General features: G+C 40.6%; 2 protein-coding genes and 1 pseudogene across 6 annotated transcripts; 2 read left to right on the forward strand and 1 right to left on the reverse strand.

Annotated features, from left to right (window-relative positions):
- Positions 1-6623: 6623 nt before the first annotated feature.
- On the forward strand, positions 6624-39333 carry CPM (carboxypeptidase M). Of its 3 annotated transcripts, XM_071552252.1 has the most exons (9): positions 6624-6714; positions 6870-7020; positions 25302-25399; positions 33033-33205; positions 34663-34847; positions 35098-35268; positions 36026-36178; positions 37140-37288; positions 37954-39333. In XM_071552252.1, exons 1-9 carry the CDS (start codon positions 6697-6699, stop codon positions 38191-38193), a joined length of 1338 nt encoding a protein of 445 aa, XP_071408353.1. In that variant the 5' UTR covers positions 6624-6696; the 3' UTR covers positions 38194-39333. The 3 variants fall into 3 exon arrangements, with proteins under 3 accessions (XP_071408353.1, XP_071408354.1, XP_071408355.1); XM_071552253.1 differs by lacking the exons at positions 6624-6714; positions 25302-25399 and having other exon boundaries at positions 6929-7020; XM_071552254.1 differs by lacking the exons at positions 6624-6714; positions 6870-7020; positions 25302-25399 and adding an exon at positions 32823-32957.
- A 505-nt stretch (positions 39334-39838) lies between these two features.
- Positions 39839-59115, reverse strand: MDM2 (MDM2 proto-oncogene). 3 transcript variants are annotated; one of them, XM_071552249.1, is made up of 11 exons: positions 58985-59115; positions 58444-58516; positions 55797-55871; positions 55301-55434; positions 55093-55142; positions 53768-53835; positions 53528-53618; positions 50960-51117; positions 49873-50028; positions 48511-48588; positions 39839-47038 (listed from the first exon to the last, which is right to left on the reverse strand). In XM_071552249.1, the coding sequence occupies exons 2-11, from the start codon at positions 58510-58512 to the stop codon at positions 46469-46471; spliced, it is 1449 nt and encodes a 482-aa protein (XP_071408350.1). In that variant the 5' UTR covers positions 58513-58516; positions 58985-59115; the 3' UTR covers positions 39839-46468. The 3 variants fall into 3 exon arrangements, with proteins under 3 accessions (XP_071408350.1, XP_071408349.1, XP_071408351.1); XM_071552248.1 differs by having other exon boundaries at positions 50960-51120; XM_071552250.1 differs by lacking the exons at positions 58444-58516; positions 58985-59115 and adding an exon at positions 57851-57991 and having other exon boundaries at positions 50960-51120.
- Positions 41278-43121, forward strand: LOC139669584 (kinesin-like protein KIF18A; annotated as a pseudogene).
- Positions 59116-67605: the final 8490 nt, after the last annotated feature.

Raw genomic sequence — 67605 nt, forward strand, 5'->3', positions numbered from 1 at the left:
AACAAAAAGTTTATTGTTACATGATTTAGTTTAAATACTATGCCTTCTAAAGGCAAGAATTGTTTGAAGTCTTTGTAAGTAAGTAACATTAAAAGAAGTTAAATCATATATAAATTCAATGGACCAAGACAAAATTAGAGCTTACCCAGTCTTTCTTGCTTCATATCATATCTTGACTACTTTTATAGTTTTTCTGGTAATTCTGTAAAAGATGAATTAGCAGGGGGGAAATTCTCTGCTGTCAGCAAAACAACCTTTTTCTTTCTCATTTTTGATTTTCTGAAGTTATGTGTGACCTCCAATACACTACCTTCAGAGCCCAAATATTGAAAGACTCTTTCCAGGTTGTGTCTTGGAGGCTGTGTCAGGTTGGCCAGCTTCCATAGCCACCATGGGAGCATCTTTTCTTTGTGGACTTACAAGCATTTGTGAATGAAAGTTATTATTTCCAGTGCTCTTCTGTGCAGGTTGTCATGTTTGTAAATACTGACTGTATCAAGATAACCTTATTAAGCTTTCTGTCATGACAAGTTGCCTTAGATGGCTTCTGTGGCTGGAGGAACTGTTTGTACATTATCATTTTCTATACAGAATAAGCAACAGTATCAGAATAAGGGTAGCAGAGGTTTCCATATTTGTAAGAGAGTTGGCTACATTCCTGTAGAAATAGACACTCAGAAACAATATTAATGGAGAAATATAGATGGTATACCTTTATTGATAGCTTTCATGGTGCACATGAACCCACATGCACACACCTGACCAGTTTTATAACATCTCTAGCCATTAGCAGATATGTTATCTATGACCAACCATGGCTCTCATTGCTCATTATGAGGGAAAATCTATGCCCCACCCATAGAGGTCTTCAGAACTGCCCCTTGGAGAAGCTCCAGGGCCTCTAGGCCTTCTTCTTGTATTTTGTCTTCAAACTATCTTGTAGGTGGCTTCTTCAAAATAGCATGTCCTTGAGAGAGCTTAAGAATGTATGAGAAAACATTTTTGTTACTTCTAATACCATCTAATATGTGAGCAATGCAGGAAAATCCATGTAACATATAATTTTAAAAACCCACAAAATATACACTAAAATCCTTAGGCATTGAGAGCATTTTTTTCCTCAAATTTCTGTTTAATTGGCATTACAAGACTCTTTGACAAGCACTAATTAATCTACCCTTAAATTCAATGTTAATATTCCCATATCATTAGTGGGGTAGGAGACGTAACAGGATTTCATGTTCAGCCTGTCTCAGGAACAAGCCATTGCCAGAAGTGAGGCACAGCACAACAATATCTCTCTTCTGACCTCAGTTCATGCCACAAAGAAGCTCTCTTTTGACCTGTGGTAACCCACCCCTGCCTCCTGCTAGCCAGCAGTTCACTCTCACTTCACTTTCCATGGGCTGTCCAGCTCTTCTGCTACCCCAGCCAAGACCAGTGCTTGTATGGGCTGGATCAGAGAGCCAAGCCAGGTGAAAATAAAGAGATTCTTTGGAATGTGTGTGTGTTTGGGTTAGCTTCCAGATGCACCAGTTCCCCTATCCAACTGACCACATAGCTACTTGAGTACTCACATTGGCAAAAGCAAGGCAGCAAGGTTGGGTGCAGGGATGCCTTTCTCAGGGACAGTTCAGTTTTAGGTTGTTTTAAGGTGGCCACAAAACCATACCCACGCCTTTGGAGAAATGGAGCCTACACAGAGCCATATGATTTAATAAAAGACAGCCTAATCACTACACAGCCACTGCAGATTAATCCAAGAAAAGACTTTCCAGCTGCTTTCAGTGAGGTCAAGCAAGTGGCATATTTGTTTATTGCACCACTAAAGTTCATTTTTAAATTGCCAATCAGCAAATTCATAGCTATTGTATATCTAGAAACTCCCTTTTCTTTCCTAAAAGAAAGAGGTTAGGTCAAAACATCACAATGTGTACTTTTCACTGATAGGAGATTGCAGCCCATACTATTTTCTTGGTTGTCTATGGAGAGGCCCACCATGCATAAATCAATGCAGAGAAATACAGGATTGTTTTATTACACAGTGAAGTTTTCCAAACCATTGTTTACTTGAAACAGATATGTTAAGAGGCCTGGATGAGTTTTAAGGAGACAGACTTGTCATCATTGTGAGTAAGAGTGTTACGTTTTTCTTGACAATGGCAATTAGGAATATATTTTGATCTGAAGGTAATTAGCCAAAATAGCAAAACGCTACTCCAAAGTTTGACAAATTTAACCAAGTACCCTCATACTTTGCATACATCCCTTGTCCTATGTCATATTTGGTATGGAAGTCCTCCCATGAACTAAGAGAGGCCTAGATGTGGATATCTTCCCTTTTTAGATATATATGTTTCTGGTACACTGGGATACTAGAGTTACTTGTACTAAAATATAGTTTCAAGCTAAAATGAATCCAGTTCTTGGGATAATTTTCAGACTACTCCAAAGTATTGCTTAATATCAACAAGAAATCAGCTATGAAGAATCTTTGTAATTTCCATGGTAATAACTACAATGCATTTCCTATACAAACTGACAGACCTGACAAGATGCTATGCCAACATTTTAAATCCCTCAAATCTTGTTACCCTGAGGTCAGACTAGCAAGATGTGGGTAAGCAGAAAAACTACCCTCCATCCCTTTTCATATGAACCCCTATTCCAAATCCTCTCAATTTCTCTTTCTCAATTAGAGTACCTATGACCCTTCCATGTTCCAGCCTCCTCTCATGTCCTCAAGACCTCTATGGACATTCCTTACCTTCTTTCTTCCTGTTTACTTCCCCAAAATGCATTGGTCCATGGATTGTTGAACTTGCAATCAAATCTTTATGCCTTTTCCCATTCTTAGTCCTGTGCTCTTACCTACCCATGGACACATTATGCCACAGGCACAAAATTAAATTCTGCCACTCCAAGGATAATTTATTTTCAAACTTCATCTAATTCTGTGTGAACTGCTAGAAGGGCAAATATAAGCCAATTTAAGATGAGAAAGATAAAACTGGAAAACTTTACAATTATATTAAAATACACAGTACACAACAGTCAAAACCTTTGTCTTGCAAAAGATCATGTTTTCATGCTTCAATCCCCTGTGGAGCAGAACTGCCCTGTTCTACCATAGCACATGACCACACCTTGTCATATGGTAGTGCAAAATCTCTGGTGTTTGCAAGATGGGAGGAGTGAGAGGCTTGTCAGACAGCTAGTTGTGGTTCCTGATTCCCCAGCTAAATCAGTGTTTGTCTGGACAGCTCTAAACAATAGCAGCTGCTAATAGTCCCCCTTGGGATCATTTTCTAATTGGAGATTACTGGACACAGCAGAGCATCCCTTCCTTCTCCTGGGATAATCCTTGTGCTGGGATGGAGGGGAGAAGATTTATGAACCAAATATGCAAGCCTCAGCTGAGAACTGCCCCTGTGGTAGAGACAACTAATCAGTTGGTGAATGCTTGAGAGATTTCTGGTGCTTTTGTGCTCTTTCTTGCAGGGAATCTATCTTTTGCCATACTTGTATCAGCTTGTTAATTCATCAGTGCAGACATTATACATCAGAAAGACTTCATTGCCGTCTACTGAGATGCTTTGTATTGTTGTTTACACTTTTCCAGGACTGTGCTGTCCTGTTAGGTTCATGTATCTGTATTGTCATTCATCCTGAATTCACTTGTCTGGTCCATCTCACTTGAGAAAGCCTTTGTTTCGTGTTTCTCCCACAGAGAAAACTGATGGCCAGATCCTTGGTGTTACATAGATGCAAAGAACATGAAGATGTAGTCTGTATGCCTAGGACATGATTTCAGATTAAAAAATTTCAGTAGCAGTGGTGAACCTTAAGAAACTTAATCCTTGTTAGTGATCTCTTTGTATTTCTTGCAAAAATATTTTTATGCTTTTTCTTGCTAATCTTCAGATGTGCAGAAATTCTGCTTGGAAGATGATGAAACACTGTGTAAGATTTCAAATTCCAAGACCACCTCCGTGAATGGCTCTCCAAAGTCATAAGAGCTTCCAGAAGATCTGGAACTGATACTTATTTCAACTATGTGTCTGTGAAGTGTCGATCTTACGACTACCAAACTCTTGCGTGTTGTTCGTACCGTGTTGTTGCTTGTGGTAGGAATTCCTGTACCTGTCACTAGAGGGCAACGCAGCCACTCACATCATCAGGCCTCCCATGAGTTACCGAGCAGCTCCCTGCGGCGATCCGTCTCAGATCCCTGCTGAGGGTGCGAAGTTGGCGTAAAAATGTCCATTTTTTACTCTACAAACCCCATGCTGGGTTTCTCACTTTAGCAGTTACTTGTTGAATACTTTTGAGTGGACAATCCAGAACGACACTGAGAGGAGACCAATGCTGTTTGCATCAAGAGGACTTCCCTGTGTATGTCATTTCCTCACAGGGATCATTGCCCAGTGCAGTGCTGAGAACAACTGCAGTTTCAAACACGTAGTCCCCGATCTTGAACTACTGATCCTAGTGGAAGATCTATCACTGACTTAGTTCCGTGCAGGGTTTGGTCTTTGATATTGACTTTTACCCACAAACGCATATACCAGATTATTACTAGCCCAGGTTGGTTTATCTTTGAGTTTCAGGCAGGCTGGAGAAAAAAAAATATTCTGTCACATGTAACTCAAATATTGCCAAACAAGGGGACTTGTCTTTTCTTGCAAGCACCTGGCATGGAAACAATCTATAATTTTGAACACTCCTAAATGCAGTTAATACTCTCTTTTAACTATGACTATGCTGGCTACATTAAAGGGTGGTGTAATTTTCAAATGAGATAACACTGCGTTATTACCTAATATCAAAGGTGATTTGGTCGTTTCACTGAGATCAAGTTTTTACGCCCCCTATGATTCTTACTGTGTTGCCAACACCCTACTCTGCCTTGGAGCCAGAGTTCTCTGATTTCATATGATTATCTTGGGAAGGTTTCCAAGTATGTTTATGTTGGATTACCATCTCAGTATATTTTCTTCCCTGCTTACTCAAGTGCTGTCCCTAGATCATCTTTCAGGGAGCATATAAATGTGTATAAAGCTGAATAAATTCAAATGTGAAGTTCACACCCTTGACTCCTTCCTCCTGCTTCTCTGCAGGCATGTTTGCAGTGTGACCCCACAGTTTCTCTCCCATTCCACAGAGCAGGTAAGTAATCAAATTCAACTATCAATATTCAGTTTTGTTTAATAAAGAAGGTAAAAAACATGCATATTTAGGTCTTGCAAGAATTTTGTGATAGAAGAGAGAAGGTCTTGTCAAGTTATAAGAATTAAAACATGGTAGAATCAGTGTACAGGAGAAAGGCTCTGGGTCTGTCCCACTCCCCCAGAATACCATACTAGAAGGAACACTATTCAACAGAAAAATATCATTATATATCTCTTTTAACCAAGTACCCTCGTACTTTGCATACATCCCTTGTCCTATGTCATATTTGGTATGGAAGTCTCTCCCATGAACTAAGAGGGGCCTAGATGTGGATATCTTCCCTTTTTAGATATATATGTTTCTGGTACACTGGGATACTAGAGATACTTGTACTAAAATATAGTTTCAAGATATTTTTTTAAAGCTTCAGGGTAAAAAAAGTGGTACCTTTTAATTTAATGATAATTTTTTGTTTAACAAGAACTTTTATTAAACACAGCATCTTCTATTTGGAATGCAGGACTTGCTATTTGGGATTGACTCACACGTTCATTTCCTTCAATATCCTTTTCTGACATTGACCAGTACAGCAAACTGTACAGAAAAAGGCAGATGAAATCCCACTGCTGGGCATAATTTTTGTCTCAGATAAATTATATAGAACTTACAATAGTTGCATTCTAACACTCAGCTATACCCACATTCATATTTTAAAATAAATGTAGACACTATTCTAGTTTTTGTTGCTGGAGGCCAGCTTCACTTTCTTTCTTAGTCCTTTTCAATCTTAAAGACAATAAAAGGTGATGAAAAAGTCTTTGTAGTGAATCCCAAGACTGAGATATCCCCAGAGGCAATGTGGTTAGTGCAGTACCAAAAAAGGCTCTTAATTCTGTAGCTAGAATCCAATCATTTCAATAAGTGAATACAAGCCTATTAAAAACTCAAAACAACAACAAAAAACCGCTAGGCAGAGACTTTGTTGAATATGCAGGTAAATTCTCGCACAGGTCGCTCTGTGTGCGGAAGGTTTTGTCTCTGGGTCCCAGGTGCTGCCGTCCTGATCACAACCCAGGACCCCACGGGGGGTGAGGAGATTTATTTTAACAACCTTTCTTGCAAATGCAAACAACACCAGAAGTCAAAATGTGAATTTTTGCGCCCCTGGCCGATTTGGGGGTTTGGGTGGGGGTGGCGTTTTTTCTTTGGTTTGGTCTGGGTTTTTTGGTTTTGTTTGTTAGGGGGTGGTTACCCCTCCGGTAAGAAACACGACGAACAAACCACGAGGGACTGGTGGAAGGCGGACGGGGTGAGGGCTGTGCCGCGCAGGTGAGAGCCTTTGGCGAGGCGGGAAGCGGGGAGGGCATAAGGGGAGGGATGTCTCACCGCCCCCGGACCCCGGGGCGGGCCGGGGGGACCTGAGTGGATGGAGGCTGTGTCAGTCAGGGGCAGGGCGAGGCCGGTGGCGGGGGATGGCGGCCCCCGCCCGGTGTGCGGCTGCAGTAGCGGAGGAGCTGCGGCACCATGCGGGCGGCTGCTGGGGTAGGAGCGGGGCGGCACCTGCTCCCGGTGCGGGCGGCAGGAGGGAGGGAGGGCTCCCTCCGCGGGCTGGGCGCGATCTCCGCGCTGCAGCCGCCGCGACAGTCCAGCGGAGGGAGGTTCATCCACGGCTGTTCGGTTCGTCCATTTCTTTCCAGGACGTTGTGGGCATCCTCTGTCTGGTTTCTGTGGCGGCCACGCTGGATTTCAAGTACCACCACACTGAGGAGCTGGAGAAGTACCTGAAGGGAGTTCACGCCGCGTACCCCTCCATCACCCACTTGCACAGCATCGGGCGATCGGTGGAAGGTAAGGGGCGGGGAGGGGTAGAAACAGGAGAGAAGGCTTTTTTCTTTAATTAAACTGGGACAAGTGTGGGTGAAGGTGTCTGCGTGAGCGCTTGCTGGCGGCGGTGCTGCTCTAACCAATCTCTATGAAGTTTCCTTTTGCTTAAGCGTGAATAACACACTCTGGCTGAAGCGTCATACGTGTCATAAGGGTAGAAGTTCTCCCAAAACCCATGTCTTTGAGAACTGGAAACCTCCTGAGTGGCAATTTCAGAAAGGTGGCTGTCTTTAAGGAGCTTAAAATATGAGGGACCCCGTTTGCCAAGAGACTGCTCCAAGTGGGACTGCAATAACACTGTGTTTTCTATCTTCTGGTTATGTTAAAAATACTGGTGATGAGGGAATTTTATGGTTTTTTGTTTGTTTGTTTTGTTGGGTTTTTTTTGTTTAGTTTTGGTGCAGGTTTTTTTGGTTGGAGTTTTTTTTTAACTATATGTGTTATTCCAGTAAATCCAGACTGACTAGAAAAAGGATTTCAAATTCCATACTGATACAAGTATGGAAGGGCTTATATATATATTTGAATTTATCTCTCTGTGATAGGTACTTTCTTACCATAAATTTATTTGGGGGGGGGGGTAAGGGCAAAAGAATATGCTATTTTTAAAAAAGATATTGGAAAGATTAGTGTTATAAAAACAGTAGATTCACTTTAGGAAATGACATTGCTTTCGTAAGAGGTAGAAAATTGATTTGTTAGAGACATCATCTGTTCCTTTAATCCCATTTCAATACCTACCACTGGAAGGAGACAGTTGTAGCATCTATTATCAAATTTGTGCTTGAGTTAAAAAAAAATCTGTATTCTTCCTGGTAGGTCATCATGAAGAATGCTAGTAGTTCCTTTTCACACTTCCTTCTTTCTTTTACCATGTATCTCCAAGTAGACAAGGAATGTAAAGTTATTTAAACTGTGGTGGTGTTGGTTTCATCAAAGGCAGAATTAGATTGGATTATGTTATTCATCCATGCAAGAGAAGGCTAGTTCCTGTAAGTACAGTTCCCTCTAGTACAAACTACCAATTATCCACTTCCTCATTTTCCTACCTTAAGGGAATTTAGCTAATATTCTGATGATAAGACTAGGTCCTGACTTTTCTGTCAGGAACTCTGATGGCTTATCTTTGTGCAGGCAGGAAAAAACCTTTCATCCAACCTGAAAGACTGAAATTTTGGCTTTTACATATATAGATTCTTGGAAGGTGATAACATGAAGTGCTTAACTTGTCTGAGTTCCATCAACATTAAAATTGGAAGTTCATCATCTCTTGCTTTTGATTGAGCAATGCTCTGAAACATTCAGGTTTTGATATATATCCTTCTGCTTTGCCAAACTCTGTGAGAAGAAAAAATTGTGTGGGCTCTCCTTGTTCTCCCAACTACATGTCATGATTCATAAGAAAAGCAATTGCTTTTTGCATGTCCTGTGTGCCTGCAGTGTTTCCCTGAATGGAACAGGTGGGCAGTGGAATGTTTTTGTTTGTTTGTTTTGGCTTGTACTGAAAGGAAGTTTTAAAGTTTTATGACAACAGTGGTTATGTAATTTTGCTGAAAATGAGGTTTCAGTTTTGATCAATGGGCTGAAGTTCTATTCCTCTTTTCTCAGTTAAGCTGACACAAATAAGCCTACATGTGCATGCACTTGTATGGGTTTAGTAGTGTCCTTCTACCAATTAGCATTAAACCATGATAGCAAAATGTACTTATTGATGATGAGAAACAGAAATTAAATACCATAAAACTGAGATCAATGCAATATAGTAAATTTACATTCCTGATACAGAAATTCTTGATGGTGAATACAAAATCCCATGGATCAAAGTGGTGTCTATAAAACCAACAGACATAATTTTTCTGTTTTCATAAATGGCTACTGTTGCCATGTTGTTTGTTAATCTAGGTTTTATTCCAATTTTACCTAATAATCTAGCATTTTATTCTGCCATCTACACTTCGATTAGGACAAATGTGAAGTAAAGGCCTGACTGTGACTGGTGTGTGTAGACCCAGAGCTCTGTGAGGGTGTAGAGTCTACTTGTAGAAGCCCATTTGTGGAGGTTGATAGGGACCTGTGTATTACCACTTCAGAAAGTGATTGCATCTGCTGTGTGCCTGTAAAGGTTTGGCTCTGTCTCTCTATAATGCCCCTTTATTTATTGGAAGATTGTAGTTGTATCCAGGCTAAACAAACTGACCTCCTCCAGCCTCTCCTCAGATGCAGTGTGATCATCTCAGTGCACTCTGCTGGACTTCTGGCATGGTGATGTCTCTCTTGTGCCCAGGAACCCATAGCTGGGCATAGTACTCCAGATGTAGCTTTACGTGGAGGAGAAGAGTAGTTTCTCTCAAAATGCTGGTTTGTGTTCCTGGCCTCTGGAGTTCCCATCCAACTGATTCTGTGATTCTGCTGAAAGCCTTGCTAAGGTCAAGACCAAAGAAATAGGGTACTTTCCTCTTTCCCACTAAGCCAGTCATTTCTGCGTAAAACCTAAGCAGTCAAATGTGATTTTTCATGGATAAATTTAAGGTGAGATTTATGAAGTGTGTTTATTTGATGTATGTAGACTATAATGGTAATGCACACAACAAAACCCGTACCAAGATCCTCAATGGAAATCTAACTAAAAGATAACCCGGTCCGTTCCGTGGTAGTTTACATCATCATACAGAAATTCCCCTCTGCCAGATTACTGGGAGCACCTCTGCCAAATTACTGGGAAGACTGTGTTCGGGACTGGCAGTGGCCTGTTGTCTCTAGTTTTGTACATTTGGAAGCTGTGATATTTAATTATGCATCTTATCTACTAAGCTATTATCCTTAAGGGGGGGAAAGGAGCTTAAAAAGATGTAGCCCCTTGGTGACAAAACTGAGTGTTATGTTTTAGGTCACCTCAAATCCCTCAAGATTTGTAGGTAATTTGTATGTTTGTGAGAGACCTGATATGGTCGTAGCGGCAGGTAGGCAGAGATGTGTGGTAGCCCAGAAAATACCTTAATTCTTTTATATTGTTTCAGGTGTGTTGTTGAATAAACTTATAAAATATCTTGGACAGGAGTTCTGTTTTCTAAATATATCTGATGTCCCATCTCAGAACAGTATGTGCACTGTATAATAATAGAGTAAGCTGCAGAACTGCATCAGTCTGGAGAATGCAACCTGATGTAATCATATGAACCTGTCCTGCCTCATGCCACTCCAGTGTAAAACAGACAGACTCTTCAGCAAGCAAATCTTAGAGTGCATTGCCAAAAAGCAAATATTTGATGTAGGCATATGATCTGTGGCTTTCCATTGTTCAAGGTACAGTGCTGTTGTTATCCTTTGAAAAGAAAATGAAGGTGATGGGAAGCACACTTAAGGATTCTAATAGACCTGAAGACCTCCTTTAGGAGGACAAAGACACACTGACTGTTGAAAGTGCTGAGTGACTTTTGCAGTAGATCCACACTCAAAAAAACTCTTCTCAGATACACACTGGATTCAGATAAAGCGATAGCATGTGAATTACGGCTTGGTTTAGATCTAGATTTTTCTGGAGGCCAGTCTGCATTTTCAGAATTCCAGTCAACTTGGACCAGTTGTAAACATCCTTAGGCCAGATTCTGCTCACTGAGCAAAAAGTTGTGTATGGTTAAAGGAGCTCTGTCTTTGCCCAGTGAAGTTTCAAAGTTGACTTCATAGATTAACATCTCTTTGGCAGATTCCATCACTGGAGAGACAAAAACTGAAACAAACTGACCTGATTTTATTTTGGTTCCACTAGAAATTCTCAGAAATATCTTGCATAAGAGTTGTCCTGAAAGCTTTTTTAGGTGAGAACTATGTGGTTTAGTCATCCTATTCTGATGCTCAGTATTCAGTTGCGCTGTCTGTTGACCTGAATGGGCACATTCTATGCATTAATCTTGAGAACTTTGCCAACTTTGATTTTTTTTATATTTTTTTTTTGTTCTGAATTAGTGAATATTGCTTATTAGCATTCTGCTACCCCTGTTCTATAAAGAGAGAGGCTGAAACATGCAGGGCGTATGTGTACGGTTGGTATGGGATTTAAAGTTCATGCTGGACCTTGCCCATGGATGGTACCATGTACTGAAGGGAGGGTGCACTCAGCAGGGCTCCCAGCAGGCCAGGTGTCCCAGTGACTCAGATGAGATGCCTGTTGGAACTCATTATGTCTCCCTGCCTGCATTCATGGGTTTCCCTCCATGGAAAACAGAACAGAGTGGCACATGCCCACATTCCCATCTGATAAGCAGCTGTGACTTCAGCAAAAGGGCATGCTACGGATTAGGACTTGGGTAGGGCTGGAGGAGTCACGTGTCTGGTAATACAATTAATAGAGAACCATGACATCATTCCTCACAAACATCAATGGAACATGTCCCCAAGATGTGCCAGGGACCAATTTAAATCTCCTGACTCTTCTGATAGAGCATGATTGATACCTATAGGCATTTGTGGGTGGCTGTTGAACAGAAGAGTGCTAACTTCAGATTCATTGCCCTGTAGTGAAAATATTTAGTAAGAGAAGGCCAGGTATTGTACTTGTCTCATCTATACATTAATAGTCTGTGTATGTAGTTGAAAAATTATGTCTACCAGGGAAAAACTAGGAACTTATTTTATTTATTGTGATGCAGTATGGAAGAAGCCTACTGTGAGAAATGCATAACAAGGTTTTATTACAAGCAAATTAACTAAGTAGAGGGGTAGGGGAAGGAGGAGGCTATTATTAACAAAAAAAAAAAAAGTTTTCATTCTGTTTAAAAAAAATTAAATAGGTGAAACATGGAGTTATGAGTGGTTCTGTCTGGGCCTGATGCCAGGGAATCTCTCCTGTCGCAGTAAGGGAAAAGATAATGTATCTAAAACAAGGACCTCCCTTGCAGCCCTTGTGTACAAGGGATCATACCTTGGTACAGGGAGTATGTCGTCTTATCAGAAGAAGTCTTATCTTTGTACAGGGCAGTTTGTACCTTTGTACAGGGGGGTCTCCCCTGTACATGTCTAGGGGGGAATGTCATGACCAACTGAAAGAAAGGCGACACCCTTTCCCCAGTCCACAAAGCAAAAATAACCTTTTAAGGCAAACCCAGCAATTTCATGAATATGGAATAGTTTATGTAATCACAGAAACTACAAACAGTGCGTGTTTGAAACTGGCTGCGTGTCTTCCGATCCGGGTGGACTGGAGCACCCACAGTGCTGTGAATAAACCTTCCACTTGACTTCCTTTGTTTCACAGAGTTTTGCCATTTTCTAAAAGCAATAGAGAAACTTTTCTCACATTACCATCAGTAGTAAAGTTCATTGTAAATTTTATTGAATTTACATTAGAGATACTTATATTCTGGATGTTTTTACTTTAAGTACTAGAAAACAAGTTTTACTGCTGGAGAAAACAAAGTTGAAATACTTATCCATAAAATGTTTGTACTCTACTGGAACTATTATTGGATTAGTTTCAGGGGTTCTGGCACTGTACAAAGTAGAATGAGAGAAGGTTATAGACATCCCAGTGTACTCAGAGGTAAGTTTCTAGCTCTTAGCCATGACTAAATGTTTGTACAAACTAAATGCTAGTACCAGTATTTTTAAAAAGAAGGAAATAAAATGTGGTAGAGAAGATTCTTTTTGTCTTGAAAATAAACAAGTTGTTTAGAGGGAAATTCACAGAGAATGTAATGTCTTTAAGGGCAATTACTGCAGTTATTTTTTCTGTGGTTACGTGATGTGAGGTATATTTGTGTAGAAGTGTTATCTCTTTTTTGCTCCTTTTGACTGCTGCAGTTGACTTTCTTCCTGTCTCCAATCCTTGCTGTCTCCTCTTCCCTCCTCATCTCCTATCCCACAGATTTCCTGAGTACTGTGAATTACACTCATCATGCAAGCATGGCATGTATAGATAATATAAGCATTGAGGTTTTTCAGTGTTCATTTTTAGAAACAAGAATGAATTAGACATTTTCCACTCCATGGGCCTCATGCAAATCGTAAAGTAGCTTTTCTTCTCACTAGAGTTTCATGTAAAAATCATCTAAAACTTACTGCGATAGTTTAACTTGTATCCATGATTGCCTGCTCCTCTTCTGAATTTTTTTTTCCTGCTCTGTACCACTTGCACTTTTTGGTGTCTTTCCTGATACCATTTTTGTTATAATCTTTGACAGTACTTGTGGCACATAAATGCCACAGATCTTAACAGACTCTAAACTCTATTTGCGGCGTGTTATGTGAGTCACTGGGATGGGAAGGGGAAAATAAAATGGAGGAGGATTGGCTCCTTCAGGGTTTATCTAGTCAAAGCTAAATCATGACTTTAAAAAAATAAAGTATTAGCCTGTATTTTTTCAAGTTTTCAGCTCCCAATTTAGTTTTGCTTTTAAATGTGTTTAAATAGAACTCACCATTACGATATTAGCTTTAAATTCTGTTTGTCTTAAGCTAGAAGTTCTTTAAAACTTAAAATACAGTTTAATGTATTATCTGACTGCATCTTCTAGCAGTTTGACTCAAGTAACTTGACACGAGTAGTTTGTGTGCAATCAGTCCTTCAATAGCCAAATACTAAGATTTTATCTGATGGTAACAAGACTTAACATTGCTTTCCTGTCAGTATGGCAACGCTTTTTACAGAAATAATTTGTAAAAAATATGTAGTTTGGTCAGCATCAGATCTTTAAAAGGTTGATAAGTTAAGATATTACTCTCGTACAGTACTAAGTCTCAGACTCTAAACACATTCCTATTCTCTTGCAGTGAAAATAAAATAATGTGCTTTAGTGTTTTCTTCTTTATGCTTGCTGTGAACTGGTCAATCATTTTTGTCTTGCCTTCTGTGATCTCTTCTACTGAAATACACTTATTGCAGAAAATGTTGTGGAAAGTTTTGAGTTTGCTTGGTTGCGTTTTTGTTTTTTTTTTTTTTTTTTTTAGTTTTGGTTTGTTTTTTTTCCCCTCTACTGTAAAATTTGGCATGTCAGAGATTTCTGTCTCAGATAAATAAATAAATAAATAAATAAATAAAACGGTGTGAAGGAAACTTATCCTAGCAACATAGATCAATCATTTCTCATATATAAACTGTTATCTAGTACTGAAATCTTTATGTTGTAACTTCTAAACAGATTGGATCTTTCCATTTTGAAATAGCCCACTGTTCATGTGAACAGCATTTATTTAAAACCAGCCTTGGAGGAGAAAAAAACCCCAATCTCTGTTCTCCTCCTTCTTCTCTACTCCAGGCTTTGTAGTTATCTAGTTGCAGCATATATTTAAGCTTTTCTTCAGAGCAGTGAAGGTCTTAAGCCTGCAGCCATCCCATGTTTCCTCAGCAAGAGTTGCAGCTTTCCATGTTTGTTTAGAAGTAGGCACAATTGACAACTGGCTACTGCAATTCACACCAGTAAAGTTAACTGGAGTTTGTGTGACGCAGTTTGTGTGACGCAGTTTGTGTGACGTGGAATCAGCAATTGCAGCTCATGGATCCACAGTTAGATTCTTGTCTGTCTCCATATCTTTTTCTGGTTTTGAGACAGTATGTAAGGAATTTTATATTTGGGGGATTTGGTTGCTTGTTTTAAAACCAGATTTTTCTGGTTTTTCTTCCCTCACTTCGTGTAGGATACTGTGTTTTGGAGCATAGTACATAAATTTTTAGCCATGTAAATGAAGTATTATCCTAATCACAAACTTACTTATAGAAATTAAACTCTTATCCTATGCCTCAGTTTTGCCCATCTGGTGAATTTGTCTGCATGCTTCTTTTAGCTTGAAGGGAGCACAGTAACACATCCCTTCTACCTCCCTTCAGAGGATAAGTCTTTTGAGTACAATAGTGTTTCTAGTAGCTTTCTATTCACTTTCTGCAAAAGGAGAAGAGCAGTGTGCCTTGCATTCCTTCTGGATAGCCTTTCTGCCTGGAACCTCTGGCTGTACATCCCTGGAGCTACCAGTGTTACTTATTCTCTGGGTTACCTAATTAATGCTTTACTGTGCATAGCTATGGTATGGCATATTGTGTTCACCTACTCCACATAAGTACATGAAAACCTACTCATAATACATTAATTAGTTGATAGGCAGGATGTGTCTTCATACCCTGAAGTGTTTGGTTGTTAGAAAGTTGTTCTGTGCATGATTTTGTGTAGAAGAGGGATCTAGATTGTTTTTAAGGCTGGGATTTTTCTATGAAATCTGGATGTGCATGTGATTTCTGAACTTTCTGCAAGTTCTGTTTTCTGAGCTTCTTATTAATTAGGAGATTAATTGTATGAACTACAGATAGAAGCAAATAATGCATAAGACTGGCGACAGGTCTCTTCCCCTCCCAGCTGAGAGAATACTCTTCCTGCCAACTGTTCCACTTCTGGCACAGTCACTCTTATAAGCTATGTGGTGGCTCAGATGTGAGAAAGGGTAGAGGATGCTTCAAAGCAGATGATTCTGCAGTTTGATATCTAGGAATTACTTGTTGTTATAGGAAAGGTCAGACCATGGCAGTTAGAGTTATTTAATTAATTGACTGTAGCTGCTATGTATGTAGCATGCTGAGCTCGCAGTGACTTTAAGACAGTTGAGTCACATTTCCTGTTTGTCCCCAGCCACTGCATTCTACATCCATGTGGCTTGCAGTTACCTGGGACATTTAAACAGAGCTTGAGCAGATCCTGAAAAGTAACACTTACCCTAAAGCTAAAATAAAAGTAAATTGTGTTCTCAGTAAGACATAATAGCCCTACTCTGTGAGTTCACAAGTCTAGTCTGCTCTAGTATTTTTTTTGTCCAAAAAACAGCTAGAGAAAATTCTAGAAATAAGGTAGGCACAGATTTCTTCCCTGGTATGCACTTCTAGCAATGTGCAACCTGGATGTTTCTGACAAAGTGAATTTCCTCATTGTGGTGTACCTAAAGTAGGTGGAAGTATAAAACTTACTTTGATACACAATTGCATTGGCTGATCTCATCCCAAGAAGAAACAAAGGCCAGCAGAACATGTTTGTTCAAGAGACTGAGTTACTCTGTTTGTAGGTGGTAACACTGCCTGAATTTTCATTGTTGCCTTGTGTCTTTGTTACTTTCTCTAAAAGCCTGTCACTAATGTTTTCTATGGTGGCATTTTGTTACCTGTTTTGAGAGAGAACCTGGAAACATCTGATCAAACTAAAGTAGTTTGTTAGTTAACTAAGCCAGAAACAGGATCGTACCAAAGACTGGATAATTTTTAAGACGTTAATATATCCTCCATTTCCCCCCCTCCAGCAAGCTAAAAAAGGAGGGAAAAAAAAAGATGGGAGTGGGGAAGCTACTCACTGTCTGAATTTATAGGAGTCTGCTTGTCCTGTTGAGATGTGCATTGTTTTGAGCTTCCTGTTCTTAGGGCAAACATAATGTCTGGGATCTGCCCAGGATTTATACAGGATAGGCATAGCAAGTCTCTTAATGAGACACTTCAATGCACTGAAACCCTCTAAGTGCTCTAGTAACTTCTCAGCCACAAATGAGCAACAACCTGTAGTCTCCTCCTGGTTTTCTACTCCCTCTCTTGCTTTCATGTGGCCGAAATAGTTTTGACCTCCTCTGCCACTGGTAGTAAAAGGGTAGGCCATATAAAACTCTTGAATTGGAATAAATTGCACTGTAAAACAAACAACCACCCTTTTTATGCCTGGCTTGTGTTACAAGCAATCACTTTATTCATGCTACTCCAATGGTATACTGCTGTGAGTGGGTAAGGCTTCTTTTATGTATGCAATAGCTTTTCTGAAAATTACTAGGAGCCTACCAGTTTCACAGCTGTCTCAGAAAATAAAGTATACACACTTTTAGAACTATGTTTAAAAGCCCTGTGGTAATAGAAACAAGAGTTGGTGAAAAGGAAAAATAGTATGTTTGACAGTTTCTGGGAGTAAGTATGAAACCAGTAAGTGTAAATCGTGGGGAAAGCCTGTTCAGACTAACTCTGTGTGTCTATTCTATGTGTCTGTGACATTCTCATCTTCTTGGTGAGCCATACTGAGTAAACTTAGCATATATTAATTTGAAAGCAGTATTCCCTCAGCATTGTGGTTGGGTTTTTTTTTACTTTTACGCATTTATTTTTGTTTCTTCATTTTTGTTCAGTAATCCATAAAGTGCTACTCTAGAGACTGTGCTCTGCTTTAGCAATTTTTCATGCATTTGTAGATAAGGAGTGTGCTTAACTTGGGTATGAGAACTGGAAATGGTACAGTGATGAGTCACATGTACCCAGGAAAGAAAGAGTTGCTGTTCTCATAAGATACAAGTCCTGTGAAAGTGGCCAAAGCAGCTATGGATGTCCTAATCAACCAAAGATTTGTAAACCTTTAGGAAGATAAGCATGCGTGTGAACCATGAACTGTTTTGAATCCCTTCCCTTCTCAAGTCCTTTGGATACAAATAAACAGTATCTTGTGTTTTTTAAGGAGTCATTGGTTATTCCAACAGTTCTGCTTACAAGGAGCTGACTCTAAATTGAATTGACTGGTGTAATCTCTAGTAGTCGATAGGGGCTTATTGAATAATGGGAGATGGTTACTTTTATTAATTTTTTGCCTTGAGAGAAGGAGCGTTATGTCTGTAATAATACTTCTGGTCTATTCCCACGTATCCCTTAAGAAGTGACTGTCAGTGGCTGTGGTAGACTCACAGCCTAATGTGACCTTGGATTCTTTTGGCTTTTTCTGCTTATCTAAGCACTATGCTGAATATTGCCACATGTGCCTGGTGGTATATGTGCTGGATCTGTATCTTTTTAATCCTTTCAAATACCTTGAAGAGTTCCTTATATTTAAAGAATCCTAGCTCTTCTTGGGATGTCAACTTTGTTCATTACTAATGTCAATGCTACTACAGGCTAAGGCTTTAGATAATCTATTCTGTCTCAGTGGACCACGATAATGTGGTATAATGAAAGGGAGCATAAATGTTCACAAAAGAACCTGATGTGCTTGTGCTACAGTTTTCATACAGATATTTTTCTCATCCCAGATTTGGGCATGTAGCTTATTTTGAGGCTGTTTTACTCAAAAGTCTGGCTGGATTAAACTCATGCGTTTGTTCATGTTTATAAGTCTACTTCTGCAGTGCTGCTACATCAGTCATTCTGATTAAACATTTCTGGTTTTATAAATAATGTACTGGTATCTCATTCTGTTAGAATCTGAATCAAGCCATGTGTGCTGTTGAGCAGTCCCCTTGCAGAAGACAAGTTCCAAAATGGGTTTAGATTTCCAACTTGAATTGGTGATGACAAATCAGAATGCCTCAGGGCAGGGATGCTGCTGGTGCTTGCTTAGCAAAAAGGAGTTGCTTCTGAAGTCCTTCATTAGCTGGGACAGTGTTTTGCTAGAAGACAGTGTTGCTCAGCTCTTATTGTGGAGAAGCAAACACTTTGTCTTTCTATTGAAGTTTGGAAGTACTGTACAAAGTTATACATGAGCATTTAATTTCTCTGTATTTCCATCCTCTTGCCTATGTGTGTGCAAATAGGTAGCAATTGTACTCCTATGTTACGTATTGGCAGTACTGAGCTCTGCAGGGAATACAAGTACAGATTAGAAAAATTAAAAGGCAAACAATGTTTTATGTTAGCAAGGGAGCAGATTTACCATGAATGTGATTTAAAAGTTATAAGTGATAAAGCCAGGATTGATTCCTTGATCTCTCTCTTCCTGTAAGATGAAGAACTTTATGTATTTATGAGCATAGTTTGACTTAGTCTCAGAAAACAGATGTCAGATGCAGCTGGAAAGTTATCCTGATATAGTTCTGCCATGAAAAGAAAACTATAAAATGCTTTAGTATCTTGCACGGTAACAATTAATGTCGATTTACACTAGTGTTGCAGGTAGCAAGGATGGAGTATCACAACACATAGCAGAATATGTTGCCAAACACAGTTAGGGAAATGTTTTCAATATTACTATGCATAGTTAAAGTGGATTGAAGAGTGTATGAGAGATTATGTGGGAATTGTGGTATATCTACAGAAGAATTTATTAAGGAGTGACTCTCATGCCATCCTTTCTCTGCACGGTATTTTTGTGTAAGTAATGCAAATTCCAGTTATTTGCATTGTTTCTCTTTCTTCCATCAAACCATAATTATGTAGACATTGCCTTTGCAGTGGAAGCTGTTGTAAAAATCAGCTGGTATGTTTATGTCACTGTTGTTACTTGGTGTTCTCATCATAGAATCTAGGCTGAAGCTTTTCAGCTTACACTGGAATTGAGCAGGACTGACACAAGCTATGCCTAAGGCATAGCCATTACCCTATCATCTTCTCATTGAGTAGAATCTTGCCTGTCTTGTCCCCCTTCTTATTTTACAGTGCTTTGATGGTGTACTTTGGGTGTCAGAAACATTTTTAAAGTTTGTGTGGAGCACAATAGAATGAAACCCTGATAGTGTGAGTTCTCAGGACTGCTGAAATATTAGTAGCCAGTAACCATCTGAAGAAAAATGATAAAGCTTTTAAGTTCTTTGAACTTTCTATTTTACATCTCTGTCTTCTTTTTTTACTTCTAAAGTGACCTCCATTACAACTTAGGGTCACAGCTTTCTGGATAGTATGCAGAACACCCTGATAATATGCCACTTGGCCTGTAGAGCTGGTTGCCAAACATGGCAAAGTAAGGGTGTGAAAATTAGTAAGTTTTAAGAAAGAGAAAATAAAATACAAAGCAAAGTAAATTGTTTTGACTTGTATGAAATCTCAAAAGTATGGGGGTTTTAGGTCATTAATTTGATTTGTTATAATGTCATGCTGTCTTTTTTCGTAATCTAGCTTGATACATTTTATAGGTAACAGAGATGCATGCAAGTAGATTCGTATCTGAGGCATTGTCTCAGGTTGGCCTAGTTGTTTTACCAACCCTGGACTGCCTCCTCCCTCCCCCCAGATGTTCTTAAACATCTAAACACGCAATTTTCTAGCCAATGTCAGAGCAAGTTTTGTGTGAGCTGTGTTCAGAGCTGTACAGTTCAAGTAAGTATTCAGTCAGATCTGGAGCCAGAGTAAACTGGTTTTGACACTGTTTCACACAGCCTTCTCCTTCTCCTGGACAAGCTGACAAGATACAGATCAGATAGGTGGCCTGTGAGATAGGTAGGAAATGGGCTAACAGAGGAGAGTGATCAATGGTTTTTACTCAGGGAGGCAGCCTGTCACTAGTGGGGACTCCCAGGGGTCAGTACTGGACCCTACACTGTCAATATCTTCATAAATTATCTGGATGATGGAATTGACAGCACTGTCCCCATGTTTGCTGATGACACCAATCAGAGTGGTGAGGTGGTAAGGGTAAGCCATGTTGGAGATGTGGACAGGCTGGAAGAGTGAGCTAGCAGGAACTGTATGGAGATTAACAATGACAGGTGCAAAATCCTGTACCTGGGACAGAATAACCAAAGCATTTGTGGCCAGTGAGCAGCCTTGCTGAAAGGGACCTGGGGCTTCTGGCAAACAAGCAATGAAGGTAAATCAGATCCTGGGCTACATCCACAGGGACATTACTAGCTGAGACAGAGATGCGATTATCCTACTCTGCTCAGTGCTTCTCAGGCTGCACCTGGAGAGCCAATTTTGGCCTCCACAATTCAAGAAAGATGTGAACAGACTGGAGAGAATCCAAAAGAGGGCTACAAAGATGATCAAAGGGCTGGAGAAACAGCCGTGTGAGAAAGGACTGAAGGAGGTTCATCTCCCTGAAGAAGAGAATGCTCGGGGGGGAACCTCATCACAGGGTGACTGCAAAGAGGATGGAGCCTCTCTCTTCACAAGGAGTCACATGGAAAAAAGCGAGGGGCAATGGATATAAGTTGCACTGCAAGAGGTTTAATCTCAATATAAGAAAGACATTTTTACAATGAGGGCAATCATTCACTGGAACAACTTCCCCAGAGATGGGGTAATCACTGGAAGTTTTAAAGATGCAATTGAACAGTGCTCAGTAATCCCTTTCCCTTGTAAGGTTGGACCAGATTATCTTTTGAGGTCACTTCCAACCTGGACTATTCAATGAGTCTGAGATTGTTTCTACAATTAAATTGTTCTGTGACCTTGCATTATAATGACAGTCAATCTCTCTTCCCCTCCTCTCTGTCCTTCTCCTTTCTGGGCAGGACTACCTCAACATGGATGAGCATTACTGCAGTTCCTACCTGTGAAGCCTGTGGCCTATATCTGGACAACCCAGGAGGACTGTAGTCAACTTATTGCTTTTTCTTGGTCAAAGTGGTCTTCCTAGCAAACTTTTGAATCAGTAGCCCAGCCTGACTGGTTAATACTAGTGGGTCTGGGCATTGCTCAGTCATTCTGCTTCATTTCCTAGCCATAACTTTTTTGAAAGTACAAGTTTTTCACAAAGGAAGATGTAAAGAACAAAGTGACAAAAGTAGAAATAAAATTCAGAACACAATCCAGACTTCAACATCCACAAATTGATTTGGGTTGTTTTTCACTAGACTTGGAGATCAGTTTCAATTCTTCATTTTAATTACTAGTTTTTGTAGGTCTGAACTTTTAAAACATTAAAAGACTGCTCATTCTACTAGAAGCTGTGTGGTCTGGCTCTGTTCCAAACCAAATCTTGTTACTTGTCCTGAGACACACAGTTAGAAACATACCTTTGTCTTGATTGCTTGAAATACAGTCTATTAAGTAGTTGATGTCAGTTTTAGTTTGGCAATTCAGCAGTGAGAAATGACTTTTTTGTATGCATTCAGTTGATTCAGAGCATGAGAGGAAGCTTAGTTGTTCAGTTCAGGTACAAAACCAGAGTTATCTAGGCTTTACTAATTGAATGAAACCATCCATATGCTGAATCTTTTTATATGCAGTTAATTACTGCCATATGGAAAGAAATCTTACATCATTTCTCATAAGTACACTATCCAGTACTGCAGGCTGAGCAGACCCAGGAATTTATTTTAATTGTTAATGGTTGGTTTAATACCTCTTACAAACTGGAAATGCCAGGAAATAAGTGGTATCTCAGTTCATGGGAGTGTTTATCATTTATATGGCCCTCACACAAACTATAAACAGTCTAAATACTAATGCTGGAAAGACCAATTTACATCAGTACTTAGTGTTAGTCTATACTTAGCTCTTCCTTGTGTTTCCCATGAGGGTAATTTCACAGTGAGAGCAGCAAGAATGAGCACTGCTGATCACAAGCCATTAGAAGTATTTTTTTTAAATTTGAAAATAGAATGCAATATTATTTGTAGAAAGTCTTAAATGATGGAAACATTTAAAGCATTTTAGTTGTACTTGAACTCTTGTTGCTTGAGTGTATATATAGTACTGAATTGGTGCTAGTACTGGTATGGGGAAAGGGCTAAAAAATACGACACTGTTCCACATTAGTTCATGAGATACTCAGAAAAGTCTGTAGCAGTGGATGAGGGTGTTGTCATTGCTAGTAGCTGGATTTGAAATAGACCGTGATCTGCTTCATTTCAAATAAAACCAAGGGGTAATCTTAATGTCTGATTATTGGTGAGATAAGATGCTTTGTGTTATACTTCATGAACTAGAGACTACAACATTGTTTGGTTGCTGTGATTAATAGATTATCTTATATTTTAGATAACAATTATGTGCAGAAAGGTAATATAAATGTAGTAAATATATTGGTTAGTTTAATGAAGTTTCAGGACATTAAATAATCTCACCTTCTAAGTTGCTGCTTTTTTTGCTTGTGCAGGAAATAATCCAGGATTTGAGGAAAGTAGTGCTTTCAAACTGGCACTTCACTTGCTCTGAAAGGACTTTTTACATGTAATTCACTAAATCTAGTGGCTCCCAAATATTTTGAAGCCCTGTGTGCTTGGTACTCATGCTGATAACGGGCAGTTTCAGACCTGAATGAATTTATAGTCTTATTGAAGGCATATGTTTCCTCTGTAGGAAATTCTGTGTGTTATAATTTAACAATATCTGTCTTCATCTGGGAGAGAACTGGGACACCATCAGGTCTTCAATATAGGTCCTTTATTACATTAATTTATAATTTCTGCTGACTTTTAGATGTTGGATGTGCTCTTTGGCACTGCAGCTTGGCCTGATGAATCCCTAGCTAGGAAAGCTGCATGTTGTAGATTCGCAGTAGTTGCCTCTAAGTTTGGGGTGTCGTGAGAAGGCCCCAGTCTTAACTGGGAGCAGGTATGTTCTGCTTGATCCAGCAGTCCATGTGGCAACTGACACATTGGAACCAAGGATGGATGCCTGAAATTACCTTCCAGTAGAGGGAATGGGAGCTAGGAGTAATGGCTTAGAGAGCATATAGACTCAGGGGAGCACTCTGGAAGGACTTCCTTGGTAATTCTTTGCAGGTTGCCCCAGGATACGACCATGGAGAGAATGACACATTGTAGAGATGGAAATGAAATTGAGATTGTTGTTCACACTTGATTACAAATAACAGAAGCATATGTTTTTCATGCTAAGATTGTTTTTGGTTCCGAACACACTACTGCAACAAGACTTGTAATGTATTTTTATGGAATTGTAGGATGGTTGAGGTTGCAGGGAACCCCTAGAGGTTTTGGAGGGGAGAATGGTTAGGGTGGTATGGATTGGGTATTCTCTTTCCTTTTTGAAGAAAGATGTGCTTAAAAGCAAATATCTCTGCATTTTCTACTTTGTAACTTGTCTACGCTCACAGAAGTCAAGTTTTTGTTTGGGGTTTTTTTATTGAAACAGTGGTTCTCCATACAACAAAGTGAAATAACTAGATTCCTTGCCAAATCACTGACCACAAAATTATTTTTAAAAGTACGGATTGCTTGCTCATGTTGTCCTTTAATGAAGGAGTCAGTAGCAGCACCTCATGGGTTTATGCATAGCATATGGTCACAAGGGTTGAATAGCAATGTCATCTAGAATAGCTGAGTCCGTCAGCTCTCAGTGCTGTCTTGTACTTTTTGATCCTAAGCCTCAGTCTCTGATTCAACCTATTGAGTGAGAAATTAGTTTGGGAATCACTGTCTTAGGTTTTACCTCTCATAATTGTTTCAGTGCATCTTGTAGTGTTCTTGCAGTCCTCAATTTTTTTCTCCCATTCCAGAAGCCATGACCCTTGTGGTATAACTGCTGTGAGTCACGTAGCTAGAAAAGCAAACAAAAATGCTGTGGCATGTGCATGAACATGGAGGTCATGGCTTCAGGAATGTGAAATTTAGATGCTCCAAAACTTGTTTACTGCGGGTTTGATGATCCACAAAGTTTTACAAAATAATGCTTTTTATAGTACTGCATATAACAGCATCTACATTCTGCTTTCTTGTAAGTAACGGTGATGACTGGACTCTTCTCAAACAGCTCATGGGTCCTCACAAGTGCTGTGTGAGAGCTGGGGACAGCTTGCGTGCAAGTTCTTGGCATTAGCAATCATGCTATGACTGCTACTATTAAAGAACTGATTCAATTTCATTGCTGCAATCTACTAAAACTTGAGTTTTCCACCTCAGTTAGCAGGCTAGTGGGAAGCATAGTTTTGAAGATGAGGTTTGAAATGCCACAGTGTCACTAAAAATAACAAAGAATGCCTGCCCCTGCCCCCGCCCAATGAGAACTTCCAAAATGTGTGTAGGTTTATTTTGTTACTCAAAGTTCAGCTTCCTGTGCAGCTTTAGTGGCCCTAACTAATACTCTTTCTGAAGCCATTAATTTCTTTCCTGCTGATGTATTTGGAATATGTTTCTGATACAGCTCTTCCTGGTACCTCCTGTTTTCTGAGCAGTAACGCATGAATGTTTAGCTTTTTTGTATTGTTTTTAGTACAAAAACAGATGTTCTTTCTTTGTGATAATGGAAACTTCTATATATCCTTCAGAAAAGCCTTATGATTTAATATTTAGGGGGGAAGAGTGATCTCATTTGCTGAATTTAATTTGAAAAATGTTTATTACAAAAAAAAAGTCTTTTTTTCTAGTACTGGTTAAATGCTTTAGAAATTGCAGGTTTCACTACATACTTGGTCAGAAGGCAAAGCGTATTTTTTCCTGTAACTAATATAGTATATATTGATAGAATAAAATAACTCCACAATCTACTTTGGTATGTTATATATAGGACGGACTAGGAACTAATGAAATATGAGAGTTTGTACAGTGGCCTTAATGACCAATTCTTTTTATGTTTTTTCTTCTAAGGCTTATATGGTTTTACACTTGTTTAAAAAATGTCTTTTCCCCTTCCCCTCTTAAAGGTAGAGACCTGTGGGTTCTTGTTCTGGGAAGGTTTCCAACCCATCATAAGATTGGCATTCCAGAGTTCAAGTATGTTGCTAATATGCATGGGGATGAGGTACGTTTCAATTTTTGCAATGTCATTTATGCCAAATACACTTACCAGAGGTTTAGAGCGAACTCCTCTCAGGCATGTGCTACTTATTATTGAGGTGTGTCATAACTCAGAGGACATACTATGTGTGTATTTCTAGAGGAATTTTAAGAATAAAGTTCCTTTGTTTTGGCGGAGAGGCTTTAGGAGACCTTACATCATGATAAAGAGTCCTAAAATCCCACACCCAAGACCTCTCTTAAGCAGAGAGCTTTGTCTTCTCCAAGTGATTAACCCTAGGGGCTTTAAATTTTCTGACAGTAAGCCGGATTCAGAAGTTTGCTTGTATATTATTATTGCCTAGGTATGCAATACGACTGATAGAACTCTACAAATACACCCTAAGATTAAATAATAATGGCTGTGAAGACTCAAATTATGTATTTTAAGGCAGAAAATTTGTCTTGGGAACCTTAAGCTGGGAACACCTAGGTTCACCTGAGATAACACAGTGAATATAAACCAAAAAGCAATTCTAGAGCAATTAACTTGCTCTGGGAAGAATACTGACTTATTATTAATGATAAAGTAGAAAATGGTGATTATAAGCCTTCCTGTAGCAGTACATTAATCTGGATCAGAAAGAATCAAAGCTTCACTCTTGTCTGTAGTACTTTCTTGCTTTCTATTTCCCTTATTCTTTTCATTCTTTTTCGTTTTGTGCTAAGAATTTTCCCCAAGTTACATTAGTTTCACCTTGTGTGACAGTAGCTATGCTCAAAGTGCTGCTGGGAGTTTGACTGCTTTGGAATTTAACTCTGTGTGGGAAGAAGCTGAATCATGGTTTCAAATGGGTACATGTGTTACTGCATGCCCAAGAGAGGGTTTGCAGCTCTTGAATCCTGGTGTGTGTCAGCAGGGGAGTACAGGCTGCCCAGGAAGAGAGGGTCCATGTGACAGTCCCTGCAGATTGCTGGAGGGAATTGCAAACTTATGGCTGTAGATCATCCAGCTTTGATGGGGAGATGGAGGGCAGATTTCATAGAATCATAGAATCGTTTGGGTTGGAAAAGACCTCCGAGATCATTGAGTCCAACCCTTGGTCCAACTCTAGTCCATTTACTAGATCATGGCACTTAGTGCCACGTCCAATCTGCGTTTAAAAATCTCTAGGGATGGTGAATTCACCACCTCTCTGGGCCGGCCATTCCAATGCCCAATTACTCTCTCTGTAAAGAATTTTTTTCTGATATCCAACTTCAATTTCCCCTGGCAGAGCTTAAGCCCGTGCCCCCTTGTCCTATTGCTGAGTGCCTGGGAGAAGAGACCAGCCCCCACCTGGCTAGAACTTCCCTTCAGGTAGTTCTAGACTGATGAGGTCACCTCTGAGCCTCCTCTTCTCCAGGCTAAACCACCCCAGCTCACTCAGCCTCTCCCCACACCAGTGCTCCAGTCCCCTCACCAGCCTTGTTGCTCTTCTCTGGACTCGCTCAAGCACCTCAATATCCTTTCTGAACTGAGGGGCCCAGAACTGAACACAGTACTCAAGGTGTGGCCTCACCAACGCATGAACGATGATTTGGTCTTATCCATGATGGCATGGCTCTTGAATCCAGTATTGCTGGACTGCAAAAGGCCGCATGTAACTGAAACCTCTGCAATGAAGCAGCTCTGGCATTATCACTGCCCAGCTGCACACGTACAAGGAGTTTTGAACACAGAGACAGGCACTGTTTGCGTATCCACAGGGGCAGGGGCTGCTGCAGATTGGCAACTCGGATCACTGCCTACAATCTAAGATTTTTATTATCGTCATGAGGAAGTGAGGTGAGATTTTGTTTTAAAGCCAGACACAGTGCCAGACAGTCTGAGTAGGGTTGATCCTGGAGATGCCTAGGTGCCATAGGTGCTCTAAGTGGCATGCTACATTCTAGCTTGTTCAGTAGACAAAGCATGCACCTAGGGAACATTCCGGAAATAGAGCTATTCCTCCTTTTCAGGCCCTCAGGATCTTTGCCTTATGGGGAGGGTTCTGTGTATACGTTTAATGCACAGTTGGTGTTTTTTTTCTTATCTGATTGTAAATGTGTTTCAGATGTCAGGAAATTAATTCCTCATATAGAAAGGCATTGGAGATTTTGAATATTTTTTCCCATAGTCTAAGATTCTGCTGGATAGTCACTGGGGATAGATTCAACTACCCCTTCAATATATTAAGCAGATAAGTTTTGCCCTAATGATATGACAAGCTTCAATTTGTGTGCCATAATCTTTCATAAATTCAAATTGTGGTATTATAGCTACATTGATCCAGTCAGATCTTTTGTGCTTCAGTGACACTTTCCATAAATGATACAAAAAGAGAAAAGTTCTGTTCTGAAGCTTTGTTTGCTTATGCTGCCCTGCTAACCTGTAATGATCTCACAAATGACACTTGAGTTAGCTGGCCAGCTGCTCCTAAAACATAAAAGTTGGGGAGGATCCTGAATTGCATGTGTGTGGGCTGTTCACACATGCTGCTGGAAGCAAATCTAGGTTATTTGGAGAGCTGCCCAAAAGGGAAGTTGTAATAAAATTATGTGAGTACACAATACTAGGAAAAGAGTTGTTCTTTTCAGAACTGGTTGATTTTTTTTCTTAATACTGTAAGACATAACCAGCCAAGATGTAAAAGATTTTCGTTTGTATTTGTCACTGTGAAATAGAGTAAACTTTTGCCCCAGATTCACAGAGAGACAAGAAAAGACTTCTCCTGTTCCTTGGGTGCCTGTATGAAGTTGGACATCATTTTTAGCAGTACTTTTTGTTTAACCCAAGCCAGATTAAAACTACTTTAAACAGACTCATCAAAATGACGCTAATAGACTGCTCAAAATGCATAAGCCTTTGAAGTGTTAATAAAGTCTTCACTGGGGAAGGTGAGGGATAGTTTGCCTGCTGCTTTGGGGCAGCTCCCATTCTGAAATATGCAGCAGCTTCTCTTGTCCCAGCTTCATACTCTTACTTGAAAGATTTTGTCAGAGTGTACACTCACACGTTCCTCCCAGGGGAAGAACTTGTTCCACTTAACATTGACCACAATGGAACCCCTAAACACCTCTAAGTCATAAATAGAACTATCACCTTTGGAGCAGCAGCTATAAGGAAGTTTCAGCACATATTCCTATGTCCGTAGAACTGTGCAATACATTATGGAAGTGCTGTGCAGGGAAACAATACGTGCTCTAGAAAAGAAAAAAATATTTATTAAAAAAATTGCATAGGGAACTATTGTCCACCTACCTTCAGTATCAGCTAATGTAATGTTAAGAAGGTCAGAAGCACCAGAGATTTCAAAATTCAAAGCAGCAAGTCTCAGTGCTAACAACAGACTTTAAAAAAAGCTGGGTGTTGCTGAGATCTGTTACAACACAGTTCAACACTGCCTTGCCCCAGTTACCTTTTTCCTTATTTTTTTCCTCACACTCTTCTGAGTGGGAAAAGAAAGAGCTATGCTTTTCTCAGCCAGGTGAAGCCTTGTGCTGAGGAGCATGTGGAATTTGTCCAGGTAGTAACAACTTATACCAGTTACTAGTTCAAAAGCAGGCCTTATGTTGCCATTTCCTTCTGGGATAAACCAAGGAACTGCACTTCCATGTCGCACGTGTGGTAGTTCTCAGATTTCCATAGTGATTGCTGCGGTAGAAATAAAAGGATGTGTGCCAAACTGTTTGCATAAACAGTCACTTTAATGCTGGTGTATTTCAGTAAAGAAGGACAAACACAGTGGGGTGTGTTGTAGCGGTGCATAATAATTAGTGCTGTACAAGTGTTAGAAATAACATCTTGTAAGTGTGGCATTTAAGTGGCAAACCAAGATGGGCTGCCGGTTTCTCTGCTCTAACTCCAGTTCCTTAGGTGGAGTTGTGCCTGGTATGCTGAGCAAGACTGTGGAGCAGCTGGGGCTGAAGCAAGGAGGTTGGCGAGACTGTGTTGCCCTGAAACAGGTCCTACCTGATGGTTTGGATCTTTCTTTCGACATCATTCAATTTAAAAACCAGGCCCTGTTAAGGAAAGAATTTTAATAATAAAAATGGGCAGAGTCTATCCACCTATAGTCCCCTGGTATTAGGTCTCTATCATGTGGTAACAACAATGTTCTAAAACCAGGGATGCTGCAGTGAAGTGTTGCAGTGCAGGTGCAATTGAAGCTAACCTTAATCTTCTAACTGGCCTGCTCCTAGGGCTTCTTGAGTAAGCCCTGCTGTAGCTGAGCAGGGTGCTGACACAGCCGTGCCAGAGGGGAGAGTCAGAAAGTTTAAGGGATGTGTGTACAGAAACAGCAGTCACACCCTTTTCTACAGCGTTGATCCATGTCCTGACACATGCACAATTCTTCATTCAAGACTTCCTCTGAGGATCACTGAAAGCCTTTCCTGCTGACTTTCTCCCTTTGGGGCACAGGAGGGAACTGACATCTGAAAGTGCTCAGAGAAACTTAATGTCTAATTGTATCCCTAGAGGTGGGAGAAAGGGCCTTCCTTCTCTTCTCTGTCATCCTTCATGTGAACTGCAGCAAAACAAAACACCTGGGCATCACTCTTGGGATACTGCAATGAAAGCCAAATGTTCATCATGCCTTCTCAAAGCCTCAGAGCATATAAATGCTATCCCCTGCTCTTCTCTCTATCTCCAGGTGAGACTTGAGGCAGGTTAAGGTGTCTCTCCTTGACTTCACTGTCAGCAACTTACCTTCAGCATGTCTAGATCTTTTATTTAAAGCTCTAAAGTGAAACTGAATCGTAATTCTTATCCAGCTGAGGTACAGCTGAGCTTTGTAGTAACAGGGTAAAGCTTGACTGAGCAGCAGATACTTTCCAAGGGCTTGATCAAAACTTGAGCTGTATTTTCCCAGAAACAAAGATTTTCCCTCTCCCTCAGATACCTCCAGATGTGCCTTCTCAAGAAATGCAGAGTACTCTGGACCAAAATAAAACCAATTCTCTGTCACCTCACCAAAACAGTGGTAATAAGTGTAGTCTTCCCTCACCATGCAATGATAGAAGTACCAATCTAAAGTACCCTCTAATGATAGGGATAATCTGCATAGTTTAATGTGCTGAGTACTTGCGTACAACAATAGCTATACAAGGATTTCTGTAAAATTGAGTTGGTTTTAAAGTACTGTATACATAAGTCTGGGGCTAACTTTTATGTGCAAAGAATGTCATCTGTGAAAAACTGGTCATCTTTCATTCTTTGTAAACATTGTCCTTTTCTATCGCCTTCTCTTGCTACTTTATTTTTTTCCCCTTTTTGTTCCTGCTTCTCTACCCTTTCATTTGGTCAGACACTGAAGAGAAGTACCGTAGGAGATGAGTGCTTTCCCAGTTTCTCCAGACAGCAGTGCAGTCTTGTCTGTAGTTTAGCTGTCTCTGCGGTAGGGCCATTCCTGCTGATTCTGAGTCTGTTAGCTTTATCTTTCATGCCCTGGGCCATGATTTGGCTGATTTTCTCTTTCTTCATTTCTTCACCCACCCCTATATGCTTCCCAAGATGTCTATCACCCTGTTCAGGAGCTGCCCGTGCAAGACAGGTTCTGTTGCATCCCTTCGTAAATTTCACAGAGTATATTTATCAAACCTACAGAACAGTCTGTTTTCATGTACTCAGGTGCTGTTTTGAAAGCTATTGGAAATGGAAGAAATTAGGTACTTTCTCCCCTTTTTCCAAGCCCATTTTCTGTAGTTTCTAGAAAAAGAACTGCTTAGTTACTGGCACAGCATATGCATTTGTGTAATGCAGCTTCTTCTAGCAGATTACAACCAGGAGACCAGCAGCAAGGGTAAAATTTATGAACAAATCTGCTGGGGGGCAGTGTGGGGAGAGAAGGATTCTCCTTTTTCACTGTGCAAATGGCATGGCAGAATTGCTTGAGTACCAGTTCAGAGACAATAGCTGCCTTCAGGTATGACACTTAAAATGGTGTGATCCACAACTTAGAAGAGTCAAGTTTGGCTCTACATTGTTTGTTTGTTTCTTCTACAATAAACAGAAATTGGCATCTAACTGGCAAGACATGGTCTGTTCCCAACCCAAACAGCAGCTACACCCAGTTCTCCTGCCCCATCATGTATCCAGGCAGAGGTCCTCCTGGATGGTTCCCATTTACCTTAACACCAAAAGCACAATTTGCCACTTAAAAATGCACCAGTGTGAAAATTCAACAAGATATGAGTGCAGCAAATAGCTGTGGGGAAATACTGCTTTTGCCCTGCTTGATTCCACCTACCTTTTACCTGAGATTAGCTCGGTGGATTAGAGCATGCTGCTAATAACACCAAGGCCATGGGTTTGATCTCTTCATGGGCCATTCACTTAAGAGTTGGACTCGATGATCCTTGCAGGTCACTTCCAACCCAGAATATTCTGTGAAATATCTGTGAAAAAAATATTCATGTAATCTGTAAGCAAGAAGATGTGTATCTGCAACATCAGGTTCATCTGATAAGGCCAGTCCACATACCTCACTTTAGAAAAAAAAATCTTTGCAATATTTCCACATTAGTGGTGCAAGACTCATTCCAAAAGATACTGAGATGCTGTAGCTCTGGAGCAGAGCCTGCAGTGATTCACCAGACTTTCTTCATGGAGATAACGTAGAAATAAATTGTCTATAGAGCACATCTAGTTGCAAGTCTTGGCTTGTTCCCATTGTAGGCAGGATTTAGGAACCCTATAGTGCCCTTGAGGCTTGGGTCACAGTGCTATGGATAGTGCCCCTGGAAAGTATGGTCCAGTGAACACTGTAGTAGTAGTTTCTGGGGTAGAATAGAATTGATTGTTCATAACTCTGGATCTGGGACATGGCACTTTTTTGCCTGAAATCTGATCTAGGGAGATGTCCTGTCAGCTTTCACAATTTATACAAAGCTATATGAACAAAAATAGGTGTTTGGCTTTTTCTCTGTCTCTCCTTGTTCCAAAGTCTGCATCCAAATGCCCTTCCATGTCTTTTTCTAAGGATTTATATACACATTTGGTTTCTCCAATGCATGTGTTCATGGCATTAAAATAAAGCAATGTAATAGGGAATGGAACGGAAGTGTCTATGGGTGTCTATGATCCTGTATTAAAGTTGACTTTCATTAAAGGAAACCAGCAAGAAAAAGTCCTGCTCTGGAAGCATGGCAGGCTTCTCCTTTCTTTCTTCTGAACCATCACTGCCAAGTGGAGATGCACAGCACTGACATTTGTGCACAGAACCCAGTGTTCCTTGGGTGTCAGAGATGTGACTGCAGTAGAACTGAGAAAACACAGTGGGGTGTTCCCAAGCTCACATGATCTTTATCAGACAGTTTTAGTTTTTGATAAGGCTATGCCTTATCTATGCGAGATAAGTGGTCCAGCTGACACAGTTAGTTTCCGATTATACAAAAAGGTCTGGCTTATCTGGGTTTAAAACCCTTGTGAAAATCCAGCAGTGTTTCATCTATGAAATTGCTAAATATATTTAGGGGAGAGTATAAAACAAACCAGTGTTAATTAGAATGCTCTTGTATGTCTGTGTAATCCAGTAAGAAAAACCTGGAAGTGCAAGGCGGTGGGTTTTTTTTTATTTTCTTCTTTGTCTTCCATAGCAGATGTAAAATAAAATCTATGTTTTTTTTTAATACAGACTGTTGGGAGAGAAATCTTGCTCCATTTGATAGACCTCCTGGTGACCAGCTATAGACGTGACCCAGTTATTACCCGGTTACTCAATAATACCCGGATTCATATCATGCCAACAATGAATCCTGATGGATTTGAAGCCACAGAAGTGCCTGATTGTTATTACACACGAGGAAGGTAAGGGTGGCTTATGAAGGTGGGAGAGGTAAAGGAAATGGGTGGAGAGTAATAATCGCAGATAGCCAAGAGACTGAATCATACTTGGTAGAGAGGATAGTCTCGAAGATGTGTTAGGGCTAATTTTTTCCAGTGCTGTTCTGAAGACGCACTGTTACAACATAGTTTTTGAAGACTGAGTCAGTCTGGTGTTTATGTGTGATGTGCCCGGAGAAAATTGGTCAGAATGGTGTAATGACCTCACCTTTTGGGCAGGAGACCCAGATTGTGAATGCAAGCACAATTCCCTATTTTGTGGCACCTTTAGGGTGCTACAAAAAAAGAAAGAAAACTCCACCTACAGGGATCTATTTTAGTTGGAGAACTCTGCAACCCTTCTTAATGAGAAAAAGGTGTGTCTAAACTTGTTGAAGGGACTTCTAGCAATGTGTTTAAAGATCATGTTGAATGCAGATTTAGTAAGAGGAAGGAATTATGCTGTGAGAGATGGCTATAATAGGTACTGCACTAATAGGTAGTAACAGGAAAAAAAACTAATACAAGAAAATGTAACTTAGCATTGCTTCCTGTACTGCTTCGCATTCTTTAATGCAGAGACCAAAAAGAGGATGAAAAACTTAAGCTAGAAGAGGGAAAAAGGGAGTGAGAGAATGGAAAGAAATGCTAAAGGGACAAAGTTGGAATGTGCAGAAAAAGCAAACTCATAAGCTAGAAGTTCTCTTGGATCACTGGCCATAGCGACATCAGAGACAAATGAAAAGGTAGTTTAGGTAGTTTAGTTCTTTAGGTGACAAGTGTAGGCCATCCTTTTTATTAGGAAAGAAGTTTATTCCTCAGCACATAGATGGGACTTGTATGGAGGAGGGTACTTTTTATCCCCTCACTGTCAAACGGAGTTTAACAAGTTTAATAATTAGCACCATTTATGGCAGATTCCCTCTTTACTCCTGTACTGACCTGTCTGAGTGAAAAAGCAAGTAGGCTTTTACACAGGCTGGACCTTCAGGTTCAGGGAGAAGAGAATGCACCCTGTGTTTGACAGATTCTTTATCTCTGTCCAGAGTATGGCAGTACAAGGGACACGGCCTTTCAGTAGTTACCTTGGTCTTCTGTGCAAGTGGGGAAAACACACACAGAAGGACGACATCCTCCTGGTCTGGCTCTGGGTTTTCTAATTCACATATGTGTAGCAGAAGGCATGCTATATGCATGTTAAGTGCTCAGCATTTATACTTGAAATACAATAGAAGAATTGTTTTATTTTATTCTATGAAAATTCCTGTGTTGCCAGAAAGCAAACTGAAGTCCATCGTCTTAATGCTTGAAAAAGAAAAAACTATCATCTTCATTGTTGCTGAAGACAGTAGCATGCCACAGATCTGGAGTACTTGGGAGGCTGGTGATGTAGAAGTGTCCATAAGCAAAAGAGTAATGCAAATATCTTCTCTCTTTCTAAGGTACAACAAGAATGGAGAAGATCTGAACAGAAATTTTCCTGATGCCTTTGAAAATAACAGTGCTAACATTCAGCCAGAGACTCAAGCAGTGATGAACTGGATAAAAAATGAAACATTTGTTCTTTCAGCAAACTTGCATGGGGGTGCCCTGGTTGCCAGTTACACCTTTGATAATGGTAACTCAGGTAAGCAAGTAAGAAATTCTCTTTTCCACAGCTGATTTTGTTTAGGAACATTAGCTGTACCAAAGCAAAATTTATGAGGATTCCTGCAAGATTCTTCTAGCTTTTGAGCTGTGATGGGCAGAATTTGATAAACGCCATCAAAATTTACTGCCTAATACAGCTATTCAGAAGGTATTTGTTGTGTGTGTAAGCCAGCACTGCATGTTTTATCAGTAATGAGAGTTACACAATTGCTGTCTTCTTTCTGCAGTTACTGGCTCTTCAGAAGGCTATAGCAGATCTCCAGATGATGATGTCTTTATTCACCTGGCAAAAACCTATTCTTCCAACCATGCCAGCATGTACAAAGGGACTGGGTGTGACAACAGACAAAGCTTTCCAGGAGGCATTACCAACGGGTACTCTTGGTACCAGCTGGAAGGTAAGATCTCAGCGATATTTTATTAGCTGCTTCTGATACGATGTTCTCGCTTTCTCCTGCCATCTTTGATGATGAAAGGGCAGTGATTTTACAGAGGCTGATGAGGGGAGTAAGCCAACTCCTTTCACACAGATTTTCTGAGCAGGACCTGGGTCCCAATCAGCAATTACACAAGTGAATGAGGCAGTCACTGCTGTTTGGCTGCCTCTGTGCCCTTGCTTAAGGCCTGCAATAGCTGTAGAGAGTACACCCACATGCACACACTCCTTGGCACCAAGATCTTGTCCTTTTAGAAAGAAAACCAATCTCCTGTTCATGTATCATCCCTTTTTCTTTTTGATCACTGAAATAAATGTTTTCATTACTGTTTATGTGTAGCCAAATAGAATACGGGTCCTGTGTACTGTGGTATTGTGTGTTGCTTTCACCATCTGAATTCAAATATGTAAAAGGCTCTTGGAATGGCTTTGGCAAACCTGTGAATTTATCTGCCACAATTTAGCTGGAAATGCTTGAACGAATTTAAGTCAAACACTCATCTTTCTCAGCCAGAATTGTCATAATTTGCTAAATGCCACTGTGCTTTAGAAAATAACTAGAGTAATTATGTCTGTAAATACAAGTATGGCATTGAGGAATAATCTATCCAATTTACTTTTCTTACTGCTGAGATGTAACATTTTGACTCTCCTATTTGTCTTTTACTTTGAACTTAGTTTTAATTTGCAGCTGAGCACTCTTTTATTTCGCTTTTAAGGTGGAATGCAGGATTACAACTATGTCTGGGGACAGTGTTTTGAAATTACATTGGAACTGTCGTGCTGCAAATATCCTCCAGCAGACCAGCTGGAAAAGTTCTGGAGAGACAACAAAGTTGCTCTGATTGAATATATAAAACAAGTACACCTCGGTGGGTATGCGAATGGGGATGGGAGCTCCCAACAGCCTGGGTCAGTGTCACTGCTCACAGGGGAGGAGCTCTGGCATGAACTTGGGAGCTTCTGAACACGAAGTGATACGAGGCCAGGGATGGGTAAGGGAGGAAAACTTAGCTGTGTCAGGTGAGGGGCAGTGGGTGCTACTACAGTGGTGCAAGGGGCTTAATATGTGCCAGGGTGGGAGCAAGGGACCGTACAACCCTGTCAGGGAGTCTGGTTTCCTGAGCAGCCCGGGGGCAGTCGTTTATTTTAGAGGTGTATGTGTGCCTGAGCACAAGTTTTGTGGCTCTTTGCTACTTGATTTCGTATTTTTTGAAAGGCTTTTCTAGGTGTGACCTGACTTCAAGGTTGTAAGAGCTGCTGCTTAGTGAAGCAGTGCTGCTTTACAATGAGTTGAAGGTTTTGAACAAATCTGTTGCTTATCTTGCATTTTGTTGCCCAAAATACCTGACTCCTGTTTTATCTCTGCCTAATGCTGGTGCTGCCTTAAAGATCATGTGTGAGAATTAAGGGAAGGTACTTCATAAGCAGACATCGTTGATATTCTGCCTTTGAGAAGTTCTAGAGAAGACTGACTTATTTTAAATTACAAAAAAAGGGGGGATCTGTGTGCAAAAACACCCACCAAGCCAGTACTGGTTTGAAACTCTTCAGTAAAATACACATACAATAAGCATAAATGATGCCATTAGCAAATGAGATTTAGGAGATTACAGTGCTTCTTTCTAACTTAACATGAGGATAAACTATTAACAACAAACAGGGACTTTCTGTTTTAATTCCTTTCAGTGAGACAGAAATGACTGGTGATATTATTAGCTATAACTCAGTGAAATAGTCTTTGAGTGCACCCAGCAACTGCACAGTCTGACTTTCTCTGAGAAGAGGGTTAACCACAGTTACAGGTCATGATCTCTCTCCTCTCTTTCATAGGTGTCAAGGGTCAAGTTACTGATAAGAATGGGAATCCTATTCCCAATGCCATTGTGGAAGCTGAAGGAAGGCCTCATATCTGCCCCTACAGAACAAATGAACAAGGGGAGTACTTTCTTCTCCTTTTGCCTGGGACATATGTGCTCAATGTAAGTGGGCAGCCTTACTAAATTATTGTTTCTAATTGTGTTGAGCTCCTGAGCATATTGAGAAGGCATCCTTAGAATAGTCACATATAGGAGCTGTAGACTCTTCAGCAGATTTAAAAGAAAGTAGTATATTTTGAGTCAGCAGAAAGGAAATTTTTTGATACAGTGACATGTCAAGTCCTCAATGTCTCGAGATAAGCACCCATCTGACCTCGATGGTGGAGCCAGCAGGGATGAGCGTCTGGAGCACAGTGACGTGGGCTTGAGGTGTTTGAAACAAACCCCAGAGCTCTCACGGGGTGAGGGGGTGGAGCGTGGGATCGAGGCAGCTGGGCTGACACCAGCACTGGTGACAGTTGTTTGCTTGTGTTGAAATGGTTTGCCTGCAGATGATGTTAGAGAACATCCACGCAGTGTAGGCTCTGCCTGCTGCCAGCCAAGGGCTTACACTTAAGCATCACCACAGCATTCCCTCTCTTGTACAGCAAGTCTTACTGCTGTAATGTGAAAACTTTACTCTTTTCTCATCCCATGTTCCCAAATGTGTATTCAGAACAATTTTTCACATACATTTAAAGTGTAAACAGGCACATTAGCCAGTGGTTGTTTCACATCTGAACTCACTGTTTCAAACTAAGTAAGAACACTTCTGTGTTTGCTCCTAGGCTACTGTACCAGGATTTAAATCGATGCTGAAGACAGTGGAAATACCTGACAATACTGGTAACTTCAGTGCTTTAAAGCAGGACTTCTCTTTCTCAGAGGTCTCTACTTCTATCAGACCGAGAGTTTCTTCATGTCCCAAAACTCCCCTCTACCAAGAGCTCGCAGAGTTTTCAGCTGCAGTAAAACCAACCCTACATGTCTTGGTTTTAATGACTGCTATGCTTGTAATTTTCAAATAAAGTCAGGAATGACATGTCATGGCAAGGCAAAATCTTCCTGCACAAATGTGGCTTCTCAGACAAAAGAATTGTATATGCAAAAGAATGTCTGTTTTTATATAAACAAAATTATCAGATTCACAACCATGTTCACTGTGTTTTGTAAAATACTGGCTTGACAATTGAATATTTTACTTTACCTATCATATTTTTAATTGTAATAGACTATCATATTTTTCTATGGAAGTATTTTACTCTGAAGAAAGTTTGTACAGCCTATGGAGATAACTGTAGAATTTTGATACAGAAAATACAAATACATTCTGAAGACTTTGCCTGAATTCAAAAAAGTTGAGAATTGTACTGTAAATGCTTCATGCAAGCTCAGGTTCCTCACTGAACCGGCAGCTAAGGTGCCACACAACTGTAAGTGATCAGATCAATCCTATTTTCTCATAGTAAGGCCACTGCTATAAATGAGGAATGGCATTTTAAAATAGGAAGAAGATGGAAATGAAGTGTAAGTATGTGCCAAAGGGCCATGCTGCTGGAAGCTGGATGATAATCTGAACCATCAGCAAAAAAGAATTTCTATCTCTGAAAACAGTGTTCTCCTATGGCAGAGCTGCTGAAAACAACATGGAAACAGTCACTGAAAGCTTTATACCTTGTCCATTATTAACTGAATTCGGTGTGGAACAGAACCACAGACAATTCAGATTCTCGGAATAGCTTTAGCAATGGCTTTATATTGTTTAGGTAGCTTCAAAACCCTGCTGCTACACTGTTGGGACTGTCTAACACACATGCCTGGAGCTGACAGGCACACTCAGCAAGGTGCAAGCCAGATCTGGTTACAGAGGCTCATTTTAGCGCTGCCCTGGCTGGGCTGGGCTGGGCTGTACTGCAGGCAGGATTAGCAGATTCCTTTTGTCTGGCCAGTTGGAGTCATCCTCGGGGCCCTTTGAAGCTGTCCAATAAACACAAAATTCATCAAGAAAAGCCAGTTAGTACCATCTGCTGTGTTTATTTTAAAACTTTATCTGACAGTAAGTTTCTTAAGCAATTTCAAAAGTAAACCACAAGAGATTATCTTTGGAAACATCAATCTTTTTCTGTATACAGTAAATAAAAAATGCAGGAATGCAGTTAATCCTTTAATGCCTTTTAAAATCTTTCCTGAGGCACTGCTGTCACACCAAGCCCCACCAGCTGGGCTGTGGAGCTTGGGCATCAGACACTTGTCTGCGAGGTGGCTACATTCAGTGTGTGAATGCACTTCAGAACCTGAAACAGCAATAGGGGCTGTGTAAGATATGTTTTCTCTAATGTTTTCATCATATCCATTTGAATTTTCTACATTTTCTCACCCTGTGATCTGCTGTGTGTTGTTTACCAGTCAGAAAAGTAATTAATTATCCATTAAATCCAGCCACTGATACTTGGTTCTGATCCTGTCACTTACAGCAGAAAGGACTAGAGATTTCTTGAGTGTAAAATCCCCCCAACTCAAGAAATCTGAGAGAAGTCAGCAGTCCAGCAGGTAAGTGAGGGCAGAAAGAGTCTGTGTACTGGCTTACAGAACAAGAATCTGTATGAAAACCAAGTACCAGGACTTTTAACAATCAAGTCATTGACAGGAAAAAAAACCAGGAACACCAAGGAGTATATAAAGAAATCTTTATTTAAAGCTTTTAAATAAAACACAGTACTCAGTTTCCTTAGAGAAGGAAAAACTGAAAATCAAAAGATAAATGCAACACATATGAAAGTTTTCATAAATTGATCTGTGCACTGTGCAATTGGAGTGGGTACTTGTATTTTAATGGTTATTGACTGTGGTTGTATGTGCACTGTGTAGCCAGAAGGTACACACCACTACTTGCTCCTGAAAGCATGTTCATCTAGGAATAGTGGCAAAATTGCATAGTTGCTTCAATTCACTATGAACTACTCTTTTTAATAGTCATTCCAGCTATGTATAGTCAGACAACAAAGATTCTGGTCTAGAAAAGCTATTGGTATTTTAGGTGTTAAGTAATCACACAGACCGCCAACAATTTGGCTCAAGACCAAGGCTGTCCTTGAAAATCAGGCTGTTAAGCTAAAGCAACATTTACTCAAAAGGGGAGGCAATACCTTTTTCAGTATCATCAACAAATTTTACATGTAGAATATAGCTACAGATATACTAGAGAGGCATTCACATGAAGTTTTCAGTGCATCTGTGCTAAATGAAAAGAAAAAGGTGCACACTTGAGTTCAAAGCAAGAATATTTCATGTTCATGTGCAATCCATTGTTAAAAGATACCATAAGCCTCAGTTTTGCATTTTGCTTGTGCAACCTTTAAAGAAGTAACCCGAGATAAGCCTTTGACTCGGGTATGGAGGGCTGGAAAAGCCCTCTTAGCTGAGCAGGTAATCCCCCGGAAGAGACAGACCCTGCCAGGCCGAGGGTTGATGTTCCAGCAAAGCACAGCCTACATGAGCTCGCAGAGGGGGTGGGACAGCACAGGTGTACCTGTGTTGAGGAATGGGCATTAGCAAGTACAGAGGAGATCCTGGCCTTTCCTACAGCCTTCTTGGTTACATGTCCAAAAGCAAAAGCCGTTAGCCCCCATTGCAAATTAACTTGAAACCTCTCATCAACTGTCCTGCATCTTCCAGACCATCACCATGTTACCAGCACCCAGAAGGAGCCAGTCAGCTCCAGCCCCCTGGCTGTACTCCAGATCCAAAAGAATTCCAAAGGAAAACACCACCAAAATATTCTTACTATGTTCACGTTTCACCAGCTCCATCTCTAAATGTTCAGGTGTAATGCAGATATTGTTTTAAGGGAAGGAAACAAAGCCACAAAAATTTATGTGCCCTTCTTAATCTGAATATAATCCAAATATTTCTCTGTATTTTAATGCTACAATTTTTAAGTATTTTTCTTGTGATTTGCTAACAAAGCATCTTTATATGGGTGCTTTGGGGATTGGGATTAGCCAGGGCACCACAACACGTATTTAGAAGATTCAGCTGTGCCATCTGAAAGTCGTGGAAGCAAAGCTGGGGACCAAAGCTGGGGACCAGGAGGGATGGAGGAATAAGGTGTTTGTAACCACATCAAAGTGCCAGTACATGTCCATTCACAGACCCAGCAGGAAAAACAGGACAACTTTAGCAAGGTTGTCCATGGCATTGATCAGCATGTGTGGATCTTTGATCCAAAGGAAGGAGAAGTTAGCTTCTTTCAGGGGAAGAGACTGACCCATAGGGATAGTGACAAAGGAAAGATCTGACCTTTGTGTTCGATGCCATTTTTGATGGAAGTGCATCCCAGTTGGAAGTTTTTGAGCACACTTCCAAAACTCTAATTGATGGCTTCTTAAATGGCTATAACTGCACAGTGCTTGCCTATTGTGCAACAGGAGCTGGAAAGACTCACACACTGTTGGGCTCTCCTGAAGATCCTGGAGTGATGTATTTAACCATGATGGCTCTTTACAGCCGCATGGAGCAAATAAGATAAAATATGTGATATTGCTGTCTCCTATTTAGAGATTTACAATGGAACAGGTTTGGGATCTGCTGGTCAGCTCTGGCCCTTTGGCTGTCCGAGAGGATGAGCAGCGAGGGGTGGTAGTGCAAGGTCTGACATTACACCAGCCTAAATCAGCAGAGAAAATCCTTCAGATGTTGGATTATGGAAATAAGAATAGAACTCAGCATCCTACAGATGTGAATGCCTCCTCTTCCCAGTCCCATGCTCTCTTTCAGATCTACCTATGGCAGCAGGATAAAGCAGCCAGTATTAATCAAAATGTTCGTGTCACCAAAATCTGCCTCATTGACCTGGCAGGATCCAAATGAGCCAGTGCAACCAGTGCCAAGGGGCCTCGTTTTGTAGAAGGAGCCAACATTAACCGCTTCCTGCTTGCTCTGGGAAATGTCATTAATGCTTTGGCAGATCCAAAGCACAAGAAACACAGTTTATCAAAATAGCAAACTGAAGGATTCCCTTCGAGGAAACTGCAGAACAGTCATGGTAGCGGCCGTCAGTCCATCCTCTCAGTTCTACAATGTCACCTATAACACCCTTAGGTAGGCCAACTGAGCAAAGGAGATCAAGTCTTTGAAGAGCAATGTTATTAGTTTGGACAGTCACATAAGCCAGTATGTTAAAGTTTGCAACGAACAAAAGAAAGAGATCCTAATGTCAAAGGAGAAACTGAGAGAATACGAAGAAAAGCAAGTGAGCATTCCCAAAAATTATGATACTGCAGAACTTTCAAACAACCAGCAAGTGGAAATAGAAAGATACAAAGAAGTCCTTAAAAATGTGTTTGCAAACTGTGAGGAAATCAGAAGAGAATACCTCATTGTGGAAAAGATACTGAAAGAAAACACACTGCAGAAATATTACCATAATCAGTGTCATGAACAGATTTGACTGATGTGCTCTGAAGAAAAAGTAGAAAAGGCCACTTGCCAGCAGGATCAAAGGCTTTCAGTACTTAATATCCACTGTGTGTACATGCAGAATTAAAAAGAGGAGGTGGTCCAACATTTGGAGGAAAATACCATTTCCAGAAGCCTTACTGTACATTTCCATTGAGAGAATGCAACTGATTTACTGGGGGAAGGAGGATGGTAAAGTCATGGTATCCATTGCCTCCCCTTGTCACAAACATCCAAAAGTAAAGTCAATTTTGTACTTTGTATGGCAAGAAAAATCAGGGTGTAATTGTATGTAGTAAAAGACTTAATTAAAAGTAGAAAAAGAATAAAAAGAATGCGCCTTGTATATAAGGAAGCTTCTTTCTACTGAGGAGCCTTTTCACATTGTCTTATATGACTTCTGTGGGCGGTCCCGTGGTATAAAGGAGAGCACTCTGGACTCTGAATCCCAAGGACCTGAGTTCGAGTCTCAGTAGGGACCGTCCCCTGGCAGTTCAATGCCTCCCTGCCATCCGATCCTGTCAGCCCCGGTTAGTACCAGGTGCTGTGACAGTTCCGAGGACTTCACTGTCATTGTCCAAGCTCGCTCGGCCGTGGCAAATGGACCTTAGGAGTTAAAGGGTGGGGCCAGTTCTGCGCAGGCTGGAAGGGCACACCCAGGTGGGGAAAGCCCTTCCCAAATCTTCATTGACAAAGTCTGGCCATACATACATACATATTTATATGACTACACACATACCAGCAGACTAATTCAATAAATTAGAGCTCAAAACATTAACTGTGAGCACAAGAATATTTACAAATGGCAATAAATTAAAATATTAAAATGTGTGCAATATTAAATAAGGATCTCAAATACCAAGTAAACTGTCAACTTTCGTACCAAAATTTCACTGACTTTTGTGCCTCTGCCCAAGACCAGATATATTTACTGTCTGGAACAGTGTTGTCACTGCTTGTGCCCAAGCACCGAGTGCAGCCAGGCCAGATGATGGGGTGGAGGCAGAGCCAGAAGCTCCAGTGTGGGGTCAGGACCACAGTGCTGGGGTCTCTGTGTGACCTACGCACCCCCTGGGCCCCAGGCAGGCACTCACCTGCCCATGCCCCTGACAGGAACCACGAGAGAGTAATACTCACCACTCCCCAGTTCGTAAGGCATGCGCTCAAACCAAGCAAACTCTAGTTGTACTACAAGTCATTAAGAATAATACTAAGCCAGAAAATCTAATGTGAAACAAAAGATTTGACACAGTGATTTGCAGAAATCAAAATTCCCCATTTCCTCACCATTGCATGGACGGGAGAGTATTTCCACGGCTATTCTTCGCAACAAAAAGCATCCGAGGGGAAGTAAAATTTTAAACCATAAAAGGGAAATTCAGTTTTTCTTCTGTCAGAAAGTGTTACTGGGAAATTGCTTTAGAAGAATAAAACCAAAGGTGAGTGATTGTGAACAGAAGGATCACCACTCTGGCCACAGATGCCTGTGAGATGAAATATTTTTTTCAGTATGATCACTTAAGGGGATTGACTGGAAGAGAGTAACAAGAGTGGGATGGTACAATTTGATCCAGCAGAACTGGGTAAGGGCAGCTGCTCCCCCAGCACAGCAGTTACACAGCCATAGTAGTGACTGCTCAAAAAGTGTAAGACATGGGAGACAATGTAATGGACAAAGCTTTCTATAGATGAAGCTTTTTAAGTAGTCTCCATGTTATTGATGCTTCTGCATATACAACATCTACAGTTCTCAGCTGCAGAGCCCAGACTACAACATGGCCACTATTTGGGTCTCATCTGTACATGCAAAGAAGAGCCTCTAAAAGCCTCACTGCATCCAAATTTGAAACATCAAAAATTAGGAAAAAGTTAATAGGAAGTATAAATTAAGGCAGGTAGCCCTCTATTAGCATCCCTACTTGAAAAAATTAAGTATCTGCGCAAAGGTCTTCTCTCTCCGGCTGAAGGACTATCAAATCCCATAAAACCCATGAAGGATTTCTGATGATCAAAAAACTTTCAGGTACTTCCAGCAACCTGCTATTGCTTTACGAATTGCAACAGGCAAGAAACTTGCAAGTAAGAATTTGAAGAAACGTATACACCTGGAATTTATATTTTGATTAATTTGAATTAATTGTGCTAGAACTTAAGATACAACATATCCTTTAGCAGCATGTTTTTTAAAAATTGCTCTAATGTACTAACAAAACATGACTGGTCCCAGTAATTCAGTCTTTACCTATGAAGGTATTTCAGGCAAGTCACAAACAAGGATTTACCAAGTCTCTTGTATCTTTTTCCTAGGTCTTTCCAGGCATTTGCAGCCCTGGAGGTAATGATAGCAGTCTTTGCACCAGAATCAGCAATCTTACACTAGTGGTGTTAGGAAAGCTGTTGAACCTTGGCCTGCAGGATGGTAACACAAGGCAATTTCTGCATTTAGGCTACATGTCCATCTTGACACTCTCCTGACTGCTTATTTGCCATTCCCTATTCAGCAGATATCAGCAACTACCTGTAAAAATAAAAGGTGCTAAAATCATACAACTCCTCTTGTAATCTAGTTTTCTAAAGGAATAAATACCACTCATTGGGACAGAAACTCTCCATCTGAAAAAGAACTGAGTGATCTTTAGTGTATCCTACCAGAAGATACCAGAGCTCACATACTAACACTCCCTACTCTGAACACCCCACAGGACCGAGTCAGTCAGCAGACTCCTTGAGAACAGAACTGGTAAGTTTCACAAAGTTTTTGACAAAGTACAGCGAGGAAACAAGAGCTAAAAGCAGTTAAGGACAGATGCAATGAGACCAATTTTGAGTTTGCCAAACATCCTGTAACAGATTTTCAGAATTCTTGTGACACAGATAAGAACAGTTTGACTTGGAAAGACTACTGAACTCAAAGAATGTCTATGTGCACAGCTTATTTGTTTCTGCAGATGAAGGTGGCCTTTTGCTTACCATTATTATTCCAGTGAGTGATGTACTGAAGTCAAAAACAAGTGCATAAGAAGAAAACAATTGTCCCCCAATACTGCCCAATGTGACAATATACAGCATCTCCTCCTTCGTTTATCTTGCCTGTTCAAGTCTGCTCTCATGCTGCCAAATTAGTAATAATCAGGATAGTACAGACCTCCAAACTCACAGAGCATTTAAAATGTCATATCCTCAAGACATTTAAGATAGAACTCTATGACTGAACTTGGATCAATGACTTCTCGGGAGGGACATACAACCCTGAAGTTTACAATGCACACTAAAAAAATAAGACATAAAATACCCTTTCCTGTTTCCAATGCCTTAAATTATTTTCTATCACAATTTTCCCTACTGCCTGATAAGCTCTCTCCCACTATTTGGTTACTTGGAGAAATTTAAGACAAGATTCTATTTATTAATTTTATTGACTTATTCAGAGGGGTGTGATTGAGCCTGGTGTCTTCACCAGGCAACAAATACTGGAATCTGGAGAATCCAGATCTGGAGAATCTTAAGAGGAGGAACTCACAGGAATAAACACTTCAACGTCTCTCCTCTCACAATCATGCAATCTGGGTTTTTAATGTGTGTATTTAATCTAGTAAAATAATTGTCACTAACTTGCATGGAACATTAAACACTTGGAGAGGCAGGTGATTTACAGGACTTGGTTATTTCTCCGAAGAGCGACTCAAAATCTCCAAGTTGATTTATGACTATTGTGTGAACCTTTTAACTCCAGAACATTTATGTCAGCAATGATTTTTCATACTGAACATAGAGAGACCCAAAATACTAATTTCTCAATTAGCATACAAAAATAGTTTCTTTCGTGGCTTTCCAGTCAACATCTACCTAACCAAAATAAGTTAGTACAATCATTTGTATGGGCTGCCTGCACACCGGGCAGGGTTTGTTCCTCTTCTTAAGCTTTTTTGCGCACGTGAAACATGACATGAGGTGTCCTGTTTTGCCATGTACTATGCAGCCATTTTTAGGTCTGCTCTGACATATGACACAGGGCTCTGTGATGGTAATAGGCAGACTGGATTCCATGCTTTCCTCTTTGTCATGCATTTCTCTCTTCTCAGGTTCCTTATAGTTCTCCTGACTGCTACAAAACATGTTGCTTGATGTTGACGGCTGGGAATAATCTTCACTTTCCTGGGACTCAGAAATCTGTACTGTTTTCTCCTCATTCTCATCCACAGCTGGTTCTTTATCTTCAGTCATTTTTGTCTTCTTGCAGTCAGGAACATCAAAACCTTCTTCAGACTCTGCAGGAAAGGATCCTTCTGATTTGCTGTTTTCCAGTTTCTCACTCTTTTCGTCTGGAAGCCAATCCTCGCGTAGGGCCCAGCATCTGTGGCAGTGCCGCGGAAGCGGAGGATTCATTTTGCTACATTTGGGGCACTTCCAATAATCCTTTAGTGAATTAAAGGTTGGAACAGGTTAAGCTACTTGAACACTTACAAGTGAAGCATTCAGAGACTGTAAACAATTCACTACTGTCAAAATAATAATTATGTTGAGCTATTAATGTGTTTATGATTTTAAAATTACATTGTGTTTAGCCCCATTTTAAAGTTCTAGATTAATATACTTACTTTAAAACAACTGATTTTCTTTCTTTTTGCAGTAGGTTTGTGAATAGAACAATAACAATTCATTATTTCTTATGCAAAATTGCAGAAGCCAGACCACAAAAAACTTCAGAGAACCTCACAACAAATGTCTGATAAAATGGTCACCATTCCCCTTCTTTTTGCCAATGACTTCTGTAGTGGGAACTATTAAAGACTGAAGGGACCTTTCACCTGCGGCATGCTCGGCAACCGGGTGAGGGCACTCTGACACAGCAGTATAAGAGAAAACATCGGCCAATAAAAAAACAGAAGGCAAAAAAAAAAGGGGATAAAAAATGAGGGAAGAAAAAACCCGCCCGCATCACCATCTCAGAGATTACTCCAGACACTGCACCGAAGATACGCCACTGCCTTGTTAAAAATATATTTCATTTTTAAGGAAAAAGACCCTTCTTAGAAATAATGCAAGCCTAGGAGGAATCAACACAAAAAAACAACCCAAAACTCATTTAGATGAGTCCTGAATAACATCAGTAACACCAAGAGATTAAAAGACCAATTCTAAATCCTAAAAATAATGTACAGGCCTCTTTTTCCACACATAGGCATGGCTATGGTTTCAGAAGCTCTGTCTTTCACAAATAGAATAATGTCCCCTAGTCCAACAGACTATCCAGGGATTGGAACACTTCAGACAGTTCCAGACAACAGCTTTAAGATTCAACTGTGAAAAGCAAATATACATAAGGAGATACACTGCATTTTAGTTCTAGTGTGTGCTTTTTTCACATACAACTATACTTTGTCTCAAGACCCTAAATTTCTTCCCACACTTCAAAAAGTCTCACAGAATTTAGAAAAAGCCTCTCTTAATTTTACAGTACTGTTCTGAAAAAAGGCTTGCCTTCACATCTGTGTGTTACAGATACTTCCATTCAGGACAGACAGTAAAACCACATACTCTGATTAATAGGAAAAGTTTTTAAATTTACATGACTAAGATTTTTTTTTTTAATTTTGTGCAGGAAGACAGATTTAGGCTTCAAATAATTTCCTTCCATTAAGTCAATGAAACTGTAAGACAGTGCAGGTTTGGATTAGGAATGTTAATAGTTATAAAAAAAATCAAGGTTCCTTAATAATCACATGTTCAATAATTAAAATATTGTATTGGAACCTTCAAGTATAGAAGAAAAAGTCAATTTAATTATTAAAAAAATCACTGGTAGCATTAGAATTCATCCATATTTCTTGATCTACTCTGTTAGTTCACCCAATTTATGATGCTTCACTTGGCAAGTTTTAACTCACAGCTAGAGAAATCTCTGGATCTTCATCAAATGAATCAGCATCACTATCTTCATCCTGGTAAATAGTCAGCTGATAAACCTGGTTTAAAATTAGGGGAAAAAAAAGATGTAACAGTTTTCTGGCATTCAGTTAAAAACCAAAAATATTTTCAACCTGGAGAGTCTCCACTGATGGGCCACTAAGATTATTAACATATTAGTGGGGCTCTGAAGGAGCCTAGAGAAGGCTCAGGGCAAGGAGGTGTCTTTTCAATGTGTATAAATACCTGAAAGGAGTGTATAAACAACAGGGAGACAGGCTGTTTTCAGTGGTGTGCAGTGACAGGACAAGAGGCAACTGGCACAAATCAAAAACACAGGAGGTTCCCTCTGAATGTCAGCAGACACTTCTCACTGTGGGTGACTGAGCACTGGCACAGCTGCCCCGAGCATCAATGAAAGCCTCCATCCTTGGAGAAATTTAAAAGACATGTGAAAATGGACCTGGGCAATCAGCTCTACCTGTGCCAAGGCAGGTGGGTAAGATGACCTCCAGAAGCCCCTTTGAATTTCTGTGGGGAGCAGGGGCACACCCCAGTCCTGTCTTCCTCCAAATTACTGTCTTATCTCAGGGTGTAGCTCTGCAGCACAACTCCATGTGCATCAGTACAGTTGGTCCCAGTTGGCCTCTCAAGTACCACAATCATGTATGTCGTTGGTGAATTTTGCCTCTGGTACCCAGTACCCAATCTTGCCATCAGCTGATTAACCTCTCTAATGTAACAGAAAACCCACCCAGAAAAAACCCAAACACTTCCTTCCTGACATTCCAGATACCTAGATCTCTTGAAAATTATGGTAACCACAATTTTATTGCCTTCTTGCCTGCTAATAAAACTCTTTAAAACTGTGGTTTAGAATCTCTATGAAACACACACATATTCACAGAGGGAAATGACTCGGAAGTATCCCTTTGCAGAAGGTAAGTTTTCATTCAATATCTAGAGATGTCAAATTTCAACATATACTTCTATAATTAAAAATGCAGAAAGACTCAAGTATGCATGCTGCTATTGACTCCAACAGCTGCTGAGTGAAGTTAACTACACACACTGTCCTACAAAGCCTGTTTCAGAGCCTGCAGAAAGCCTCAGCACCCTTTCAGTTACTGCCTGGTGGGTGTATAACGGTGACCCAACTGCACTGCCACGTAATTTGATTTAATGAACAACAGGGTGCAGATTGTGACACAGTACATGCATGTCTAAAATAAACCTGAAGAGTTCTTGTTGGAATCGCAACACGAAGTATTCCTGCAAGTTTCCTTTTCCCTCTCACTACTACCTCAAGGTCAAAAAAACCCTCAAACGAAATAAGTAGGTACCTCATCATCTTCATCTGTGAGCTCCTGCCCTTCTTCATTATGGCTATAATCTTCTGAATAAATAGACTCAACTTCAAACTCTACACTGAACTGGTCTGAAACAGAGCTGTGGTCAAGCCAATCAGAGTTTTCACTTAATGAACTAACATCAAGATCCTGAAAAAAAAAAAGAGAAAGTATACATTCAGCCTCACCAGTCCATATACATAACCACTACTATTAAAACAGCTCTTAAGATAAAACTGTACTACTCACTTTAATTAGCTGAGGGGAAAAAAAAGACCAGTGGCTGTTAGAACAGTGTATCTTTTATGAGATAAACAAATTATAGGTAGGTAAAAATAAATCTAGATCTGAAAGCCTTTTCTTGTCACTGTAATAAGAGACTGTAGTCAACTTCTAGAAAGCTTGAAGACGGCAGTTACTATTTCACAAAGGCTCTCCTAAAAAGTGAAAGAACAGATGCAAGAAGATGCTGTCTTTTGGCTGCATGTCATTAAATTCCTTTCTTGTCAACTCTGTTAATGTTGAGATTGTGGCTAAACAATTATAAAATAGGAAGACTGAAGATAATGATATTAGTTTTGTCAATTCAGAACACAGTATGTGACTAGCAATACTGTTAGTTTAGCTCTACATGACTTAATCTAACCACAGATAATTTCCCTTGGTGTTTGTTGAGAACAACAACATGAAACAGTAGAGGCTTGGAAAATGAATGCAGTGTATCATTAGCATACATACTACAGGGTACAGTTACCAACGCTGTCCTAGAACTACCAACTAATTCTGACTTACAGAATGTCTGTGACTGCTTTCCTGTGCCAAGCAATAAGGAACTCGGTTTTTAAAGAATATTCAATGCTAGTATTTTAAAAAAATCACCTCAGCTTTGTGAGCAGATCTATGAAAAACTCTACGTCACCCACCCACAAACTTTTCTTTCCGCCTCTTTTCTTTCCTCAGACATCACAGAAGGCACTGCTGCTTTTAATTAGGATCACAATGTTTTCAAATGCATATTTGCACTTGTAGCACCTGCAAAAGTTGCACCACAAAGATATTTTGTATTTATAGTTTGACTTACAGGAATGGAAAGAGAATCTGCTGAATCACTGCTACTGCTTTCTTCACAGCACAGACCACTGAGTACACACCATGAAAGCCCTTCATCAAACGTCAACGAAATGCTGTCTGACTTGTGTCTCTTTCTTCTGTCATTATGCAGATCATCTGAAGAATTTTCTTCTGGACATATTCAAGAATTTTTATTACTCCAAAAATATCTACAGAATGTGCAGTTTTCAACAGTCTTAACAGAAGCTTAAAATATAATTTAGTTATTAAGAAATCTAATAAAATAATTTAGGTGGGTTTTTTTTGGGGGTGGGGGGGAAGGAAAGGCACCAGAACTTATTTAAAAAGACACAATAACATTGATAAACACGTAAAGTGTGAAATATTCCCAAAATCAGTATTTCAGGGGCTGGCTTTCCCCACTTGTCCCATCAGTACTGCTTGTGAATGTCTTCACATGCAGGAAATAATCACAAATTTGGAAGAATTCCTACTCCACACATCACATGTTATAACTCACCTAATTTAAAGAGATATAATTAGGATCTTAATTGTTCTTGCTCCCTCTATAGTCAGTAGACAGAAGGGCACTTTCAGAGAGCTTTTAAGTCCATCCCAGAATTTGTAGGGAGACAGAGCAACTAGCTCCTAGGTCATGTGCATACAAAAGACCTCAGCTAAGTGAGGTAAGTTCAGGTTCAAGTTTCAGAGACCTCGACAAATTTATTAGTGAATAGTTGCACTATATGTATTTATTCAACAAGATTTTTGCAACAAATTGTTAGAACTTTCACCACACACTAGCAAAAAAATCTTCAAGACATACTATATAAAAATTGAACTCTGAAAGTATTGCTTTAAGCTGTGCCTATTAAGTATGCTTGGTTTGAAGGCAAAAAGACGATGCTTTTTAAATACATCACGTTTTGAAACAACCACCAGCAGCAGCATAATGAGTAGGGGTACAGCATTTCAGGGGTAGGTAAGCCAAAATTCAGCTCCACTGACTTTCAGAGTGTTTGGTAAGAAACAATTTTATTAATAAAGGTGTTTAAAAAGTCAGTATGTAAGTGCAGTGGAGTGAAAATCCCCCAGGATCCCCAAAAACTTGGTTTAACACGCCTTAGTATGAGCCTGCTGCTCCAACACAGGTGCCTTCTGCACCCACCCTCTACTGCCCAGCCTCTCCCTTGCCTTGCAAAAATACACTGTGACAATCCATGAGTCTCCAAGTCTTGAATCTTTCATCATAAAAGAAAAGAACAAAACACTTGTACATACTTTGAGACTTCTCTTACTTTCCCTTGGTGCTTCTTGGCTCAGCCCCTCTCTTTTCTTTTTTTCGCCCTGAGAGCCCCACCAAATTTGGAGCCCCCAGGCCCAAGGGTTGCTCCTGTCCATCGTTGTCCTCATGGCTCCATGCCGTACTGATACTGTATCACCACAAGGGTTCTATACACTATATATAAGTGGCTCCAAAGGAGCCGATACCACGCCAATTTAACAATAATAGTGGTTTAAAAGAAGATTTCCTATAAATTGGAAAAAAAGTGTATACAAAACTATTAAAAGAAGTTTTAAAGCTGTAACAAACTAATAAATGGATGCAAAGACAAGAGTTAATAATCAAACCTCCAATAAGTAAGCACAACACAGGAGCTTATGTGCTCTGGGTCATGCCTAAATATTACAGGTTGTGATGTTTAACCAAGACTTTTCATCCTTTCACCAGTTTTAGTTACAACATTAAAACATTCTTTTAATTCAGTGCAAATTGCTCAGCAACGCAGCAGTTTTTGGGCTGACTAACGTAACAGTGGCCTACAAGGAACACAAAGAATACTACTCAAAAGCTGAGGAACTCAAAAATGTTCCTGAACAACTGAAGAAAACAAATTTCTATGCAGCAACAGAAGGTTATCAATGTCCAGATAATTACAACCACAAAGTCATGAGGTAAGAGAAGTGATGGGACAAACAAATATATAAAAAAAATTTCGTATTTCGAAAATGTATTTGCCAGTGATTATTGAATAACCCCAGCAAAGATAAAGAGGAGGCAAATATGATGCTTAAATCACCAGTTGTTTTAGTAAGTGCTTAATGAACAGTCAGGTACCTAAACAAATCCAAAATCATCCTTTGCTGTTACCAGACCTTTAACGCCTGCCTCCAATTGAAATCCAATGAAAACTGGGTTTAGAGAACAAAAAACACTTTGTGGCTGTCAACAGATGGAACTGAAATTAATTTGACCACATCACTCTATTAAAAAAAGTGTTCTCATCATGAAGATAACACATCAGATAAAGTCCTTCTGATGTGAAGAAGTTTAATAGATCTGTGAAGCAAGTTAATCTACCAACTTAGTAATAGTCCCAGAGATCCAAACTGTAACATGACCCTGAAGCAATGCAAGGAATCATGTTGTTCTTTTAGACTGAGCATTTTGTTTCAGATAAGCAGAGAAATATGAATAGTCCTTGTCATCTTTCAAGTCATCAAGGCACAACAGAGTGTACTTTTTCCCCTATGTGGCCATGCTACTGAAAGCTCTGCATCACAAATCTGCACATACCAGATTCACTGTGTGTCCTCCTAGAAGATGTAGTTGGTCGGAAAGTCACGTTTGATGTAGTCTGCTTCTCTTCTAACTCTTGCATAGATTCCTGATTAACAGAAATAGTGAGTAAGTGTGAGCATGAATAGGAAGTAAAACTAAGTACAAGTAAGTAGATCTAAACTATTGACACTATCATGCAAAACTAAATAGAATTTAGAACTTAGAACATTTATTAAAATATAATGAAAGCGTCACCTTAAGAACATTTTCGTCTTCCAGCTGAGATCTGGCATCATCCTCAGGTGTGTCACCAAGCGTAGAGTCTGAAACCAAACCAAACCAAACCCCATAATACAACATAGCAGAAAAAGTTCATTTCAGGCTCAAAAGGTAAATTCTAAATAGAACTTAAAATCCAGACACTTTGGAACAATGGAAAAAAACTGCTCCTTTGCTTTTCAAGTGTGTGCAGGACCTTCCCTGTAACATTACTGAAGTGGGAATGTGGGGAGAAAGAAGAAATGTCAACTGCAAAGCAGCTCAGAATTTTATCAAAAACGGCTTCAAATGAAGGCCGTGCATGATTGTCCAGATATGAAACAATGTAGGCAGGAAATGCAATACACTTCTTCCTCTCCAAAGTGCTTTTTACGAGCTATCATCTTACAGGAAAACTGAACTAAAAAGACTAATATTAAATAGAAGAAAAATTAGCTTTTGTTGATGATACATGCTTACTACCAGACACAATCTGATTTCATAAAAGACTCTTAAAGTTGAGAGAGAAATTTTAATTTGCAAGTATAACAATAGGGACAATAAAGATACCACGTTTCCCATCTTCAGCAGCTGAATTTCCCTTTAGGAAGATTCAGACAGAAAGGGTGTCTTAATATGGATTTAGAAGCCAATTTACAAAATGGCTTCCGTTGTTTAACTTCTGATGCACACTCTGTATTAGGCAAAAATCACAGCAAGAGCATTTTTATACTGCAAGACAGATGACTGTATATAACAATTTTTCATTCAAGGAGTCACTGTCCACAGAATTACCACAAAGCTACTTTTCGAAAGGATACAGACCTTCAAAACAGGACTTAGTGTAGCTGAGGATGACCAGTTCTAAATGTACTCCACATTCAGTTTTGAAAATTAAAATAGAATTTTAACAGAAAAAAAATGAAGAGCATTTGCCCTTACTTCATTGGCAGCACAAGTTCAAGAAGCTAATTTGTCATATTAAAAGTTTTTATGTTGTTGAGAGATTTATTCGTAACAATACAAGCAAATGATGAAGGTTTCAATTTCATACTCATTTTGTTCAGCTCTGATTGTGTGTTCTGCTTCTAGTCAACAGAATTATCCAAATGCTGTTCAGAATTTTTTTCTCTCTTCCAGAAGAAACTGTGTTTGCTTTGATTCCCTATTTATGACTGCTTTGGACACTAGTGGGTAAAGCTAAATAGCTAATAATGGAGAGATTGCTGTTAATTTGATTGCTACTTGCAAGATGCATTATACAAGTTATATTTGCCCTAGTGCTGTTTATAAAAATAAAATGTCCTCCCAAACTAGCTTACCTTGTTGATTGATTGTTATCAGATTTCTGAAAATCATTGAATACAGTCTCCTTAAATGGGAATAAAGAAAGAGATGTTGCAAGTTAGCTACATGTAATCATAAAAGAAAGCTTACCATCTTTGAAGATGCAGAGAGTTTAAAATGGCCATACGCATTATGTTCTTCATTCTTTCCCAACCAGACTCTCAGAAAAGAATCCCATTTTACCTGTGTTCTTTTATTGAAAAGCTTGTTACTCCAAATAAATCCCCCAGGAGATCATTTGCACAGTGTACAATATGCTGCTGTTTCTCATCATATAATTTTTTAGACAGAATATATTGTCCAAGATAGAATATTACCTGTAAAATAAATTAAAACACACAGACATTATTAAATACCCAGGTTGTTGTTTAAAGAGAGAAAGCACATTCAATACACTGAAATTTGCTCTTCAAACTTTGAATACCTAACATTCCCTCTGAGCTGACAGATTTTTACCTATCATTCCCCAAAATGCTGCTATTCTACTGATCACCAGAAATTTTTGTTCAGATATTTGAGAAACTCAATACCCAGTTACAAGCCAGCAGGAGAATAAACACAATATCTTGTCTCAATAATTTCTAGATAAGCTATGAACTACACTGCCTCCCATTCACCCAAAACAAAACAATCTATCTGTACTCACTGTAATCTACCTTTAGTGATTACAAGTTCTCACCTCCTTCATAGTAAAAGTGTCCTTTTCTGCACCAGCTGACTTTAACAACTTCAACAACAGTGGCTTTGGTTTAACCTGTGTGGGGAAGCAGAGACATGCACCAATTATTCACAAAAGAAACCTAATTTATACAGGTTGACTTCCTCCTTCTGTACTAATCTGACATGAAAATATACAACTACATTATAACCTACCCATATTCAAGCTTTTCATTTTGCAAAGTTAAAACTTAAAAGCAAGTAACATGAACAAAATCATACTAAACTTCTCACATATCGTACATCTGAGCTCAAACCTATCCTTTCATTGTCTCCAACTTTCACCTGGGACAGTTAGTAGCTGTTTCTTTCTTTAGTAGAATAATGTTGACAACAGGTTGATGTTTTTGTTGTTGCTAAGTAACTACACTAATCAGGGATTTCTAAGTGTCCCATGCACTGCCAGTGAGAAAGAAGGTGCACACGAAGCTGTGAGGGAGCATGGCCAGGACAGCTGACCCAAACCAGGAAAAGGGATACTCCACTCCATAGAGAATTCCATACCCAGCGTATAAACTGTGGGGAGCTGGCTGGGAGGGGCCAACTGATGCCTGGGGACTGGCTGGACATTGCTCAGTGGGTGGTGAACAGTTGTATTGTGATTTGTTTGTTTTTCTTGGATTTTACTACTCTCCTCTTTCTTTATTATTATTATACTTTATTTCAATTATTAAACTGTTCTTATTTCAACCCACAGGTTTTACCTTTTTCTTTTTGATTCTCTCCCCATCCCACCACAGGGACGTAGGGTGGGGAGCAAGCAGCTCCGTGCTACTCATTAGCTGGCTGTGGTTAAACCTCAACACACCAGTAAGCAGAGATTCCCTAACGAGAACTACCACATTATTAGTTCCAAGTACTGGCCTGGGTCCTGGGGAATTCAGCATTACTCCTTTAACCATTACAATGGCTCCCAAAGGGGAAGGAGGAAGGCAAAGGATCTTGTGACTGTCAGGTCCAGAGTGCAAGTCATGAAGCAAACCACTGGTTCACTTCTTTCTTAGTCTCCTTCTGTGACAGTTTCGGAGGTTTTGGTTTTACATCTGCCAACTGGGCTGCTTCACCTCTGCAGACTTTTCTTAACTGGGACAAGAACATCCTGTCCTTTCCATCATACTTCACTCACTCCTACCTCGGCAATGGCCTCCCACCCATCCACTGTGCCAGTGCTTTTATCTGCAGCCAGGCTGTGACAATTTCCACAGCAGTGTCCTGATCCAGCTCACTGCACTGTTCCACACAGCTGTGCCAGCACCAGTGCAGGAGATGAGTACAAGCTGCAGGGGCTGCCCCAACTGCAAAGGAAGCACCTACAGAACCACCGATGGGTCACAGTGCAGTATATTCTAGTGCCACCTCTTTAACAATGGTATAAGCATTACAGGAACAGGCTGATATTTAGCTATCCTGATACAGTCTACAAACCAGAATGTACAAAACCAAACACTGAATGCAAAAAAAAATATACAGGGAAGTGCGAATAAAATATCCTGAGACCAGGAATAAATGCTTAAGGGAAGGGCAGGGGAGGGGAACTTCCCTGCATTTCATTTCAAGTATCTGCTTAAACCAACACTATGTTTTAGTGCATTAACAAGTGATTAACTGCAAGAACTACACGTAATGAAAACAATAACCAAGTTTATGGAAAATGTTAGATGTCTGTTCCCCCCTTCTTAAGGGCTGAATTATTTAGAACATGCAGAACATATTACAGTTTCATAAAGGCAGCAAACAGTAACTTAAAAGTACTACTGACAGCTCCGTGTAGAAAGGCAGAGTTTCAGATCTCTGAATCCACAACTAAGCCCACTTTTACTCCCCGGCCCTCTCTTTCTGACTCCTCCAAGTATGAATTCTTTGGCCTCACAGATCTGTCGGCAGACACCAGCATCACAATATGATGACTTAAAAAAAGGAAGAAATAAACAAAAAAATCGACTTTGAACAGTTTTTGTTGTTCTCCTATTTTGCTTTTTTGAGGTTAAACTGTCAGTCTACACTTTTAAGCTTTACCTTTCTAACACACGGCAATCCCGTTCAAACACCATCGCACATGTACTGTTTTTAACTCGTATTTCAGGTATAACAAGCTTCCATTGTCAGGCTTATGCACAAAACCCGGGCAGCAGAACCATCACTGTATCATAGAAAGCCTGGACAGGCAAAGCCATAAACACAAATGAAGACTCTTACAACTTGCGTAAGAATTCCAATAGAGGAGAAAGTCGAAAACCTTCAGATTATTTCACAAACAGTATGGTTGCACATGGGAGATTTTCTACAACTCTTCAGTCATGATCTATTAACAATTTCCACCATGAAATACTTACCACGATCAAATCAGATTATAACATCCTTTTAATTAAGAGAAAGTAAAACCCATCGCAAATCTTCAGGAAACAGTCCAGACCTAAACCATCACCTTAAACTGTCGACCATGAGTAAGATTTGCTTCACAATTACAGGATCAAAGAGGGATCACTTTCACTGGATTGCCTGGCTTCTCTGCAACCACAGCTCCCGGCGAAAAGTGATCCTTTTAAATTAGCTGCTAAAAGATCTGTAAATAGAATGAAAATACTCGCGCGTGCAACAGAGCTACTGACCAGCGCCTCTTGCTCCGAACCGGTGACAGCGCAGGTATCCGTGAGGGAGGACATCTTGGTGCTGCACATTTGCCTGCAATGAGGGGAGACCAGCTCAGCAGTGGCTCACAGCGACACAGCGCGGGATGGCGGCAGCCAGGGCTCCGCGGGGCGCACTCAGCGCGGTGTCCCGTCCGGCCCGCGCCAGCTCCAGCGGTGCCCGGGCCGGGCCCTATATACGCTGTCAGGCGGAGGCAAGTCAGGGCTTGGCCCAGTGCGGGCCCGTCCCGTCCCGACATGCCCAAGCATGACCCGAGCGCCGCCATCGAGCCGCCGCGGGGGGCGAGCAGGCGGGCCGGGCCGGCCCTGACTCACCGGGGACCGAACGCGGCGGGGCCGCGGCGCGCAGGAGGAGCAGCGCCCGCCCCGCGCCCCTCACCCGCCTGGCCCGGCCCGCGCCTCCCGCGGCAGCGCCGCCCCGGCCCACAGGCCGCACGAGAGACAAACGCGAGCGCACGGCGCCCCCCGGCCCCCGAACGAGCTGCGATGGATCCGCACGCACCGCCAGCCGCACCCGCTGCTCTGCCTGACCCGCGGCGGGCGCAACCCGGGGTCCCCCCGGGCCCTGCCCGCACCCGCGGCCCCTACCGCGGCCCCGCCGCGCCCCGCGCCGCCATGTTGCCGGGCGGGGCGCGCCCGGGGCAGGAGCGACGAGAGGGACCCGCCCTCGGATCCCGTGTGGGATCGCAGGGTCCTTGTGCCCTCCTAGCGAGAAGGAGACACTACAGCCAGAGAGAATCGGATGCTGTCATCCGATGTTCTTCTCATCGCCCATTCTGTAATTTTGAGTGTCTTCTAAATGCAGGGTATTTTGAATATGTTACTTTCGTGGGTACTTGCTAGTTGCTACACTTCAACCAGAACCGGTTGGTTTTTAGTCTGCCTGCCTTTTCTAATTCTCAGGTTTTCCTTTGCCCATGGTGAAATTTTGAAACTATGTATTGAGTAGTGAACGGATTGGCCAGAGAACGTAAGTGTTGCAGACAGTGTTTAAAGATACACTAGGGCAGAGGGAGTGCAACGCTGATTTTCCATGACAACTCACTTGTCCAAACAAGCAGTGGATAACTGCCTGGACTTGTCTGTTGGCCAAATACAGATTCTCAGCAACTGAGGAACATTGTAAAAATTCCAGCAGTGGTTTAAATCTAGCTATTTGTGTGATGATGGATTTTCAGGATGACATTGTTATCCCTGTAGACCATAAAGCTCAAGGTCTAGTGACGGACAGCTGAGAAGCTGCCCGAATTTTGCCAAACATGCTCACCTCCTGTTAGAGCCAGGATTTCAAGGCAAACAGAAATCTGTTTCAAGTGGAATGTCCTGCAGCAGGCCAAGTCAAATATCTTGTCTTTTTCACCCAGCATCCCAGTTCCTGAGATCCTTAGCTAGTTAACTTCACCAGTAGGAGAAAATTCTGCCTACACAAAAATACAGGAGGAAGGAACTGAACTACTACCTTCAGGTGGTGAGTATTACCAATGCTCAGTCTTGTCCTCATGTGGCACAAAAATGATTTAATTCCTATGCAAAATACATTTTACTGAACTGAAAGGGAACAAACCCAGGGTTTTTAAGTAGTTCTGCCCCAGCTATCACATTATTGATCCTTGTTTTAACACTGTCATTTTGCTAAGGCTGTGTGCAAATTAAGGAGCTTTTTAAAATTAGCAACAAATTTTGTACAGTCCAGGACTTACCAAACTGGTATCTATGACTTTCTTTTTCCACTTCTCTACCAGTAGACATCTTGTGATCAGTCACTCTGAGATTAAATTGGAATTCTTTAAATAATAACTTCCCTTACCAATTACCTTTAATAATCAGTATTCAAGGACAATATTTCTTTCCTCCAAGAGACTAATCTTGGGTAAAGAGAGGCTGAAAATAGGTAAAATATGATGTCTGTGCTTGCTTAGGAAGAGAGGAGGGTATTTTCTGACTTGTGGTGCTGCAACACTTCTGTTTGTCACTCATACAGCACATGCCATGTCAGCAACATGCATAATTATTTTCTTGCGCTTGATAATTCAGGACAAGTTTAATTAAAAAGTTTTACTTGAAGGGCAAGTAATGAGCTTGTAGAGTTATGAGAGCTGACTTCCTCAATATTCCAAGTTGTAAAAAGAAAAGGAGAATTCACTGCAACAAGACCCCACCTGTGTCTTTTACTTACAATGCCACAGAAAATATCTGGAGCAGATGTGGCCCAGCTGCCTTAACTGGAGATACTCACTTTACATTAACTATCATGACACCCTTTTTAATATAAATTCAGATTCTAATTGTAGATATTTCATTGTTTAATGCTTGCAAGCTAAATTATTTTCTGAGGTGGATCTGGCACATGTCACAGGAAAGACGGGTGGCTGTGCTTCAGGGGCACCCAACTCAGGTGAATGGATGGGCCATTAAGTACTTAATTTCAGATTTTTGTTCCTCACTGTAATTTCCACCACCCCCCCACCCCCCCACCTCCAACATGTCCTACCTACCCTTTCCTGGCAGCTGTCTATTCAGCAGCCAACATGTAGATGAAATGGTCCTTGCCAGATGCTGATCAGAGGCATAGGTGGCCAGCATTTGCTAGGTCTCATCTCCAAGCAGTTTGCTGCTCCTTGGCTATCAAACAGGTTCATCTCATGAACTGCTCCCAGACACAAAATCAAAAACAATAATAAATTCAAAGCAAGCCTCTGGGGCCTTGCACTGTGTTGATGTATCCTTTCTGAAGCCTTAGACTGCATCTTTGTTAGTATGACATAAAGCTGTGATCAGTTGTGTCTCACAGATTGTCAGGAACCTCAAGGGAAAAGGACAGAGGAACAAGAATACTGAAATGCAACTGGGGCACATGTGGCTTAATGGGACCTTCTGCCAGACCTGCCTGCCACAGCTGTGACTCCATGTGCCACACAGTGATCCGTACAATTCTGCAGAAATACAGGAGAAAGAATTTTGTTGTTTTCTTGACATTCCTGCTTTGTTGTAGGGAAAAGCACATTGATAAGAAACCCTCATGACAGTAATCATAAATTTTACTCAGGGAACTTATATTTCATAAGCTAGTATCTATCGAAGTGGAGAGATCCGTCAGTACCAGAAACTTCTTAGTATAAGTGACATTCAAATTCTATTAAATGAAAAGGGGATGCAGCCTTCCTGCAGGCAAGTTTGAACAAAGAGTAATGACAGGCAGGAATCAAGAGCAAGGCTCATAGCTGCAGTGGAAACCCAAAGACCACATGCAGCTGTTTAACAGGGAACACTAAGCTCTACTTTGCTGTTCTGCCTGTGTTTTATTGGTGTGCAGGAGCCACGTCTGTGAGCTGCCCAAGGCTGCACTGCCCTTCCCCACAAACACTGCTACTCTGCAGACTGGGTGGCACAGCAGGTGCTCTGCAGCTTCACCTGTGTGCATACCCTGGGCTCAACTACCTGCAGTATTTTATCATAAAACAACCGAATATTCTGAGTTGGAAGGAACCCAAAAGGATCATCAAAGTTCAGCTCCTGGCCCTGCACAGGACAGCCCCAAGAATCGTACCATGTACCATGTGGGCGCTTTGGATGTGAGATCAACAGTTTCCTACATTTCCATAACTTCAGATGCAAGATTGTTTATTTTTAAAAATGTAGAACTACTTCAAGTGGACTGGGAAAGATGGTCTCAAATAAAATCTTTTTCTAGTAGGTGTTCACAAGCTCTTACTCCCTCCCAGAAGCACTCAGTTCAGGTGTGTCTGCTCTCCAGCATGATAACTACAGCTGCTTCAAAACCACCTGGAGCTGGAACAATCCCACATCAGAAGACAGCAGCTCTTCTGCCTTTGTTTAGCTGGCATACTTATTCTTTCATCCATCTGGGAGACACTGGTAGTCTGTCTCCCCAAATCTGATTCCTATTTAGTAGCAGCTCAGTCAGCCACAAGCACAATTAAACAAAACAATAGTGCTTGCCTTCTGAAGGGAGGCCAACTAGCAAGAACGTAAACCCATTATTTTGAACTTCTGCTCAATATGTAACACAGAAGGAAAGGTTTGTGCGGGGTTTTTTCCCCTTCAGTTTTCTCTTTAGTCCTCACTTTTGAAAGAAGCTTATGGAATGATTCTGAAGAACCAAAAGGGAAAAATCTCAGGAGAAGACTCTATTTAGTCTCAAGCAGTTTTTGTTAGGCACATCACTGAGTGAAAAAACATACTTTCTTTGTTAAGCAGGGGTCAAGTATGTGTCTAGATTGTGACCATTTCCTGCTTTACTAAACTGTAGCTGTGAAAATGAAATAATCCAGTGTTATCTCCTTTCCTAGAAGTACTTGATTTCATGTGATTAGATCAGAAAAAGCCTCAGTATAACTATGCTCAAATGCTTTATTTAATTAAACTAGGATGATGCCAGTTCAGTTTAGAATTGTTCTTTTAATCCAATGGTCATTTGTCATTAAAATGTGCTTTTCTGTCCAGCACAAAACACATTTCTGTTCAAGGGAGTGGCCCAGAAGGGCGTGTGGAGTGTGCACAGGCTAATAGGATTCACGTGAAGGATGGAGGTATCTTTCTGTCTGAAACTGAAATGTATTCAGGGACAACAGACATCCAGGACAAGCTGAGAGTAAACACAGCATGCAATTCAAATCCAGACTGTTTGGGATGCCATGTATGGCCAGAAGTGCAGATGATGATGAGGTCAGGCCTGATTTACTATTCAAGTTAGGCTGCACTCTGGGTTAGAGGAAGGGAAGACAAAAAATTATTTAACAGTCTGGGTGTTATTTAAACTGTTTGTTTCTAGCAACAAACCCCTGCTTATTATACAAGCAACTTCTTAACTCAGACTTGTTCTATGTACCTGACCATGAATATCCCAGCCTTGCTAAACCATTTGCCCACATGCTTCTAAAGTTGCTTTCTAGCTGCCTGTTATACAAGGAATATGTGCTTTACTTTGGATCACAAAGTCTCTAACATTCTCTCTTGCAGACCTTGTTTGTTCCACAATTTAATGTTTGGTTGATGCAGCCTTACTAACTGGTGTATGATTTTCCCTGACACAGAATGAACTACCCATTCCTGAAAAAAGCCTCAGCACTCTCCTTTTGCTAATACAATTGATGTTACTGATGAATTACAAAGCCACCTTTCTGCTGACTCTATGTTTGAGAGCATAGCTTTGTCAGTGCAGCTTTTAGCACACAATTTGCAGCACATGCAGTTAGACAACAATGCTAGTAGTAGCTAAGCAAATAGTTTGGCGCATTTTGCTAGAGACATTACTAGTGTCTGGAGTAGCCTGGACTTGAAACCATCAAGGTTAATTTGAGTAGCTTCCCTCCAAGTGTTCACTGCCATCACAAACGGGGCTAAATTACCAACCTTGAATGTATATTCCAAAGCCCACTTGGGAAGTGGATTTGCTGAGAATGGTTTCCTTGAGATTAAATCTTCCTCAAACAAGGCATAGATCCACATAACTCCTAAAATACACTGATATACCTTGCTAAGTCATCCTGGTGAAGATCCACATTGCTTACCCAATCTTCTTTTTTCTTTTGTATACAGTTCCTTGATTCAGATGGACTCTGATCATATGTCACCTCAGCACCTAACAGCTGACATGCAACTACTTGTTGCCAAGCAAGAGCAATTTTTTAGTGCCTGCCTGTGAATCAGCACTTGTTTTAAACACAAACATGAAATGTTATACAGGTAAGGAACAGATTAGTGACCCTGAAACAGAAATGGTTCTCTCTGTGGAGTGACAGAATAGTAGCATCAGCACAAAATACAGGAGAGAAGTATTCTTAGGAGGAGTTTTGTGACCCACAGAGATAGAGCAGACAGTTCTGCTGCAACAGCTGTGATGATTAATCTGCTGTGTATCAAGCTGAGTGACAAGGCCCTGGAACATGGCAGTCACAGAAATCAAGGGAAAATGTTGTGGTTTTCCCCTGAATCAAGGAAAAAGCTCTCAAACATTTTTCCATTCTCACATCTGTGGTAAGAAACACTAACAAAGTGGAATTTTGGCATCCTGTAGTTCAGGTGCCAGACACTGTTTGGGATAACCAGCACTGTCTTGAGCTTCTTTTTTTACATTCACCTCTGAATTTCTCCACTTTGTTCCCTACAGTGTTTTTAACCCAGTACTTGTATATTTCTTGTCTCCTTCTCTCCTCCATGTCATTTCTGCTTTTCAGTTTTTGTTAATATTTCCACAGTCTATATTATATATATATATATGTATGTGTATATGTATATATATGTCTATATATATATATATATTTATACTCTCTAGACGTAAAAAGTAGTTTCATACAAAGAGCTTGTAAACCATTCTGTAAATACTCGTGTGTCCTGATTTTTGGTAGTTACATGTGAAAATGTTTGTAGAATTGGATCAATGAAGAAGCAAATAGCACAAAGATTTGCTCCTTTTTTAAAATGTTCTAATAATCATATATTTAACACTCTGCTTTTCTTTTAATTGTAGAGTTTTAGTTCTTCATAATTTCCACCTGAAAGTGAGCTGGTAGTGATACGTGGCATGTTTTAGCCTGAGGAGGACTCTGATTGGGCCAACTGAACTAGAGAGACTTGAACAAGTCCATGGCTTGGTTTTGTTACCAGAATAATGTTTTTTAACTAAATTTGAAATAGGAAAATTAAGGGAAATCCCCCACCCCAGATGCCCTACAAACTGAAACCTCTTTCTGAGTACTGATGGGTAACACAATACAGATCAGGATAACATCCACAGTCTTTATCAGGAAGGCAATGTTTGAAGAGAGGGAGAGAAAGTATTAGGCCAAATGGTATATGAATTTTTGAAGGCTCTGTGGGCCACTAAACCTGTTTTTCTGCCACCTGCTCTGATTCCATTAGCTGGTCTGATGGACATCACTGCAGTTTCTGAGCCTTGGGACTCAGACCCCTCTGACCTCGGCAGGAGGTTTGTCAGGGGAGTTTTGCTGGTGGTTGCACCATCTGGTGCAGAAAAGCAGTTTTTCCATCTACAGCACACAAAGAAAGGCTTTTGGAATTAATGCATAAATCTTGCACAAACCCACTGATGCCACTGGAAAAGCAGGACACAAACTAAGCTCCGACTACAGATGATGATATATGCAAAATACTGTTCTGTGCTTTGTTTGGTTCCATTGAAGTATTAACAGCTCAGTTATCTCTTGCCTCCAGAAAAAGCAAGTATACTTTTTGGCATTCCTTGGCTAACCTGTTTTGCAGGACCTATCTCAGCATCTTAGTTTAGATCACCCCTGTCATTTAAAAATAATTTTTTAGTTGTGGTACCTTTGAGTCTGTGCATGTCTCTTGGCAATTTCTTCTGCATTTGTTTGTGTACCTGGGGACATAAAGCACTGGGCTTTGACTTCTGACCCGCCTTATTTATCTTAACAACATGTTGTTCAGTTATGAGCCAAGGCCAGAGCGTACACAGCATGGTAGAACACCTTGAGAGAAACACACCATGTAGTGCTACTCACAAGGGAAAAATCCCAAATCCGTTGTAAGTTATTGCTGCATCATGACTTGGCTGTTCAGGAGACAGGCTGTAGTTTCTTCACATAAGGAAAACAAGCCTCACACAAACATTCACAGAAGTTAACTGCAGTGAGACATTTCAGAGCACAGATCTTCTGGCTTTACATGCCAAAACAGAGTTTCAAAAAGATTCTCAAAACCACTTGTTTTCCCCCATATTTACTGAAGAGGGTCTGGGAGTATACAGGCCAGCCTTTTTGGCAGACAATTGCCAATCCTGATCTTTAACTCATTCAGTGCAGGGGATGCCACAGTATCTAATTTCCTCTTTCTTACCAGATGGGATATAGGTAGAGTTGCAGAGAATCGTTGACTTGGGCCTGTGTGACCCTCTCCCTGCTCCTTAATCAGCCACATTACCTGCTCTGCTCAAAGAAATCTACCAGTTGTGGGGCATACTCAGCTGCACAGCCACACTAAAATGGTTGTGTTTAATGGCAAGATAATGAAGACTCAGCATGCATTTCTTTGGTTGTTGGCATGTTACTTCAGAGACATCTGTTCCCATCTACCTCTTCCATCCTCTTGCTGCCCCTTCTGTTATACTGGCACAGGAATTTGTGGAGCTATGGTATAAAGTGGATAAAGTCTTCTGGCATACCTGAGAAATAATGCATTTCTTTCTGCAGATCAGTTCCCTGAGGTAGTCCTGAGTAGCTACACAGAAGTTGACCCACGATATCATTGGAATGGCAGCACTTAGGCAGGGAAAAAGTGGGATCTGCTTCATCTAGCTTAGGAAGCAGAATTACTGAAGGTGAAGCTTACATAAAGCTTGACTGATTTCAGAGCATACCACTGCAAGACAGGTATTCAATTCTCCTCCTTGTCTGCTCACTCATGGCTGCAAGCTGATGGTGAGACCTTTTCTGGAAGAACTGTAGTGCTGGATTGCCTCAGCCACCTTGCACAGTTTGGTGACAGAGCTGAGCTCATCAAATATCTCACCAAAAGAATGCTCTGAGGCGTACTGAAACAGTGGCTCTGCCAGGAGCTGTGCATTCCCAGCCACGTATTTCTTTGAACTGGCTTTGGCTCATTTCACCACAGATTTAGCTGATTCAACAGCAGGATACTTATTTGTATTTGCTCCTAGCATGTCAGCTTCCTTTATCGTGAACACGTGAGACATCACAAAAAAAGCAGCAGGAACACACAGCTGGAAGCAGAGAACTGGAGATGGCAATGGGGAAATAACTCCTGAAGTCAGGGAGCCATTCAGTGGTATTTTCCTTATCATCTAACCACCCCTTGAATTTTACTTCTGGTATCAGTCACCGGGGTTGATAAGCCCCTGCAGTATCTCAGGTGATAGAACTGGGTCCAAATTCCCAGAAGTTTCCCTCGGGAGGTACTTATGGAGAAGTAAAGAGTGCATGTTAGCACTGATAATTATTTTAGCTAGCCCACGCCAGCTTTTCCTGTGTTGGAAAGGAGCTGAAAGGTTTGCAAGATGAGTTGTGATGATGGTACTAATGAAGACAATTCTGATGGTAATTTGTGGGCCGTTGTGTTTTAAAGCTCATTTGCTCTGTCCTTCAAGCTGCTCCTGTGAAAGCTGAT

The sequence above is a fragment of the Pithys albifrons genome, chromosome 3 (genome assembly GCF_047495875.1).
Source record: "Pithys albifrons albifrons isolate INPA30051 chromosome 3, PitAlb_v1, whole genome shotgun sequence".
Lineage (NCBI taxonomy): Eukaryota > Metazoa > Chordata > Aves > Passeriformes > Thamnophilidae > Pithys > Pithys albifrons.

Bases quoted from the DNA above. Each gene is read 5' to 3' on its own strand.
- CPM (XM_071552252.1), top strand. The intron at 25,400-33,032 runs GTACGTTTCAAT...TTTTTAATACAG, and splicing joins CTAATATGCATGGGGATGAG to ACTGTTGGGAGAGAAATCTT. The intron at 36,179-37,139 runs GTGGGTATGCGA...TCTCTTTCATAG, and splicing joins TATAAAACAAGTACACCTCG to GTGTCAAGGGTCAAGTTACT.
- MDM2 (XM_071552248.1), bottom strand. From the start codon at position 58,512: ATGTGCAGCACCAAGATGTCCTCCCTCACGGATACCTGCGCTGTCACC. The intron at 53,619-53,767 runs GTGACGCTTTCA...TCTGTTAATCAG, and splicing joins AAGACGAAAATGTTCTTAAG to GAATCTATGCAAGAGTTAGA. The intron at 51,121-53,527 runs GTATGTGCAGAT...GAATATGTCCAG, and splicing joins GAGGACACACAGTGAATCTG to AAGAAAATTCTTCAGATGAT.